The 59,761-nt window shown below is 32.2% G+C and overlaps 2 protein-coding genes and 1 long non-coding RNA gene across 5 annotated transcripts; 2 read left to right on the forward strand and 1 right to left on the reverse strand.

Annotated features, from left to right (window-relative positions):
- Positions 1-545: 545 nt before the first annotated feature.
- LOC126750202 (dymeclin) lies at positions 546-21,807 on the reverse strand. Its single transcript, XM_050459741.1, has 8 exons — positions 21,551-21,807; positions 21,346-21,492; positions 20,884-21,290; positions 16,923-17,114; positions 16,688-16,869; positions 8,234-8,359; positions 7,562-8,179; positions 546-803 (listed from the first exon to the last, which is right to left on the reverse strand). The coding sequence occupies exons 1-8, from the start codon at positions 21,688-21,690 to the stop codon at positions 669-671; spliced, it is 1,947 nt and encodes a 648-aa protein (XP_050315698.1). The 5' UTR covers positions 21,691-21,807; the 3' UTR covers positions 546-668.
- Positions 21,808-21,833: 26 nt separating this feature from the next.
- Positions 21,834-24,771, forward strand: LOC126750203 (uncharacterized). Of its 2 annotated transcripts, none has more exons than XR_007665637.1 (3): positions 21,834-22,888; positions 23,816-24,183; positions 24,244-24,771. It is a non-coding gene; the product is annotated as an uncharacterized LOC126750203 (long non-coding RNA). The 2 variants fall into 2 exon arrangements; XR_007665638.1 differs by having other exon boundaries at positions 21,834-22,070.
- A 19,084-nt stretch (positions 24,772-43,855) lies between these two features.
- On the forward strand, positions 43,856-53,372 carry LOC126750369 (DNA replication factor Cdt1). Of its 2 annotated transcripts, XM_050459971.1 has the most exons (5): positions 43,856-44,042; positions 44,136-44,647; positions 47,046-47,658; positions 52,355-52,577; positions 52,695-53,372. In XM_050459971.1, the coding sequence occupies exons 1-5, from the start codon at positions 43,968-43,970 to the stop codon at positions 53,084-53,086; spliced, it is 1,815 nt and encodes a 604-aa protein (XP_050315928.1). In that variant the 5' UTR covers positions 43,856-43,967; the 3' UTR covers positions 53,087-53,372. The 2 variants fall into 2 exon arrangements, with proteins under 2 accessions (XP_050315928.1, XP_050315927.1); XM_050459970.1 differs by having other exon boundaries at positions 43,856-44,647.
- Positions 53,373-59,761: the final 6,389 nt, after the last annotated feature.

Genomic DNA, 59,761 nt, shown 5'->3' on the forward strand with positions numbered 1-59,761 from the left:
TGCCTCTTAGCGTCACTGTCACTATTTTCTTTTTTTTTTTTAATTTAAATAAGCCTTTTTTTGCAATTTAATGACGTTACTTGTAAGGTTTCTCATTTGCTTATAACAATTCCAGCGCTCAGCTTGTTTAGTACATCTTTAATGATTTAGTGTCTGATTTCTTAATCTCATTAGCGGCCTGACATTGTCAGCTAACAAAGGACCTCATTTTTTATATGTTCCTTGTCTTCAATGGTGTATAACTCCAAAAATATTCAGAATATATGAGGTAGGAAAGTTCACTTTTCATCTATATCGTCTGTTAGATAAATTAAATCCCAGTTTATACTTTCAGGGGGTCTCTCTCAAGATTAATTCTACTTATTGAGTGATATTTAAAGATATTTAGATATGTCATATTTCGTTTAAAATCAAAATCTGCTTAAATTCAAGTATTAAGCATCCTTATAGTGGAACATTTCAAAATAGTCCAGAAAATAAGTAAAACTTCTGTTATACCAACAACATCGTTATTTATATAAAAACTACCATTTTAACAACATAAATATATCGTTATAATATATTAATTTTTAAACTTATTTACACATACCGGTGATCTTATAAGTAAGTACAAAATCAACAACAAAATAAGTTATTGTCAGTCTGTGAAAGAAACTGATCCGTTATCGCTAGCAAACTAAACTGCCATTGCCGCTATTCCAATTTAATACTGATTGATGACTGACCAACTCCCACACGTACGGAATGAAAAACTGTTCCGGCTGTTCCTCCTCGACGTATTTGAATTTTAAATCGGGAAATTTCTAGAAAAATAATATCGTTGTTAGTATTTATGTTGCCTTTAGAGCAAGTTCGGTAGTTTTGTAAAGTTGAACCGTTAATACCATTATTTTGCAAACAGTTCGTAAATAATAAATAAATAAATAGAAATAATCTTGTCGCTTCAGCATGATTTAATATTAACAAAGTGCAAATAACAACTACTGATATTATTGTATCTGGCATTATATACTAAAGATGTAATGAAGTATGGCTGATTAAAGTTAAACACTAACTAAGCTATACAATGGACTATAAGGGATTGGACCTGTATTTATCCTTACTAAGAATGGGTTTTTGATTTTTGAATATTGTTATGAACTTTGAACTGAACTTGGAACTTTGATTAAACTTTCGTATGCATCTATAGCTACGTTTACAACGGGGGTACCAAATATTAAATATTTGGATCAAATGACGTCACGAGGACTATCTATTTGGTGTAAACGGCAGCGCACTAAAATTTGATATGCGAATTTGATGCTTCCCAAACAAGGTAGATTAAATTTAGTTTTTTTCGGTGTAAACACCTAGCCCTAGGACCTATTTTAAAGTACCAAAATGACAAGTTTGACATTTTATTGGATGTTAGCTTACGAGGTTTTTATTTTTGTACACAAAAATTAAGAAGAAAATATAGAGGGCAAGCTTAAGCCTTGAAAAAGAAATTACTAGTTTATTTTTATTATCTTTAAACAATAACACTTTTAAAGATTTAGAGGTTATGTCCTATAATTCTTCGTCTAAACTCACTTCAACTGACATTTTGATCCTAGAGATAATCCTGGACTAATTTAACCCTCAAAATCAATCCTTGTAAACAGGGCTGTACTAAATAAAAATAGTCATTTGATTCATGGACCTAATAGATCCGCGCGTTGTAAACGTAGCTTATATTTCGATTGTGTTGTTAAATGGTTTTTTATATGGTAATTTTAAATTATCTATACCTACAAAATGGCGAATATTTAAAAAATGTTCAGCCAAACTTAACTTTTCAACCCTTCCATAGTTCACATAAGCTACATTTTCTTTAAATCTGTCATTAATTCATCTTATTTGCCCTATGTATTTCTTATTATAATCGTTACAATTAATCAAATAGATCCCGGACTTCTTATTTGGATTTCTTAAGTTGGCCGAACTTTGATACCTTGACTTTGATGACCTTTCTTAGAAGTCTTTAAAACCCCTATTAAAGCCTTTTGTCGAATTAGGGTCATATAGTATTGTAACAAAAGTTTGCTTATTTTCATCTTTTTGAAATGTAGTAGAGTTTTTAAAATTAAACTTCTGCCTTCTACTCAACTTTTCAATAATCTTATGACGATAAGTAATAATCATTGACCCATTGCAATTGTTTTAATTGCTTCTTTTTCTTCATTAAATATGTTACTACTTAGAGGAAATAAGACTAAACGATGTACTAAGAAATACATGCTAGCCATTTTATGTTGAAAAAAAAATACAAGACAAAATAAATTCTTCACACCCCATCCCAGATTCCCATTCCGAAACATGGTGCCATTTAATTGACCAACAATATCAGAAACATTTCGACGGTCAGTTTATCGAGCACCGTGAGTACCTTCACAGGCGACATTTGAATCACTCGCAAGGCGCTTTTTTTCAAAGTCCACGTAATTCACTCTCGCAAATTTCCCGATAAAGTTTTTAGTTTACCCCCAATGCGTAGGAAAAAATTAATCAGGCTCGAGAAGATGACATTTAAAATTACACCTTATTGAAGGACTAAAAATAATTAAAGAGAAAAGACAGTTTTCTAAATTGTCGTTGCTGCTCAACTATCCGCCTGCCCGAGTCGGTCTCCAACATAACCTCCCATAGACCAATAGATTTTAGAATCTCCAAACTCCCTACATTAATCTCTCTAAAAAGATTGCAAGAGAACTTAAGGACGATAATTTTAACAATGTTTTTAAAAATTAAAAAAACCACCAAACGGTACTTTTCAACCTTAAAAACAAAGACACCAAAGCACCTAGAAAGTAATGCAATCTATAAAATTCCAAGTTGTGATTGCAACGATGTTTAAATCGGTCGAACATCAAAATATTTAAAAGCTAGAACTTCTGAACACAAAAGAAGTACAAAACCACATGTACTTATTAATAGTAATTCAAAAACCACTCTTGCTGAGCACTTTGAAAAGTTTTACATTTATTTGATTTTGAAAAAAACAGAAATTCTATCTAGACAGCAAAATTATAACAGAAGACTTTTCAATGAAATGATAACATAAATAAAAAATCTACAATATGGGAGTCCCCAGGTATATTTATCGTAGCCTTTTATAACAACATACAGCTTATCAATGTCTTGACTTTTTTCCTCTATAAAGAATTGATAAGATTATACATGTTTTAAATACTGGCTGTAGCAATAGATAATATAAAATTAGTAAAACCAGTTAACAATACAATCGAAATATAGATAAATACGAAAGTCTAGCAATATTCAAAAATCAAAAAACCATTAATAGTAGTTAGTATTTATAGTCTTATTTAAACTACCTTATTTAAATCAGCCATGCTTCATTGGATTTTCCAATGTTTATCTGATTACATCTTTAGTGTATAAGGCATTTTTTGAAGTAGTTTTAGTTTAGTTTTAATCTTTTCCCGAAGATGCAAGCATCATTAGCAAAACACGTTTCGAGAATAAAATAAAGAGTTTTGGTTAGTGGTAAAATTTGTTTGTGATTTGTGTATCACTTGATTGTTTTCTAATGCCGCATGACCAACTGATTTAGAATTTAGAAACCACCTAGTATTCTTACGATAGAAAAATATTAAAATGCAAATATTTCAAAAACTACAAATATTTAGAATAGATTTAAAAAAAGTTACTTACTTACTACTACAGATTGTTTATTAAATTTCATTTATGGGTCATTCTCCTGAAACTGCCGGAAATTACGTAACCTTAGAAAAATTCTTTATACAAAAGAAATTTTCTTCTTTTTATGTAATAAATATTTATATTACTTTATAATAAAAAGAATTATAAAACAAAATTAAAATAAAAAATATATATTTCCTTATTTTTTGTAACCACAGAACGTGATATGTCCCGTCCGTGGACTGTCACCAACAAACTTATTTTAGTTTCATATGTCATTAAACTAAAAGAACAAAAATTTTACTTAATTTTTGTACATTTTGTACAAAACCACGTTTGGGTTAAAAATAAGTATAAGTATACTCAAAAAGATTTAGTTTTAACTTTTAAGAGTGTTACTATTTTTTTATTGCTGTCACCAAATAATCGTCACGTCCGTGGACAAAGTTAAAAAATCAAAATATCTGCGTGCGATATGCGGACGTGAGTTCGTGGACAATTAAATATTATTTATACACATTAAAAGTATTTTTAACAACTTTTTCTTTATGAGCTTATAATCTATAAAAAGATATTTGTTGCGTAGCTTTAGATAACCCACTAATGCATCAACTAAAAAACACTTTTTTTTTAAGGTATTAAATGGCTAGAACAAAGAAAATATGCGATCGAGATCTAGAAAAAAGAAAAGAAGCGAAGAAATTAAGTATGCGCAAAGCAAGAGAAAAAATTAAAGCTGATCCTGTGCGATATGAAAAAGAGAAAAAAAAGATAGGGAATGAAAAAAACGAAGTCGACGCCCTATTCAAGAGTTTAGTGACCGAGTTCAAATAAAAATTCGAAAAACTTGGAGAAATCGTTCAAGACGTTATAGGGAGAGAAAAAAAGATGCCGAAAAACACGCTGAAAATGAAAATAATTTTCTTAACTACAACATCCCACAATCCAGCCCTTTACCGATATTAGAAGATATTCCTGGGCCAAGCGGATCGAGAAACATTACTCCTCAACAAATAACAGGACAAAAACTAGCGAGGAAAAACCAAAACACAATGAAAAAAAAGATTAGGGATTTGGAGCTCTTAGTAAATACCCTAAAAAAGCGCGTGAATAAATATAAAACCCAAGCAAGCAGAGAAAATCATCGTCACCTTTCTAAAATACAAAGTCCTAAATTAAACGTCAGCAACTTGTTAAAAAAATATACGGTACCCTCAGCTGTAAAAAAAAACTTTTATTTGCTGAAGTGATTGAAGAGCAGGTAAAAGAAAACTATTCCCGGGAAACCAAAAATAAAAATAAGGTCTATTTTCTATCGATGCTTAATGGTGAAGTGGTAAGAAAATACAAATTTCTTACACATTTGGCGAAGCTCACATCAGATGGAAGAAAGAAGCACATACACAAGCAAGATATAGAAGCAAGAATATTAATGACAAAAATGAAAGTCAGACATTTTTTAGAAAAAGATGAAAATAGCAGAATAACAGCCGGAAAAAAAGAAACAATTACAAAACATAAAGTTAAGAAACAGAAGCGGCTGTTAACTGATACGCTTCTGAATCTTCACAAAAAGTTTACTTATACCCTAATTTTAAAAAGTTGAGCTATTCGACATTTTGAAAGTTTCGTCCATTTTCGATTTTGTCTCCCAATTATAAGAATTGAGAGACGTGTTTGTGCAAACAGCATGCAAATATGGGCCTTATATTGGAAAGTCTTAAGAAACATTCCATTATTAACGAATCAAGTATGAATGAGGTAATAAAACGTATTTGCTGTGATCAACTTCCCAAAGAATTATGTTTGGAACGGGCATGTGAGCGGTGCAAAGATACAAACGTTAATTTTAATCATTATGAAAAAAACGAACAAATATCCTATCAAACGTGGGCTATTCAGAGACATGAAGTTAATATTAAGGGTCAGCAAAAAATATGTTCGAAGACCGTCAAGTGAACGAAAATTTGCACCAAAGAAGAACTAGTGAATATTTTTAAATCCACGTTAAACGGATTTATGCAACATATTTGTAACATAAATCACCAGTACGCTGCAATTGATTTAGTTAAAAAGTCACTGTCGGATACAACAGTACTAATCCACATGGACTTTTCAGAAAATTATGTCCTAAAATATGCTTCCGAAGTTCAGGCTTCTCACTTTGGGGCGTCAAAGCAGCAAATTAGTTTGCACACCTGTGTTATCTATTATGGTGGCGATATGAAACCTGAGTCTTATTGCACCCTTTCTAACTGTTTAAGACATGACCCTGCTGCGATTTGTGCACATTTAGACCCGCTATTACAGGAAGTAAAAAAAATGTTCCAAATTTAAAAACCATTCATTTTTGCAGCGATGGGCCGTCGACCCAGTATCGCAATAAATCAATGTTTTACCTAGCGTCTTCACATCTAACAAAAGTACTTAACGTTGAAAATATGGTGTGGCATTTTAGTGAAGCTGGGCATGGAAAAGGTGCGCCAGATGGTGTCGGCGGGTGCTTGAAGCGCACTGCGGATAGCTTAGTAGGAAGAGGAAAATATATATCCACTTTGGAAATACTGATTCAAGAACTTAAGCAAGCTTGCAAAGGGATCCACATTATACCGATTGATGACCAAAACTTTATCGAAATGGACAAACTGGTTCCAAATGACATTCCAAGTTTTAAAGGAACATTGCGAGCCCACCAGTAAGTATGGCATCGTACTGAACCGAACACCATCTATGTTAGAAGACTGAGCTGCCAAAATTGTCATACAACTTACAGTCACTACAACTTGGGCAAATTGGTGTATAAATCTCACAATATTTTGGAAGATGGAAAGGATGATGACGACGATAATTTCTGGTCACCAGTTCACGAACGCCTACAATACAATGACATTATGGATGATACAAGTGATGATATACCACTTTCAAAAATTCAAAAAACCAGATTCACCAGTTTAAAAAAAATATGTTTGTTGTGAAATTGTTGTAAAAAAAAATTATCGACATTATGTGGCGTGTATATTATCCGTAGATTCAAACAAAGAATATACTGTTAAATTTTTCAAAAAAACTGGAACTAAAACGTTTGAATATCCAGAAGTACCAGAAATAGCTGTCATTGACGAACAGGAAATTCAAATGGTATTAGATCCTCCTGAGTATCTTGAGAAGAAGACCTTTTTAAAAATTTAAGTTCCATCCCAAACTTGTTTTAGCAAATAAGTGTTGTTTATAACATTTTTATAAATTATATAAGATTACTTACTTTCTTACTGTCAGTTATAAAAATCATTAAAAGAATAAATAAATCTATTAAAATGCATTAATTTTATAATTTAAAACTAAAAGTTTTGTACTAGCAAGAAAATAGATCATGTCCGTGGTCATGGCATGTCACGTCCGTGTTCCACCCAAATAATTTTTTTTTAAATTTGGCCAAAATATATTTTATTCAGCTCGACCACTATGGTGATTCTATAAACTAATTTACTTTTATTGGATTTATTCATCAAAATCACATTTTAAAACGAATTTATTTAATTTCAATTGTACTAGTATTATCCGGTCATTTTTTAAGAATAACCCTTATATTATTCGTGTTTGACATGACTGTATTCATAATTTTCGAAATTTTATATATAGTCAATTAAAATTGGGTTTCCTTTACAAGAAACTCTAATAAAATATAAAGATAATGGTTTCTTATAGGAAAAATTGATAATAATTGTGGGGTGAGAAAACGTAATTTTTATCATAAAAAAATTAATATATCAAAAAATGGCTAGACTTAGATACAGGAAATTATTCACAAAAAGTATTTAGATTGTAATATAGAAACCCAAATTCTGAAGACTCATCCTGTATAATCTAAAAAAATACTTACAGTAATTTTATCCTTGGGCCAATATTTCCCTCCCTGTTGTATCACTTGTAACACCTGGTAAGCATCCACCTCTTGCGTTTTCGAATTCAACAGCTCCGAAAAATATTTTATCACAATATCGATGTTATAAATGATATCTTGAAAGACGACATTATCTTTAAACGCTTCAAAAATATGTCTGTTATATAACAATGTATAAATCAAGTTGGGATTGTTTGTCAGCTGAGCGGTCAAGCAAGAATTTAAAATCTCCAAAATGATCCGAAGCACTTCCTCCAGTACATTCACGTCCTCCTCCAAATTGCTCTTTTGCTCCTGGTTTATTTCGATCACAGCCTGGCTTTTATCATCGTTCTGGTGCAGCAGTTTATATAACTTTTGGTATTTTTTAGCGATAGTCTCGAAAAGAGACACCAACCGTTGACTAACATAAGGATGCAAATCTCTGAACTGGGAAGACATGTTTGCTAACGCAGCAAGGCAGTTTGTATGTAAATATTTATCGCGCATTTTTAACATGTTGTACTGGATGGTTCTAATGATGACTAGAATCAGGAGTCCCCCTAAAGTAATTTCAGTTAGCTGGCGTTCGGTGTACCAAGTGATGTTTCTCAGTTTCTGCAAATGTTTGATGTTAAAGTTCACGATAATAAAGAAAAATGTGCCACTTACTGTTTCATGAATGGACCGATTGAAACCATAATCCTCGCTCAAGATAAGCAAGATTATAATGGACATGTAAATATGATGACTGTGGCTATTTGGGGCGTTGTAAAGAGTTTTTAAAATTGGTATGATCTGAAAAAGAAAGCAATAAATGAAGAACGATTTTTTAAATTTATGTATAGTTTTACTAGTACAGTAGGAATTATTTAATTTTAATTTATTTTTTTATTTATTCGTAACAGTATCAACAACCAGGCGCCAATTACAGAAACTATAACCTCTTTAATATATATTAACTAAAAACAAGAACAAAATAGGTTGAACTATTAATAAAAACATCTATAGGGTCTGATCTGAAAAGCAAAAAATCTATCCTCAATTGTTTTTATAAAGGTATTCAAACTAATTATATTAAGGTCTAAATCAATAGCAAAAGTATAGAAAAAGTTGGTTATAGGAAATTCCAGGTAGAGTATTTGTTGTATTGTATCTACATTATTTACAAGGCAATTTACAAAATATCATATTTTATTATGAATACAACGATGTATGACAACATGATTTTGCAATATTTAAATTGGAAAAATGTTTTTATTAACTTGCGAATGTTTTGGTGTAATAGGCGCTGAAATCAAACTAATTTTATTAACATATCATTGACACTTAGTGTTCATAAACAATGGCCTTTCTTTAAGCATAATTAATAATTTTTTTTTAAATTTTATGAAAAACACAAACTATCTTATATCTATTATAATAATAAGAATTTTTTTTATTAATTTACTTAATATAGTAACTTTTCCTTACAATTAGCAAGTATTTCCAAGCACTCACCTCTTTCAATTTCCTTCAAAACTTCGAATACTTCATATACACACCTCATTAATAGTAAATATAAAAAAGAGCCTTTTTTTAAATTCGGGATTAAACCTATGAAAAAATCAGTACGTAGAAGTACTAACTGTGCTCCCAGTTTATCTAAGTTTTTTTGTGGGTTTTCGTTAAACAGTAAAGTTGTGTTTTATCTCTGAATGTGTGTAATAATCTATGTTATATGTGTATCATAATTACAGACACGATTTTATCTTATATTTTGCCTAAGTTCAAACTCAAGAAATACGATAGCAAAACCTAGTGTATCAGAAAAAAAAGGTAACAAAATACCTCTAGCATTATTACAAGAGCCATGAAATATATTCTGCTGATATGATAGACAATATTTGCAAACAAATTCTTCTGGGTCATTCTCTGAAACAAGATTTTATCTTAATTTACTCAATAAATTTGATTTTATTGGATTATTCGCGAGAAATTAGTTTAGGATTTGACAACATTCATTAAACAGACCATTCTTGTTTCTAAATTTTAAATTTCTGTAATGGCAGAGATTTTGAGGTGTTGTAAAAAATCTAATAGTAACTGGATTTGTATAGTTTGTAAAAATATATTTCATTCAAGTTGCTTAAAAAGAAGAAAACACTAAAGTTTTGAATGAGAACTTTAAACATTGTTCAATTGCATGTAGAGATTTGGCAGTAGAGACTAGCGAAGAAGATTATGGACTTCGATCATTTACGAGGATTATACAGGAACTAAAGGCTGAAATCGAACAAAAAGATAAATATATCACGCGCCTAAAACGGTACTCGGTAGTTTGTGAGGAGGAGTCTACAGAAATGGAGTCCAATCTTAGCAAAGATATTGAATCTTATAAAAAAGCTTGACGAGCAAACTACCATAATTCAAAAATATCAGGATAAGACCTTTGTGGATTGCGAAACTTAAACTAATGTAGTAAGTAATAGTACATCAACTCAAAACTAAGACTATGAAGAAAATCTCAAGAAGAATATAGCCCCCTAACACTTCTGTATGTTCGTCAGTAACGCAAACGGTGATGAAGTCATTTTTAGAACTTGCTAACACTTGCAGAAGAAATCAACTTAATAAATGCAAAAAGTTCAAGTCAATCAATCTCTAGTACCAGTAGAAACAACGACAACACCGCTATTGCTTCGCAGGTAAATAAAGTAACTACGAAAAATAGACAGTTGACAATTGATTATCTAAAATTATCCATTCTGGCAGGAAAATTAAAACTGACAAATCAATCTAACGCGGATTCCAGAGTGCCAGTTGAGGCATCATCTATCCAAAGACATTCTTCGTCCTTATCATCATTATCCGAATGTCCTGAAAATTTGGAAAAAACTAGAGAGCGGGCAGTTAAAATGACCGAAAAAACATCGTCGTGGTGGTTCTCCAATAAACTTCCTCTCAAGGTTGTTGTAACTGGGGACTCAAGTGCTAGGGATGTTTCAGCTGGGTTATATCAGACTTCATTAACTAACTATGACATTTGTGGTTATGTAACAAATACTGGAAATATTAGTGAGCTCATATTTCCCATTATTTTAAATCATACCAAAAGTGATCATGTAATTCTGTGCTTGAACCTTAATTAGAAAATACCCTCTATTGTTGAAAAACTCCAAAAACTGTTATGCATAGGAAAATATACACACTTAATTATTTGTCTAAAATGTAATTTTAAAATGTTAAGTCACTATGTAATTTGCTTAAGTATTATATTGAAGCTTCTTCTTCTTTTGGTATGTGTAACAAGATTAGAACGATGAAAGAAGAAGTTGAACAAGATAATCATATAACTTCCTTACCTACAATCACTAATGATTCATATGAGCAAAATAAATCTTTTTTAGGAGAGACCATTCTGTAAGCTGTTTGAGTGTTTTTTGTTGAATATACAATCCTTAAGATTTAAGACAGACGTGTTTATACGTGCTTTTGGAAAGTCTAAATTTTCCAGATTTGGTTGCATTAACTGAACATTGGTTACATCCTGAAGAGACCACCTACTTGCAAAACTATAATATGATCTCCATTTTCTCTAGGTCCGATTCGATTCATAGTGGTACAATGTTATTGGTAAGTAAGGAAACAGAACAAATATATGAATTTAAATCTGTAAATAGGTTTGATTGTTTACTCATTGAAAAGGTCTTCGAATTTGCTGTAGTTTGTTCTACTAAGTTCCAAATTTGTGTAATTACTATTTATAGATCGCCTTTAGCTAGCCAGGTATTGGTTCTGGAGAACTTAAAGATTTTGCTGAGTCAGTTTTCTCCTAATTCCTCAATCATCTTGATAGGTGATTTTAACATGAATTACAATGGACAAGCGAGTTCTTCTGTTCAAAATATCCTAACAAGTTTTAATCTTAGTATGTACGTAAATGAGCCGACGAGAATTACTCATCATGGAGCAACAATACTGGATTATGTGTTCAAATTTTAAAAATGTCTCTTGTAGTGTTCTAACTGCTTCTATCTTAGATCACGAAGCGGTACTACCTAAATTTCCTTTACTCAAGGGCTCTCATTCATCATCAAGAAATGGGCGTATATTTAGCAAGAGGAACTTCGCAAAATTTAGAGCTTTTTGTGAAGACGTCACATGGCCTTCAACTGAATGTGATAAACCACTTGAGGATTTCCATGAGTTTCTGAAGACGGTCTTCAACATTAGTTTTCCTCTTGTTAAACTCAAAAGAAAAAAATCTAGGAAATGTTGGGTAAGAGGGGGAATCCAAAAATATGAAATGGCTTCACCGTCTGAGAAAATTTAATAATGATAATCAACAATTCCAGGATTACTATCATAAATATAGGAATATTTATAGGAACATCATAAAGTCGGCAAAAAGGAATTATTATGCATCAAGATTGTCAGCTTCAAAAAATGTGTGTAAAGAAACCTGGTCAATTATAAATGACAATAGACAAGGTTATGGAAAATCCCATGTACCTTATTCCAGTACTATTATGTCGGAGAAGCTCAATAATTTCTTTTGCACAGTCGAAAAAAATCTAGCTTCTAAAATTGTGCCAACCAAAGACTCCTTGAAATATTTGTTACACAGGAGAGTCCGGGATACATTCTTCTTATATCCAACAGATGCAAATGAAATGAGAGTTTTAATTTTCAAAATAAAAAACAAAAAGTCTGCGGGGTGGGACTGCAGGTCTCTTCGTATATTTCAAGGAGTGAGTGCTTCTGCTATTAATTCTTTGGTAAATGTTATAAATAACTCGTTTTCAAGAGGGCATTTTCCAGACTTCCTAAAAAAGGCTATAATCATACCGTTACACAAAGGTGGGGATGCTTCATGTTCTTCAAACTCTAGGCCAATTTCTCTTCTTCCGACATTGGCTAAAATTACAGAAAAACTCGTCAAGGTTAGAGTCGTTGGTTTTTTAAATAGGAACAACGTACTGAATTCAATCATTTTGGCTTTCGAGAATACATGAGAACGGATGACGCTCTGTTTTCCCTTTTGGATCAGCTGTACATGAGTCTGATAGAGGTGAGGTTTCTGGAGCGGTCTTCTGCGGTCTTTCAAAAGCTTTTGACTCTGTCAGTCATGAAACACTGCTTCAAAAGCTTGAGATATATCGGTTTAGAGCTGTATCCCTGAATTGGTTTGGGTCATATCTACTCAGTTTCAAGTTTCCAATCTGTAAGTTGTGAAGTGCCGAAGGGGTCAGTGTGGGATCTGTGTTATTTCTTTTGTGCATTAATGACATTTGCCTAGTGAAAATGATGGGCTATTTGACACTTTTTGCCGATGATACAAGCATCTTGTGGAATCACTCTGACTCTGAGGCATTACAGAATATAATTAATAATGATCTGCTAAAGATCAAGGCTTGGTTTGACAACAATTTGTTAACTTTTAACATATCTAAGACTATGTGCTTACCTTTAGGTGTAACCTTACTGACATTAATCTTGACAGAAATAAATTAAACATACAGAAAGTTTAAAATTTCTTGGTATCAAAATGGAGAGAACACTAAATTTTGATTATCACATAAGCGCTCTATCTAAGAAACTGTCTTCAAATTGTTACGTTTAAAGAGTTATTTCTAGCGAGTTGGATCAAAGTTCAGTTAGAATGGCGTATTCTGCCCTAATTGAGAGTAATTTGAGATATTTGGTCTTCCCTTTTGGGGTAGCTGCAGTGACTATCTCTTTAAGTCTTTGTTTGTATTACAAAAGAAGGCAGTTCGAATTATATACAATGTTGGATTAAGGAAATCATGTAGGCCTGTCTTTTTAAATAACAACTTATGACCTTACCGTGTATGTTTATTCTTGACAGTGTATGTTTAGTTCATGGAAAATATAGGCATTTTATTACACAAGGGCAATATAATACTCGTCAAGAACATCATGTACCTTTAGCCAACTTTTAACTTTTTTTTGTAAAGAGATCATTTATCTATGATGCAAAAAAAATGTATAACCATTTGCCCTCACAACTTAGAAACCTAAATAACTTTAAAAAGTTCCAATGTCAGTGTAAATAACTCTTGATTATTAAGGCACACACGTCCTTAGATGAATTTTTTAATGATCACATGAATAATGTTAAGATTTATGTACCCACATTATTTTATTTGATTTTTTGTTCGTGTCAAGTGCTATATTTATATGGTATGTGAGTTTTATTTCTATTCCAAATTTGGCCTATTTTATAATTTAATTTTAACTTTGTCAATGAGATGTTAATCTATCGACAATAAAGCATGTTTTGACTAATAAATCTAAAAACTCTGATAGTGGATATAAAGTGTGCTTTTGCAAACCATTAATGTGGTTAACATCGGGTATTATTGTTAATTTTATAAAAATAATAGTCCCATCATTTCTACCGTTATCACCTCCATTATAATAAGTAGTATAGCCCGGAAGTTGACAAAGGTCCCCTTGTACTTGGAAACATTCTCCCAAAATTATAGCTTCACAACAACTGAGATTATACTGCTCATAAAAAATCAAACATTGATCAAAATTCTTTCTGATACTTTGTATATTTAAATGCAAAAATATTTAACAAATGGTCGTGACACAAAGAAAAAGTGCGGTTGAGTGAGGCATCACACAAAAGAGGTTCATTCCGCTCTGCACCATTTGTACCCAAACCTTCAAGTATAGTATTTTCTCCTGGGGTAAAATGACTATATTAAAAATTAGTATATACATATATTCGTGATAACTGAAAACTTGAGTTGCCTTGTACACAATAAGACAGACGGACACATGCCTGCCAAACACATAAGTAGCACCTAAAATATATTATTATAGCAATGAGTTTATTTAAATTAATAACGACCATAATCAATCTCATTTCTCAAAACTTGAAGGTCATACTGATAGGTTGGGCAAGCTTCTCTATTATCGGCTTCATGATTACGATCATATTTGGTTCTATAATTATTATTTACATGTTCACAATTATTTATTTAAAAAATCTTTCTTTGTCTCTGATAATTCTAATTATTTTATACAGAAAACATTTTACCAAGTTGAGTTCTTATTGGAACACATTATATAAAGATTTGATGTACTATTTAGCTATTTGGTAGAAGTCATACAGCTTCATCAACATAAATACTTCTATACAGACAGTATTCAAATAGTTTAGGTATAAGTGATAGTTATAGGTGTTAATTGGTCCGTAGTTTGTTACATCATTGTTTGTGCCAGATTTAAAGATTGGACACGCGAATGACAATTTCCAGATCTCGGGAAAATTGCCAGAGTTCAGTGACTTTTTTAAAATATGGTATAATATATGGTATAATAATATAGTATAATAGAAAATATAATGCATATGAACAGCATTTAAGCAGCTTGTTAGGAAAGCCATTTAGATTTTAAACATCACTTTTTGTGATGTCAAAATCATAGCACAATATCAATAGCGCTTAACGAGATTTTAGAAATGGGAGAGGATTTGCAACTAATATTAGCGCTTTAGTCTTGTAAACATAAATCACTTGGATTATATACCGATAGGAAAATTTCAGTAAATAAGTTGACTTTATCAATGCTATTTGATACACTTTTTGTGTCAAGACAAATAACTGAAATTTTCAAAAGGTTTTGGGGCTCTTGCATGATAATCTTTTCGAGATGCTCAATTTGAACATTTAATTTAGATAGGTATTTCTTTAATTTTACATTTTATAATCATTTTTCGTTCAAAATTGCTTATGTAACACTATTCATTTGTACCATATCCTTTCTAAAAAAATGCGTTCCTTCTGATTCTGCATTAAAAAATGGTCGTTTCCATTTAAAAAACATATTGATGACGTCATATCTTTTTTTTGAGTGACCCTGTATATTTAATTTCCACATAGAAAAACCCTAAACCAAATATTAAAATCGTCGGATTCGGCCATTTTTTTTCTGAAACGATCCATTTAATTTTTATTGAATTTATCCGCTACTTTATGTATGCACTGAATCTAATAACTTTTGTCATTATGCGTGACATCACTGCTTGTTACAGGCTTACAGTTAATTTATTTTTTAAAACACATTAATATCCTTCAGAGCGATGAATATGAATTGATGAATTTCATTAATATTTGATTGTTTTTTTGTCCTCCAAAAACGGACAATGAGATTTATGAGTTAATTAAATTGATTTCCGTCTTGCAGGCCTTTTTTTATATCACACGAGATTTATTTTTGAGAACTAGTGTTTGATCCACTCAAAATGCAAAACATAATAAAGCATTTTGTGGGTTTCACTATTCTCAGATGAGTCAAGATTTACTCCCTCGACAATTCATGATTGACTCCCAAGAGTGGATACAACTAATTTTTTTATGTCCTATCGACACTTTTCTACCAATCGTCTTGCATGAGAACCGCCATCGTTAAATATCGTTTCCTTGGCTTTTCTACAGTTTTTTTCTAGCCGACGAAGTAGATTGCAGAGACTCGTATTGCCAATTCAGCACTCTTAGTTACACCGCATGAGGTACGTTCCAAAGCCGCCGTCTACTATAACGCTAAATCACTCATCGCTCGAGAATATCATCTCGAATTTGAGATACCCAAAACATTGAAAAACACAAACTTCGGAAGACAATTACGAGAAAACTATAGCCTCAATCATTCAGAGAATATGAAGAAACATTCTGCATTCAACGAGACCAGATCGACCAAACTATACAAGATAGTACGCCTCATAATTTTGGAGATCTCGAAAATATTACTCGAAAAATATCGTCAAAAATGGTTACTTTATAGATTTTTCAAAAGTCTTGTTACAGATTTACGCATATCTCCCAATGTATAAAACCAAGCCCCCGATGTATAAAAGATATTTAAAGTTTTTTTCTCGAGAATTTCAAGCCTGGTATTATACAAAATTTATACGAAATTAAAATTCGGACTAGTTTTTACTAGTTTTATTAGTTCAAATAGCCCAATTCTAAGATTGAGTAAAAATACGACCAATGGCCGATTTGGAGCTTTGCGCCCAACAAATATCCTTTTACCAGTAAATGTTTACTTTATATACTTTTGAAAATCAACTTTTTTACAGCCTTGCTTATTTATTTTAAATTAACTTACCAGTTCTTCTAGGTCCAGTCTATTTAACAGATATGTTTTAAAATGTTGATTCCTGTGCAACAATAAGTAAAGTAGCAAAGTGGGAGCATCACCGGAAGCCTTTTTACATAACGTCATATACAAGGAATTAAAGTCAGTTTTGAAGGCGGCGTTTTCGCTCGTTATTGGCATAGGATTATTATCTAAAAACAACAGCAATAAATACCAACTACAGTAGAAAATCATCACGGTTTACCTTGGTTTGAACAAGAAAATAGGCTAAGACGGTAAGGGTTATTTAGAGTGGTCCAATTATGAACTAGTACTAATAGAAGGAGGATGCTCTGAGTGGCTAATGGTGTAGTCTGATAATCAGTTTTATCAGAAACTTCAGAGTGCTCCGGTTTCTTTGAGAAAGTCAACATCGACCATAAACCAGTAGCTAAGCCTAAAAAATAATTTTAAAAGTTTATAATCATTGTTTGTTGTGATTTCCAATTTAGTAATTATTTATAATTAATTTCCAATTTAGTGTAGTAATTATAGTACTAATTGTTTTTATAAAGATTTTTTTTCTATTTACAACCCCATTCAATAGTTTGAGTTTCCATATTCATTTAGTTCATTTATAAAACCATTATGGTAAACACCATTAAAAGCTACAATGATATAATAATAATGCTCACTCTGTTATATGAGATAAGCAAGAAATGTATCAAATCAAATTAAATCGTTTATTTCCATCAACATCATAACAATGTATAGGAATTGTCAATAAAAAACTACAATGCTAATAAAAATATTTTATTATTTTTATTTATTTATTAACGGAATCCATTTACAAAAGTGTTACATAGCATACCCATACAAACATATATATTCAGATACAAAACTATCTATAAATCAGTGAAAGGTGTAGATGAGTTAATTAATTAAAGCCCCTATGAAATAATATTCTTTAACTGCCCCTTAAAAGATGTTATCCTAGAGTCAAAAAAGTTTATCTGTTCTGACAAACCATTAGCACTTCGAGCCATTCGTGTAATTGGCTCATTGATGCCATAATTGGTATGGTGGAATGGGACTGAAAATATTTCTGATTGTCTATTCAATCTGAAAGGCACCCTAAGTTTAAAAAGAGACAATAACTCGGGACAATCTATAGTAGCATTTAAAACCTTATGCATAAAACATAAGTCGAGTAATGTTCTTCGTGACTCTAATGTGGGTAAGTTCAGGTTATCCCTGACCCACTGATAGTAATACTCCTGTCTCCTGTAACCACATCTAAAATCCGCCATCCTTAAAAATTTATTTTGAGTTTTTTCAATCTGCTCAATGTAGCAGTTATATGACGGGGACCACACAATTGAGCCATACTCCAAGATGGGCCTAACAAGACAGTAATAAAGTAATCTAAAAGTAAACAAAGACAAATCTGTTGTAGACCGTTGGATAAAACCCAGCATTTTCATTGCCCTACCAGTCACCTGATTGATGTGACTTTTAAAAGACAACCTGGAGTCAATAAATATTCCTAAGTCAGAAACCTCTGTTTTGACACCAATTGCTACATTATTTATTTTATAAAGAAAAGCAATAGGGTTTCTTTGCTTAGAAAAAGTAATCTTATGGCACTTATTAATATTAAGGGACATTCTATTCAAGTGGCACCAATCAAAGAACAAATTGAGGTCTTTTTGCAGGAGCACAGCATCAGAAAGGAATGTGATAAGCCTAAATAGCTTCACATCATCAGCAAACATTAGCACACGACAATTTTCAAGTTTCCAAACTAAATCAATCAAAAAGAGGCAACACAAAATAGGGCCCGAGTGAGAGCCCTGTGGCACCCCAGACGGCACCAAAATTTCAGAGGAACATGTACCTCTAGGATTTAGAATCTGGGTTCCACCTCTGATGAATTCCGACATCCACTGAAGAAGAGGCCCCACAATACCTAAAGCCCTAAGCTTCTGCAAGAGTACCCCCATGGTTAACCCGATCAAAAGCTTTGGAAAAATCTGTATATATTGAGTCAACCTGAAGTCCCTTCTCCAAGCAGCGGTAGAGATAGTTGACATACAGCACCAAATTAGCATCAGTAGATCTGCCGTTTATAAATCCAAATTGCTCAGGATTAAATAAAGATTTAAAACTCCAGGCAATCCTATGACTGACCAGGCAGTCAAGCAGCTTTGGCAAGATTGGTTACACACAGCCCGATAATTGGAAATTTAATTTCTACTACCAGATTTAAAAATGGTTTTTAGAAAACTTCTCTTCCAGAGAGTGGGATAAGCACCAGTACCTAGAGATTTGTTAAAAATTAACAGTATTGGTTTCGTAAGAACACAAACACATTTCTTTAGGAAGAATGCCGGAATCCCATCTGGTCCAGCGCAGAGCTTATTCTTGGAGGAAGTAATAACCTCATAAACATCCCCCGTTGACAGAGTTAAAGTGCTCAGACAAATTGATTTATCAAAATCAAAAGATGGTATGTCATTGACTTGCTCATCCGAATAGACGGATGAAAAGTATTCTGCAAACATATCCGCAGTATCCCAGATATTCATACTAATCCTGTTATTGTATGTCATTCTGGAGGGAAGACTAAAACCAGTTCTTTTATTTTGAATATATGACCAGAAGTACCTTGGATTGCCAGAGAGATTCATTTCCACCTTATTAATGTATTGTTGATAGCACAACTCTCTTAAGTACTCACATTGTTGTCTCAACAATACAAATTCATCATAATCCTGCTGTTGACCACTAATTTTAAACTTTTTGTGAATTTGTTTCTTTCTTATGATCAAACTGCGAAGCTCTGAAGAAAACCAAGATGGAAAAGAAGAACTTTTGTACCTCTTTAAAGGAATAAACCTTTCCATTGAGGAGTAGATCACATTATAGAAAATTGAAACTATGACATCAATAGATGTCTCTCCCAAAAACAATTGATTCCAGTCTATCCCAGCAAGACAATCGTTAATTGCTATGTAATCTCCCTTACCAAAATCATAAAAATATTCCTCATATATCATATCATCAGAATTTTCTGCACAACAAAGGTCAAAACTAATTGCTGTATGGTGTAAGCTATTCTCAAAAATTTTGTCTTAGTATAAAATTACAGGATATGAAAGGAAACAAATTTAACTAAATTTAGTTGATAAATCTACAGAGAAAGAACTCTGTCAATGAGTAAAAAGGACAGTCAGCTAACATGGTCCTAAGAGCTTTCTTAAAAGTTGGATAAGTCTTCTCATATGGTTGGAAAGATTTTTATATACTTGACATGCGTACTGCAAAATATAGATGTTAATTTATAGTTTAGGATTAGATAACCTGAACTAAAAATTTGCTAATTTTGCAATTACATTTAATTGAATAATTCAAGATTCTCTTATTAAAATTTTTTAAAACTTTGCATGAGGGTTTGCCAGATTGGTCTCTTCAAAAAGTTATCTTACATTTTTTCTGTAAAATATACAGGGAAGCCAATAATTGACTCCCTTAAAATTTACATGGGATTTCCTATGTTCCTCTTGGCGACGCACCACCTGGTATGTTATTTGTTTTTATTGATGTTACCTGTTATCTGTTTTTTATGCTAGATATTTAATGATAGTACTAATACTTCAAGTGCTTTATTGCTATATAAAATCTTATTTTATTGAATATTTTTTATAATATATTTATTCTGTAAATTAGTTAAGTACCGTAATATACTGAATTGAATTGAAAATTGAATTTAAAAAATGCTTGATATTTTATTACATGGGAAGTAGTATTGTTTTGTGCCTGTCACAATAAGTGACAAAATTTGATGATATTATAAAGTGTTTTTTTGTCATTTCTACATAAGCATTTGGCATCATTTCATCAAAGATGTTGCAAGCAAACAAACTGGCTATGGTTTCACTGTAATGATAATTCTAGCGTTTCAATTTTCTAAGCCCAACTAATTTAAGAATATATTAGTAATATTGTTAAAGTGTGAGTTAAAAGTCAAAGAGGTATCTAAAGATACACTGAGATTACCCACTTAATAATGTAGGTAAAAAAGGTTTACAAACAGTTAAAAAACATTTATTTAAACTTTCTGTTATACAGATGTTAACTCATCTAGGTGCATGGTATTATTTGAAAAAGTTAATTTTATTTATGTGAATTTATCATAATCTTATTTATCAAATACTTTGACATACCCAGAACCAAACTGTGTCCTTGTCCATCTCCAAATCCCTTAGGCACCAACTGTTGACTCACAAAATTCCCCAAAAGACACTTAACAAACAATGGAGCACTTATAGTGTGCCGTCCTTTCATAATGATACTATAAATCCTACTTTGATCAGCCCTTTGATCCCCACAATGAAATTGCACTGATAATAATACCAGCAAACAAGTCACTGCTTCCAAATGGATTGCATAAGTTGAGTCTTTTACTGGTACATCTACAATTATTGTGAAAAGAGCTCCAATAAATGACTCTATACTGCTATTCTGTTCCAAATGTTCCAGCAGTTGGATTTCTGTAGTAGTTTCTGTTAAGTATTTCAAGGCACATCTTATAGTGAAAAGTGAGTTGAATAAATGCCAGTTAAAGATATTCCTACAAAAAATTTAATTTAAAAAGATGTAGAATGGCCAAATCTTTATTTATCTACCCTTCAGGGTCATTTGTCCCCAGTAATTCACTAGATTTATTGATGAATATTTGCATTAAAGTGCCTAAGTTGCCTGAAAAGAAGTTATTCGTCATCAAGGCTTGACATAGTGGTTCAATCTTTGTTTCCAGTAAGAGTTGATCATTTCTATGGGAGAAAAAAATTGTAGGGGATCATATGATATTAATAAAGGATTCCTACTTACTTTGTAATAGGCGGAGTGATACTAAAAGCCAAAAATTTATCCCAAAATGGATCGGTAGCCGCAATTGCGTCTTTACCAACAAACTTTAGGCAAAATTCATTGGTAGTCAAATCGAGGTTTCTGCTAACCGCCGTGCCCATCACTTATAGACACACATAAATCAATTAGACAAAATTTAGAAAATTTAAAGAGAATACTTCATTTTTGTTGGCAATTTTTGAAATAAATAAATATTAACCTCAAAAATTCAGGACACGTCAATTATAATCCGTAAAATGTCAGATCACAATTTTGTGTACGGCTGGTACAAAGGCCGATATAAGCTTTTATATCGATAATACATTTAACATTCACCATTAATGATCTAATAAAGAGGACTTGTTTGTTGGGTGAGACTTATATATAAGATTTGTATCTTCAAATTGATTCCGACCTCTTCAAATTGATCAGCAAAAATTGGATGTTGCGTTATAAGCCGCAGAAGTGCTTATGTCTATAAAAAGATTTCGCAGCGATTCAGGTTAGCGTCTTTGATTTTTAGAAATACTTTTCATTATAATTAGTAATCCGGTAAATTCAAAAATGCAAATAACATTTCTAAAAAATACTTATCAACATTGACTACGGCGCTATTTAAATAAAGTCAGAATCTCAATTTACTCTATATGTTAAGTTTTCATTTAATTTTCATTTAGTTTATTTAGTTCATATTAATTCATGTTCTTTTATCACTCGGTATTTTTCTTTAGTTAAATTTAATGCCTTTGGTTGACTCACCTTGTTAAGGATGTATTTCATTTGTTTAAATAATTTATTTTTTTGTTGAATTTCAACACCTCGTTTTGAGGCCTTAAACAGTGCGCGATTCATTCGAGCTCTAAAGCCCTGGTTTCCTCAAAAGCGGTACCGATAAGTTGCGGCCGCAATAATGCGTTGAATGACGACAGATTGCGGTGGAAAAATCAGGGTTATTAATTGCGGCAAATAAATGTGTAAACTCAGAAAGCGTCGCCAGTACCGTTTTGCGTTAAAAACAATCGACATGGACGATCTCGATGTTGCTCTTTTGGTAGTGTTAAATGGAGAGGAATTAGATGAAGAGATACATAGAAGGAGTGAATCTGACCTTTTTAAGAAAAGAACTACAGAGGGTACTTACAAAATTTTGATTTGTCGCCATCTATATACTAACGAAAATAAGTTCAGGGAATATTTTCGTTTGACACCAGTCTTATTTGATTATGTCTTGGGATATATAAAAGATGATCTTTCTTCAAAACCAACAAATCGTGTTCAAAATCCATTGACTCCTGAGCAAAAATTATGCCTGCTTCTAAGGTATGTATTTCATTAATACTAACTACATCAAACACAAATACAGTAAAGTAAAGTAGCATGTATGTTTTGGTAAATACACATGTTTTGATAAATTTACAAATTTATAAAATACTCTTGGCTGGGCTCCGCCAATACTAAAGTAGCGGATGCTCCTATTGGTGTTACAGAATCATCGGAAACAAATGTACTGTATGATGTTGAGCTACCTGCTGATAATGGTCCACGCCCATAGTCAGCACTTGGCAATGGTGATAGATGTTCTATCTCTGCATTTCCAACTAAATTTCCAATTTGCATTCGAAGCCTAGCCTGAACGATTTTTGGCAGCTTGCTAGTTATTTTTGCTATGGATGCAAATAATAAATCATTTTCATCCTGCTTTTCCATTTTGTTTTGATCTTGCCTTTCAGCTATTTGTCTTAATATCTTCAAACGTTGATCAGCAGGTGTGTATGTAGTTGAACATTTACGTTTAGTAACTTTTGGAGTTTTCTTAGTTTCAGCTCCATTTTCTGGAATATCTAAAATATTGCTACTAGTGTCGTCTACAGTAAGTAATTCAGACTGTTGTTGCTCTATGTTGTTGCTCTCTTTACTGCAATGAGCCGTGCTATTTTTTACACTCTCCTGGAATTCAGAATTTTCTATGTTGCTGAGAGTGCTGAAAATATAATAAAGTTTGTATTATCAGCAAAATAAGGTAACATAAATTTACCTTCTCTTGCCTGAAGAGATACTATCTAAAAATGACAGCTGCTCAGATCTTTTCTTTGCTGCTTCCTCAGACGAACCCGTGCTAGGTTTGCCTCGTCTCTTTATGTAATAATCTCTTACATATCCCCATCTCTTGCTGCAGTCATTATCTATAAATATAAAAATAAAAACAAAGAGGCAAGTGCTCTAAATTACTACATGTTATTTTTTTAGGTTTTTGGCTACAGGAGAATCATTTCGATCATTGGCGTTTCAGTTTAGAATATGCCATTCGTGGATTAGTGTAATAATAAGGCAGGTTGCTGAATCCATTGTTGCAAGAATGCTTACTTTGGTAATGCCAAAACCAACAGAGGAAATGTTCAAAACCATCTCTACGAAATTCAGATCTCTTTAGGATTTTCCGAACTGTGTTGGAGCAATTGATGGTAAGCACATTCGGATAAAGGCTCCAAAAAATAGTGGATCCACTTTCTTCAACTACAAGAACTTTCATTCTGTAGTGATGTTGGCACTTGTAGATGCAGATAATAAATTTGTTGCAGTAGACATAGGATCGTACGGCAGAGAAGGAGATGCAGGTAAAATGCAAACAAGGAATATAATTTATAATTTTTCTAATAAAATAAATTTCATTTTAGGCATATATTTAAAAAGTAGATTTGGAAAAACAATTCTGAAAAAAGAATTTAATATTCCACCGCCACAACCATTGCCTGGCATGAATATGCTGGTGCCCCATGTTATTCTCGGCGATGAGGCATTTGCTTTTCATGAGCATCTCATGAAACCATATCCACGAAATCAATCAGTATCTGATAAAACTAAAGCAATCTATAATTACCGACTTTCCCGAGCTCGCAGAACAACTGAAAATACCTTTGGCATTCTTTGTGCATTTTTTCGGATATTTTTTCAGCCAATTGCTACGCGTCCGGAAACCACGGATAAACTTATAATGTGTGCCTGTATTTTATATAATCTTCTGCGAGAAGCAAATATTCTTCCGACAGTGACTAATAGGACAGAGAAATACTCACTTCCTACAGAAAATTTACTTCCACTAATTCACAACAACGTACGCGGGGCAAATATACCAGTTCAAATTCGTGAGACATTTAAACGTATTTTAATGGACCCGGTGCTGTAGCATGGCAGGAACAGCATTACCGAGAAAACTAAATCAATCACAACAATGTAATATATTAAAAATATACATATATTTTTTATGGTAATGAGAAGTTGTATTATTGTATTACCCGTTATTTGTAGTATATGGGCTATTTCCGTCCATAAACTCTGTTTTAATTGGGTTTTTCTGTAATCTTTACATTGAACATTATATAAACATTCATGATTTCTAACAAAATCTATCAATATTTTATCCTGCTCACTTGTCCATTCATGGTGTTTTATACCAGAACACATTACCCTAAAAAAAACACCATTATATAACGTTAACTTTGTAATATAAAACATAAATATCTATTTTATCAGTTTTATAATAAAAAAATAAACGAAATCACAACAAGTCACAACACATGCCGGTACAGTCATATTGCGTTGTGGCGACCACCAACGCATCCTTAAAAACCATTGCTAATGATGTGCATAGTACAGTTTTCTATGACGTCATTCAACGCATTATTGCGGCCGCAATTTATCGGTACCGCTTTTGAGGAAACCAGGGCTTAAGCGTCAAACAGTTTAGAGTCGCGACTCAACACCGAAAAATCGCTAGCGTGAAAGTGTAGATAATTCGCAAATCTCGGCCACCGATAATAGAAGGTAAGGTCTCGCAACAGCGTTTTCCAAGTTTTTTAGTTAATCTCATTAAGTGTTTACAGTCCACTAAATTACCTTTTTTTTCATCGTGAGTTAACTAACTTTTTTATTTTATTTTTTATTTGAACCCAGCGTAATTAATCAATACTATATTTAACTATTTGACAATGAAAAAAATTGTCATTTGACTGCCTTTTGTGGCGCCATCTCTATTTCACTTAAATTAAGCAATGTCTGTTCTCTTTGACAACTGACTTCGCTCGTTTCAAATGCCAACAATACTTGCGAGTAAAGTTGTATCTACTATCCGTATCTGCATATGAGGTCATTATTTGCAAAACTTGCTTTTTGCTCGTAAGCCTTTTTTGGGAAATCGAAAAAAACGATTAAAGGCCCTGTAGTATTTTTCTCGCAATTGAAAGGTTTTTATAATTGTTGCTTATGACCTTTAGAAATGTAATTTAGGAGATTTCAGCCTAACATAATTGCAAAGTTTTTAAAAAACAGGGTTTTTTATTGCAAATAACCAGTTTTGAAAATACATAGGTACCTTAAATTGAAAAAAAAATAGTAATTAGTTCAATAAAGTAAGTTATTTTGTCATACAAATAAAACATTGAAATTCGCATTTCTAATGATACTTATTTAAAAAAATATATAAAGAAAAAAACAGAAGAAAAAATCCTAACCATCAACGGTTTCTTCTGGTGAGGCAGAATCTTTTTTTAAGTGTTTTTTTAAGTTCCGGAAGGCTTCTCCAATTTTCTCCGTAGTTTGGAAAGGAGACCATTAATAGTTCCTTTTATCCCCCTTAAGTTCTTTTCCCAGTGGTAATTTCAGAGGAGCCATTGAAGAAAGGCTAACATTTTTTTTACAAATACTTTTAGCTTTTCCAATAGCATTGTTGTAATTGGGCTCACCTCGGATCAGAACATTTTTATCTTTTTTTACAAAAATAAACCGCTTTGCCTTATTAAATTCAAAGTGCCATGAACTAGGCAGCTTAATAACACGTTTTGCTTGTGTTCTCCAATCAGAGACATCCCAATCGATACCGATTTTCCGTATAGTGGAATGAAAGAAAAAAAGAAAGAAGGAAAATGTGCTATATTACGTAAGACAACAAAATCTTGTGTACAAGCATCCTAAAAACTAAAAAATTCCAAATTCACTTTAAATTTCAAATTTCAAACAAACATAACATCTAAAACACTTTACCATAAAATTTACACACATTACCAAAATTAATCATAACAAAACAGATTGAGAAAAAAAAAAGCATCTTTTTGATAAATTTCATTAAAAAATAAGTAAAGCTGTCAATAAAACAGAATTTAGAAGAAGCAAATTAAATTATTTAACAGGAAACAAAACTAAAACACTAAAATGATGTCAGAGCACAGGTTAAAAGGTATCATTCAAAAAATCGTCAAGGCTATAATATGCCCTGGATAATAAAAGTGATTTTAATTCCTTTTTGAATCTCTTAACTTCTAAATTTGTCTGATACATAGAGGAACATGGTTGTAAATTTTTTTGCTAAGGTATATAAGTGAGTTCTTGGTGAGGGAGGATGTAGGGATTGGTAAGGGAAAATCGTTAACCTGGCGAGTCATATGACCAGTGTTAGAGGAAGGTTTAGGACATTTATGAATAAGAGTAGCTGTTTCTAAGATAAAAAGAGAAAAAAGAGTTAGGATTTTTTGAGATATAAAGAGAGGTTTACAAGAATCTCTTAACCCAGCGGAACATAGGTATCTAACTGCCTTTTTTTGAATCACAAAAATTATGTTTAATAATCCCTTGTTGCTTAAACCCCAAAAAGGCAAGCCATAACGAAGGTGGGACTCAATAAGAGAAAAGTACACTGAACGTGCAACTACCCCTCCCAGCTCATGCCCCGCCATTCTTACTGCAAAGCATCCAGAGGATAATTTTGATGCAAGATTTAGGATATGATCTTCGAAGCGAAGGCGATCATCAATGGTAATACCAAGGAACTTACAGCTTTCTTTGTTTTGCAAGGGGGAGTTTTTACTAAACATAAGGCCCTGAACGTCACACTTAAATCCCATAATAAAGGTTTTGCCCACATTAAATACAAGCCTGTTTGCAGCACACCACTCCTATAAAATCTTAAGATCCTTAAAAACCTGGGCTCTAACATTATCAGAATCTCTATGATTCCATAAAATGGTGGTCATCAGCAAACTGAACCACTTTGCCCTGCAGTTTTAATGAACCCAAATAATTTACATAGAGCAAAAATAATAGTGGTCCTAACACTGAACCCTGGGGTACTTCAGTTTTAAGGGATCTGGAATCGGTTAAACATCCAGATACTGTAACTCTTTGGGTACGATTAGACAGATAGGATTCCAGCCATTGCAATGCCACACCTCTAAAGCCATAATTATTGAGCTTAGACAGCAGTATTCCATGATCTACACAATCAAATGCCTTGGATAAATCGCAAAACACTGCCGCCGCGGACTCTCCAGAATTTAAGGACACATAGACACTCTCCAAAAAGCCGAAAACAACGTCATGAGTCCCTTTTCCCGTTTGAAATCCAAACTGATTTGCAGATAAAATGCAATTATGTTGCAAAAAAGATAAAATTCTGATTTTTGCAAGTTTTTCAACTATCTTGGAGAGGGTAGATAATATAGAAATTGGACGGAAATTACAAGGCTCACTCACATCTCCACCCTTATAAAGAGGGATAACCACTGCCTCCTTCAAACATGCTGGAAAGATGCCATTATGAAAGGAATTGTTTATGGCAGAGGCTAAGGCATTCAATGCTGAGTCAGGCAAAAGGAGTAGTAATTTTGATGATATTCCATCAGCTCCAGCTGATTTATGGTTTTTTAAGCTTTTAATTGCATCTCTAACATCAGTAAGGCTAACAGGATAAAAGAAAAAAGAATTTTGAACTGACACTTGTTGAATATAATGCAAAGGATCAATATTAGTATTCACATCCTTGAGCAATAAATGAGGAATATTACAGTAATAATCATTTAAACTATTTGGTCTTACTTCTGGTTCTGAAACTTTCTTGTGAGAATGCCTGAAGTCATTTATAATTGACCAACATTCTCTCTGCCTATTTGAGGACATATTCAAGCGGTCACTATAATATTTAACCTTAGCTGCTTTTATCGTCTTTCTATATAGACTACGATATTTCTGATGATAAAGAATAATGTTTGCATTAGTTGTAAACTTGCACAGCTTAGCCAAAAAACGGAGGTTTTTAGCTGAAGTTCTGAGGCCTGCTGTCACCCGTGGTTTTCTATTTTTCATTTTAAGCCTCTTTTAAGGAAAACACTGATTGATCTTGTCACATAGTACATGAAATAACAAAGTAAACGGGTCAGGAGCCATTTCAACTGCATTCCAATTAATCAAAGCTGCAGTAGAAGAAAAAGCATTAAAATTTGCTCTGCTGAAAATTCTTCCTATATAATGAGATGAAGGAAATACAGTGTTGCATGGAATCCTAGCGAGAATGGTCAGAAATACCAGATGAGAGTACTCTACATGACAAATCATTTAAATTTGTACACAAATAATCAATAGTAGTTGCAGATGAGGATGTTATACGTGTGGGTGAAAGAACATGCATCTTCAAGTCATAAGATTCCAATATACTTAAAAGGAATGTATGATATGATGGCAAGCTTACATCAGTGAAGTTAATATTAAAGTCACCAGCCAATATAACTATGGAATGCTTTCTAATTAAATCATCGTAGTCACTAATTTTGACGATAACAGGCATTTTTTTAATATCTTTTTCTATAAGGCCGAAGATACGATCAGGCGGAATAAAGGAATGACCGACGATCGGAAAAATCAGTTCAATTTGTTTAATATGTTTCGGCGCTTCTTCTAGAAGCCAATAAGCCAACATTGCCATCATATTCGTGTTTTTGTTTTGTCCGCCGCAACCATCAGCGAACAAACGAACTGATTCTATACTGGGATCAAAATCAAAATTATTTAGAGCATGTTGCAAAGCTGATGCAACTGTATTAGAATCTTTGCGGGAATCAATTTCTGTCCACTAGTAAGAAAACATATTGATTGGCCTTAATTTATCTTTAGAAGTTCCAGCGACAATGGTAAAATTATTGTAGTTGATTTGCTGGCTAAAATATGCTGCTTGATCAGGTAGTCTTGGCAGTGCCAAGTTTTTCTGGCAGTCAAATGAAAAGTAAGTTGTGTTGGGTTCAGGATTTTTAAGCAGTTTGAAAAAATCCTTTACTCAGACGAACGTGGTATTTTATTGACACTGCAGCATGACTAGATTTCCCCCTTTTTGGTTTTTCTCCCTGACAACACGCTAATATCAAAAGATCTTGGCTAATTTTGTTACTTATATACTATTAATACTTAAATGCCGTTCCGAAAAAAATGTTTGTAAACAACCCTACAACAGCTACTACCGCGTGTTAATCACGTGATTTAACAAGTTAATTTCATTGGTGTCAAAACAAGGAGCGAGTTTTGCAAGTAAAACGTCAAAGCAAAGAGCTAGTTCTGCATATAACTGTAATTTTCTTCTCAGTATTTACATGCTAAAAAGAGACTTTTAAAAAATTCTGATTTTATCATTTGATTCCCCTTCAAAATTTAAATAAACTTAGCAAAAAAAAAAATTCCATGATTTTGTCGATTAGCAAGTTTTGCAAATAATGGCCTCATATATAACCCACTATTAATAACCGGATATCAACTTCCTTCCTATTATCACTTCTACAAGGTCTGAAGGTCAGAACCACAGAACACAAATATATAGTCTTCTTTTTCTTCCTCAAATACAATGGACTCGCGTCGTATTTCGACGGCCGTATATAGTCTGAACACGAAGAAAGCTGACTGGAAAAAATACAAGTCTATTCAGTACTTGTATTTGTACAAAGTTGGGTGATTCATATCTTTATTAATATTTGAATCGTACTAACTTAGCAATTCGTATCAAAACATTCGTATTATTCGTACTAAAATTGAATCGTAGATATATACAATACGCCGTGACATACGTATGATGAGGGCATGTGGCATGTGAAGGGATGCCCTCACATGCAGCATATAGAACATTTGTATAAATGTTTTTATATAACATGATGCCAATAGTACGAATATGTTTAATACGATACATACGAGTTGCGATTGCCAATACAGCCTAAACGAATTCGGTAGAACTGTTCGGTGCGATACGAATTTATACGAATACGAAAAGGTTTTTATTCGTATGAGTCGACAATAAAATGAGATTCGTATCATTGGTACGAATCATACGAATACAATCATCTCTACTTGCCAGAAGTTAACGTACTAGAAAATAAACATTTTCTTACAACAAAGACAAAATATAGTCAAATAGTAAACGACTATACCATCGCGACAGCGGAAACTAGCCATCAGAGAAGCAATAAGACTCTTTTCGCTACAGAAAACCTAGTTAGTCATAATAACAGACTCACTGAGTGCGCTAGAAAGAATATCAAATATAGAAATCAGAAAAGATGCATATTACATAACACTAAGCACCAATCAAGTAACTAAGTATTGAAAACAACAGCATCAAGTTAATATGAATAACGAGCCTCACTGGAATAAAAGGAAATGAGACAGCGGACAAACTTGCAGCAGAAGGAAGACAAAATAATACCATAGAACAACTAAATAAAATCCATCATTTAAGATTCCTTAAACTAATTTTAAAAAAATGGTGAAAATAGATGGTCATATACGACAATTGAATAGGGAAAAGGTGGCAGCTACGCACAAATACAGCCCAAAACTTCAAAAAGAAACATGGCTTAACAACGCCAAATACACAAACAGGCGCAAAGCCGTTCACTCATTCGTATGAAAACAGGCTGCACCACTCCAGAACACTTAAAAAAATACATGTCAAAGAAGACCCAAACTGTATTTGTGGACAAAAAGGAGCACTAAATCATCTCATCTTCAACTGTACCTTCAGGGAAAATCAATGCAAGGAAAACTACTTGCAAGCCACACAGGAACTATTAGGACCAGTAGGCATCAAGAACATTCTAACAAAACCAGCGTCAATGACCATGCACAAAATCATAGAATACCTAAGAAAAGAAAACATCAACTTATAAGCAAAGAAAAAAAAACAGAAAAAACTGGAAGAGACTACCAACGAGAAAAGGCACGGGAAGATCTAGACGTACCTCTGAAGTACGCCATTCATCAGTAAGTAAAATATTTATTTAAAAAATCGTAACATAACACGATAATTTCCAAGGGATCCCACAAAATAACCATCAGTACAAATCTACAACACAGAAGGTACGCAGCATAATACACTGAAACATCTGTAGTTATAATACTAATCGTGATAAACTGGCAGCTCTTGCCAATAAATAAAGGGTGTTTTTTTTAGAGGCGGAGAACTTTAAATTGAAATTAAACACAAAATATTTTATTGATATGAACGAATTTGTTTTTATATTAAAGAATTTTTTTTGGCATTAATATTTAAAAATGATTTCGGGCATGTGACCCCCACGGCTGGCGCGTACGTGGCGTAATCAAGAGGTCTAATTTTCACACACTCTTTCCAGTACTGCAGGCTGTATTTCGGCAATCATGCGTCGTATGTTGCCTTCCAAGTGCTCAAGTATTTCGGGTTTATCAGCGTAGACATGCGACTTAACATAGCCCCAAAGAAAATAATCTAATGGCGTCAAGTCGCACGAACGAGCTGGCCAGTTTACAGGTCCATTCCTTGAAATTATTCGTTGCTCGAATGTCTCTTGCAGTAAATTAATTGTTTGGCGCTCTGTATGGCACGTGGCACCGTCCTGCTGAAACCACATTTCGGCAACGCCTGCAACGGCTTGAGGCACAAAAAAGTTGGTTATCATGTTTCTGTATCGCTCATCAGCATTTCTGAAGACATAAGGACCAATGATTCCACCGGCCCATAAAGCGCACCAAACGGTTAGATTTTCTGGATGTAACGGTTTTTCGCCAATAGCTCGTGCATTCTCATCCCCCCAAATTCGGCAATTCTGCTTATTTACATAGACATTTAACCAAAAGTGTGCTTCATCACTGAACAAAATTTTCATATGAAATCGTGGATCAACAGCAATCTTTCCTTCCGCCCATTCAGCTAATGTACGGCGCAAAAGATGATCCTGGGGTTTCAACTCCTGGACAAGTTGAATTTTATATGCTCCCAATCCGAGATCTTTGAGCAAAATTTTCCATAAAGTGGATGGACATAAGTTCACTTGTTGAGAATGACGACCAATTGACACATTTGGATCATTATCAACACTATGCTGCACAGCAGCTATCGCTTGTTGCGTGCGCACTGTACAGCATCTTACGGGATGCGTATTGTCGACTAGAGTATTGCGAAAACGATCAACAGTTTCTCGAATTAATCTCTCTGAAGGACGATTATAAGCACCATAAAATTCACGTAATGCCCGATGTGGTTCTCGAATAGAACCATGTCTTTCAAAATAAATTTAAACAATTTGGAAACGTTGCTCCGGCGTGAGTCTGTTCATGATGAATTGCCAAACCAAACTAATCTAAAAATAACCCAGAACTGTCAGGTCGGCTGTCATAAAAAACAGTGTTGCCCAATGAAAGTTCTCTGCCTCTAAAAAAAACACCCTTTATAACCCTGCAGCAATATGTTTAACTGAGACCTAAATGAAAAACGTAATACATCCACATGTATACGTTCAGATAGAGATGATGACTACGGCGGAGTGGCAATTCTCATCAACCATACCATCTCTTTCAGAGAGACTTTTCTGCTGGACAGAAAAAAATCAGAGGAAATGCAGCGGAAACTTCCTATTATCACTTCAACAAGATCTGAAGGTCTGAACACCAAGAAAGCTGACTAGAAAAAATACAAGTCTATTCTAGAAAGGGTCAATTACAAAGAAGCAAAAAACCTCGACAATTTTGAAAGCCGCAGATCAGGCCATCCCCCCAAGCAGAATAAAGCTCCAAAACGCAGCAGGCTCAAGCCATACCATAGGGATTGAAGCCTACTGTGATCCTTGGGAGGTTATGAAGTATACAGGAAAAACTCCCTAAGCAACGCAACATCTTCTGAGCTGAAGTATGAGCTATTAACAGAGCCATGAAGTTAATGGAAAACTCGAGTTCCATAATATTTTTATTAGATTCGTGTTATGAGGGAACACTGGCAACCAGGTCCTGGTTGCACCGGCATTAACCGAGCCGTTTCAGAATTAACCCGGTACAAAAAACATCACGTTTCAAAATTAGCCGGTGAAATCAGCTGGTTGCGACCGACGAGGTATCGAATCCATATCATCCCGGTTAAGATTTTAAGGTGGAATCTCGGTCAAATAGATTCTTCCTAGGATTCCTAACCTAGTTTTGTATTTTTGGCACCTTAGCTTTTGTAAATTTGTTGCTCAATTTTCAGTTTAATTTTTGTGGATATTTTAACTTTATTTTGAGGGTCGAATGAGAATGGTAGAAGAATAACATAAAACTTTAATACAATTTTTTTTAATATAATGATTTCATTAATAAAGGTGCCGACTATAAAAGTGACAAACTGAGATACTTAAAATGGAGCTGGGTTGTTTTTGTTTGGTTTTTACTTAAACATCAAAACAGTGGCAACCTTTCAATCTTTTCAAAAATTTAAAAAATATGAACATAAACAGGAAGCGATATTATTAAAGCTGCCAACTGTCAAACACATTCTAAGAAAATCAACCGAAGCGTTTCCGAATGTTTAAGTTACCCAACGGCAATCTGGGATCTACCGAAAAATGTTCGATTAACCGGTTAATTTAACCGGTGAATTAATAGACAGTTTTCGAAACCATTAAAAGGTATGACCGGTAACCACTAATTGACATGCATGACATTTAAAGTGTCATTTATCGTATATCCCTACCGGCTAGGGATGGTACAGACTAGTATTTTTTTGGAACTGTTCCGTTACGTTCCTGTTTCTATTCCGGAACAGTTCCAAATTCCTGTTACTTAATAACAGTTCCAACCGAGATTGTTAAAACAACTTTGACACGATATAAAATTTAATTTAATACGGAACGGTTATGAAAAATTAATAACTGTTCCAAAAGAACTGTTCCTAATATTTTGTATCATCTCTATTACCGGCACCTTCCGCCTATATTGCGACTGTTTACTACCAATACCTCCTATATGCAAAAACCAGAATTTTACAGGAGGAAAAAAAAAACGTTTAAAAAATTAATTTAATAATTTTTAAGTGCAAAGTTATTAGAACATTATTGATGGAATTTATTTAGTTTAAGTGAAACAACTTTTATGTAATTTGTAGGAAAAAATTCTTTTTTAAGGTGTTTTTGTAACATAGGAGTTATTGGCATAGCTTTTATAAGATAGGAGGATTTCATTAAATATAGATACAAACCTGAAGTTTTTATTTTAAATTAGGCGTAATTAAACAAATATTAATTAAAAATAATTAGTGCTTTACATATGAATAATTTATCTTCTTTACATGGCAGAGTATCATAAAAACTATGACAGTCATCCGGTATCGCATTTTTAAGTTCTTGTAAATGTTTATATTTTTATCGGAATGTTGGATTTGTTAAGCTGTGGATAATTAAGTATTACTTCGGATATTTTCTTAGGCCATAAGGGTAGTGTTTTGCATTCATCATCAAATAGCAATTTGTATTGAATTGTTCCATCTAATTTGTAAAGCACGAATATCCGTGACTGTAGGATCATTGGCTTTCCTACCTGGTCGAATATTTGTATACTTCAAAAAAGAACTTTTTGAATAGTCTTTAAAAAAGTCATACCCTAATTTCACAACTTCGTATGGGAATGGTTTAATTCTTGCTTTTCTGTTGGCTGAAATATAGTCACTTGGCAGGTGAATGTCTCTGTTTTTGAGCTTCCGCTCAATGCAGCTGTGTACGGAGTCACCCTCCATTTGAATGTGACCCCGTTCAAGAAATTTTTGAGTTACAGAAATCTTATTTTTAATGGAATAATTAAGCAATGCATTGGCCAAGACTTTGTTCCGGTTTTGATAGGTGCAACCGTCTGAATATATAATAACAGGTAACTTTTTGTTGGTGCAGTGTCTGTCTAAATAATCAATAATGCATGAGGTAAACGCAGAAGCTACTCTACTAATAACATGTACTATGATGGCTAGTAATATCGTACACCGTAAAATTGTGCCCACATAATTTAGTCTTGAAAAACACACTGCTTGCTTGAACATTCGGACAAATTTTAGCCGCCTGGAGGTCCATAGTAAGAACAATTCAGTTTTGTTCCTGAGCTGAAGCTTTATCATTTTGCCTTTCTGTTCGTGCTCTATCTTTTTTTTGAATGTGAATTAAGTGCTGATCATCACTAATATTCCCAACAGTATGACCGACGCAAATATCGCACTGGTCTTTTTTCGGTTGACATATTGCCAAATTACTATCATTGAATTGACAGTAAAATGTTTTGTTTGAAAGGTGTTTTCTATCTGCATTTTTACACGTTTCAAAATATAATTGATAAAGCTGGCTTAATGATTTAAAAACAGGCTCCAAATAAAGTTTTGAAGAGTTGACCCTATTGTAATGTGAAGGCAATTTTGGTAACTGGTTAAAAAAATTCTTTAGGAAATCAATATCTATTTGATGAGGGTTGTTTTTCACGTGACTTAAATTTTGTGCTTCCTTGCACTGATGCATAGAATGGATACTAGTTTTTGTCCAGCTCTGCACAGTAAAGGGTCCTAACCCAAGGGTATTCAGAAACATCTTTCTACAGACTGGATATTTAATATTACTGAACGTGAGCGTATAATTTAAGGTTTCACTTCTGCGAGAGCTACCGACCGTTGTTTTGCGTTTTGGAACAACCCTGGTAACGTGACTAACTAGTTAACTACAAAGATTTTTCTTTGGTCCCAGTTAAGCTCAGTCCAAAATTTATCAAATAAGCACTGCCTTTCTTCTTCAATAAATCTTTTACACATTTCTTTCTTTGATTTTGCACAAACCGAAGAAGTACTAATTTGATTTTGTTCCATTTTTTTCCTTTTGGTTTTGTATACCCCAAGTATTCCTTCCCTTCCATTCTTAGTTTCTTATTCTGATTTTTCTTCCATTTATTTTTGTCTGCCTTGTGTCTTCTTTTTCTCCCCTCGCTCATGTTTCCGTATTCTGCAATATCTTCCTCGACAATATTTAGTTTATCATTTAGCTGGTTTTCAGTTTGCTTTACAATACTCATTATTAGCATCAGCTGACTGTTCATCAGGAATCAATCTGGGATCAGCATTTAGAAGAACAAGAATTTCATTATTAAGTTCAATTTCATGTGGCTCACAACCAACATACGAGATCTCGACATTGTTGTCAACACCATAATTACTTACCGTATCTTGGCAATCGAAATTATTACAGTCCTGAAGGAATTTCAGCGAATTTTCTTGTGTAACTAACACAAAATTAGCTTGAGAAGGCGTCAATGGAATAGATTAGTCTTCAAGAGATGCATCTTCTGTCTCTTTTCTTACCATGCAAATAATTTTGTCTTTTCTCATAGATATTTTGATCTAAAATACAATACAACTAACTCTAAGTATGCCAATGGATTCTACTAAAAAAGTTGCCTATAGAATTTTGAACTTTCTTGAATAATATTTGTTATCAACATTTTCCAATATACCCACAGAAAGGACAAGTAACTTGATGCCCCTTGTACACCTTTATATTATTAATAATTTATTATTGTTTTTTTTGTTACAAAAATATTATGGTATCAATAATAATAATTATTCACCCATATTAGGCCTGCCATGTATCCACAAAACCTCCTAACTGCAGCGAGTATGCAAAATATGGGAATGGAAATAACGCTTATCTACATACTGCTTTATTTTAGAGGCTTTTAAACAATTACAACAGAAAATTTAAGTTCTTGGTTAACTAGAATACTTTATAGTAACAAAAATTCCTCGAAAACATTTATTAAAACATTATAAATTTAAATAAAACTTACTAGCTAATTTACGCGTGGTGCTGTCCATAACACAATGCGAGATAAGAGGCACAAAATATACCCCCTTAGAAATTTCAGTTAAATGGCGCACGTGTGAATTATGAAAAAGCTTTTGCGGTCAATCACAAGGGGCATGTCATGACAAGTAACACGTGACATATTCTAGCTAAACCAGGCTAAACACGAACTTAAAAATATACCTGGACTGCTAATGCATATGGCCACGATACCCAAAAAATGACCACTGCATGGTGGCCGCCATTTTTATAGTGGTTGTGTCCTTTTGATGTTGGTCACTCTGAAAATTTTTAGAGTTGCCAACAAAAAATATATTAAATAACGCTAATGAAGTTGACATTTGACGTGTGAGTATAGCGGATTGCCTAGTTTTTGACGATTTGTAAACGACGCTTGGGTATATCGCCTGGAACAGGCGATGCATCTTTCTCCTTATTTAATACGTGAATAATGTATCACCATCTTTATTTAAAGGTATTTGGTTCAGTTTCTCAAAACCGAATTATTGTGAATTGTCCGTCTGTGTTGTTTATAATAGAATAATATATTGAGTTGTTGACAGAATAATGAATAATATATTTTTTCTATATAAACCCTTTATAATTACAAACCCTCATAAAATCATCTATATTTTGATTCTTATATATGGTTGTACCTATTAATGTGGAAACACTGTACATGGAAGGAAAGTAAAACTTGTAATAGTAAAAATAGAAAGAAAATAAGTGTTTTTAACTAAATTCGTTAAGTAAATACAAGCAAAAACTTAAATGAATATCATGGTATTAGGATTTATAAGATTCAAGATTATCAGAATGATAAAACAAATATGTATTTTAAAGTGCTCGCATCTATTCCAAGTTGATTGAAACGTTGTCTCATTTTAGGTGAGGATTACTTTCTTTCATCAATTTTAACGGAATTCTCAAAGAAGTACCAGAAAAATCACAGATCTAACGCAACTATCTTAAATTCTTACCTATATGTAACTTTCTATTTTGTAAACATAACCTCTCAAAAACTTTAATTGTTTTGTTTCCCTACAGTTGGCACAATTAAAATTTGTCATAGTGACCAACATCGAAAGGACACAATCACGCAAAATGGCGGCCCCCTAGTAGTCGTCATTTACTTTTCATTGAATTGGCAGTCCAGGTATATTTTTAAGTTCGTGAGGCTAAAGAAGTAAACAAAGCCGCCATTATGTGCACATTCACATAATGATGGCATTATATGCACATCACATTATGTGCACAGTCTCATGAGCAAGAAGAGCTGCAAGAGCAACAACAGAGGCAACAACTTTTGCCTGAATTGCCTGAACAAGTTTCTGTTCCTATTGAAATGGATTGCTTACCAGGTCCATCAAAAATAGATGGTAGTTTTGGTGAACGTTCTCATGGTAAGCTAAACAAAGCTTAAACATTCTGATTGTGACATCACTCACAGAGAAAAATTTTGGTAAAAATTATTTTTTTTTATTAATAGATATCTCACATGTAGAAGTTTCTGACCATATTGTCAGTTCAAGTGGACGAAATAATGATCAGATCGAGGATCAGATTCTAACCACATCTCCAAAAATTCAAAAACGTATGCCATATATTTTGTTAAAATAACAAAAAAAAATTTAAAAAACCTGCAGCTATATAATAATATGTATACATAGGAACATATCCAAAAAGGTAAAAGAACATTTATTCATTAGCTCATATAAAAACCTTGTATGTGGGGTTTGTTCAAGTTTGGTATTTGCTGTCTTGCTTTTAAATTAACAATACTATAATATTTAGCTGCTTAACCTTTTGGATAAAATTTATGTATCACTAGCTTTGTGCCTGTGACTTCATTTCATTAATTTCAATTTTTTTATCCCAACCTTAACAACCCTTTTTAACCCCTTTAATGGATGAAATTTAAAAAAAAACCTTAAATTCATGTTTTATTATTTCATATTGAGAGGCTAAATACATAATTTCATTCATTTCAAATTAAAAATGACCGAATTTTATAAATAACTTCCATCCCCTGTTTCACCCCTTTAGGGGTTGTATTTCGAAAAATTCCTTCTTAAATGACACCTACAGTATAAAATTAATATCCTCTCAAAATTTCAAAGTTCTATCTTTAGTAGTTTAGGCTTGGCGTTGATGAGTCAATTGGGATATTGCCTTTTATATATACATATACATAGATAACTTAATAAAATAAATTTCTTATTTTCAGGTGTTAGTAAATATGGTATATTAAAAGAAGTCAATATTACAAGACAGAAGTTTTTAACTCCCAAAGCCAAACATTTTTATAAAAAAATTGTTGAAAAAAGCAATAAGCTTGCCAAATTAAGCCACAAAATCAAATCTTATGAAGCTCGCGTTCTCGCTGCTGAAAATTTAGCCAATTCCCATAAATTTGAAAAGTTAATAGAGCATGTCAACCCATTGACATATAATTTTATTATGTCTTAAATTCGTGTTCAGAAACAGAAGCCCAAATCCAGAAGGTATACTCTCTCAGAAAAAGTTTTAGCTTTAACAATTCTTAAGGCAAGTGGTAGAGGCTACAGATTGTTATCCAAAATGTTTATTCTACCTTCCAAAAAAACTTTGACAGAGTTGTTAAGACAAATACCTTTCCCATGTGGCATAAACTACTTGAAACTATTCGAAAGTCTGCGGAAGTCTGTAAATAAAATGCCACCCCAGGATCGTATGGCAATCTTAGTTTTTTACGAGATGGCCATTGACAGTTTAGTTCAATATAATATAGGTGAAAATTAAATTGAGGGGATACATGATTTGGGGAATGAACACTGGAAACCTGAAATTGCAGACTATGCAAATGTCTTCATGCTAAAAGGCGTTTTTAAACAATGGAAGCAACCTATATGTTACACTTTCAGTGCAGGCCCAACAAGGAGCATTGCAATAAAGCAACTTATTGTTGAAATGATAAAGGAATGTCAACAAATTAATTTGGAAATTGTAGCCACAGTTTGTGACCAGGGCAGCGGTAATTCAGCAGCAATTAATATGTTGCTTGAAGAAATAAAGAAAATGTTTCTTAAAAAACAGGAAGAAAATCAGAATTTTGGATTTATAGTAAATAATCAAGAAGTAATTCCATTGTTTGATACTCCCCACCTTATGAAGGGATTGAGAAATAATTTATTGACTAAGGACCTTTATTTTGAAATGAACAATAAAAAGTGTGTTGCAAAGTGGAGGCATTATGAACAATTATACTTAATAGATTCGGAAAATCCCAATGAAAAAGTTTTTCCAAAATTAACGGATCAGTACATTATGCCGAATAAAATTAATAAAATGAAGGTGAAGTGTTGCACGCAGCTTTTTAGCCACCAAGTAGGGTCTTTAATGAAAAGAATATTGATGTGGAGTGAGTATACTGTTTGTTTTTTAACCATATGCATATATTCATTTGTATATTTTTTCAGAGGCACAAGTTGACTTGGATCCTGATGCAATTGATACTGCAAAGCTGACTTTGTTTCTTGACAAACTTTTTGACAGTGTCATCTCCAGCCACAGATCAATACCTCCAGGGAAACCTTTGAAAGGAAGAGTGACCAAACAATCCAACCATGTAGAATTTTGGTACTATTGTATCAAGATATTAAAATCTATGAAATATTACTGCCCAAAAAAAAATAAATTTGAAAGGGTGCCTTCAGTGACAAATTTTATTAAAACTTTAGAAGGTTTTATTTATTTATCCAAAAAAGTTTTAGAGCGGTTTCCTAAGAAATATATTTTACTTAGGGTATTAGAAATATATTTAACAGGATGCACTTGAAAACTTTTTTGGATGTATAGGAAATTATAGTGGGAGGGAAATTAATCCCAGTGCTTCTCACTTTTTAACATCTTTTAAAGCACTAATAATAAATAATTTTATGTCTGTCCATTCACCTGGTTCAAATTGCGAGCAGGACGAAAGTTTTGGTTTGTTGGGCAATGTAAAAAATTTTTTTGAAAACTTACAAAATAGTGAATATATGCCTGGAATATTGCCACTTGACAATAGCGACAATATTGAAATACCTCCGTCTATTATATCTTATAGAAAATCAAAGATTACGAGATGTATCCAGGTATATATTGCTGGTTTTATTACAAAAAAGTTAAAAAAAAAAATAAAATGTAATACTTGCCAGGAAAAATTACTATTTCGAAAGCATGATGCTGACACAGATTTTGTTAGTGCAAAGCAGTATGATCATTCTAAGTTAACAAAACCTGGAACATTTTTATCTTTTTTAATATGCCAATCAACTGCCCGATTGTTTTATTTAATTCCCAGGGTATGTCATTTAAAAAAAATTTCAATTGTTCTCGAAAAAATTTTACTTAAAGAGCAGCACCTTCATTATAAAATGATTAATAATGAATGTCATTTGAACAGCGACATTACCCTGATGAGATACATAATTAGGTGTTGCCTTTTCTTTTGGACAAAACAGGTGAATCGCATAATAAAGGGAAAAGATTCAATGTTTGCCAAATATCTGAAAAGGAAACCTAATGCGATATTGGTTGACCCTTTAAAAATGCAGGCCTATAAAAAACTTAAAAAAAAATTGAAAAGAAACAAAAAATAAAATATATTGTGTGGTTTTTGTGTAACTATGTAGTTTATAATTTTTAATATTATTTTCATATAACCTTTATTAAAACAACGATATTTGACAGCTATTTTGGCAGTCAAAACAAGGCAATTTTAGACGAATGTAGTGTTGCTGGGACAAAAAAGGCCCATATTTTCCCTAGGGATAATATGAACTCATTCTTTCCCACTAAATTGGTTTTACTGGTTTTTACTTTGTTTTTATACTGACAGACATGTCATTTGTAACCTTATTTTGGTATTGTCATTAAATTAAATTAAAAATCGATCAGTTTCAAGAAGAATGATAACATGAAAAATAGTATGTGTCCCCAATTCAATATAGTTTGTATGATTGTATGTATGTATATGTACAGGGTTTTATAGGTATATTATGTCAAGTTTAATAACAATTATATTCTTCTTCTTCTTATGTATGCTTTATAATAATATACAAATATTTACAATTACATTTTTGTTATTTATTGGTATTAGTTTTAAAATATGTTTTTCTTATTACTTTTTATAATGCGGGTTCTGTGTGGTAGTTTTTACTTTAACGTTAGTAATATATGTATATATATATATATATATATATATATATATATATATATATATATATATGTATATATATATATATATATATATATATATTTTACTAACTGAAGGTAAAAATATATCATCAGAAACTTAAAGTAGGTGTCAATTTGAGAGTGAAAACTCTTCAGGTTTTCACTCTCAAATTGACACCTACCTTTAAAACAAACTTAATTTTAAATTTACGCGCCCGCCATACGTAAAATATAGTTATGCGGTCAGTCGATAGATGGGGCGCTTCTATCAGTCCCATTGTCTAACGTTTGACAGTAACTTCTAACTCTAAGGGGGTATATTTTGTGATAAGAGGTATTTCTTCCACAATATTTGGCTTGTGCAGATTGGTGATATTGACAGTTGAAAATACGCGGGAACTTTAAAATATTTATACTTAGGAGGTGTTTCTATTCGATAAATTTAAAAATAAATAATTTAGTCAAGTAAAAATCTTATATTAGGAAAATGTGGTAGGTAGGAGGTATTGGTAGTAAACAGTCGATTGGTGTTCTGTGCCTTCCGCTATCTTACGGACGATAGACATAGTCATAAACATAGCGAAACATATACGCATTAATGCTGTACGTTATTGTCAAACAATAATAATTACTAATTCAAGTTTATTTAATCTCCTTTTGTCTGAAAAAAGAAATTTGACAGTAAAAAGAAATTTGTTTTTTTTTATTTTCCATAACAATGACTACGACCAACCCAAATCTAAATTGCAGTGTTTTGACAAAATTCGAGAGAGGTAGGGTCAGATTTAATGATGAACATGGCCAAATACTTCTAATGAACATCCTAGCAAATATTCCCTATGTTGATCCAGCAAAATATACAATAATTTCTGTCTGGTTCTAGAGCTGCAAACTTTAAATTAAATAAAAATGAGGTTAGGAAATTTAAGGAGTAATAATCAAAAAGAAAACAATAAAAAGCAATTTCTTGGAAAAGAAGCTTTTTGCTATCGTTAAGTTAGCGGTAAACATGTCACCTATTTCGAAAACACTTTTTGGGGACCTGTCAAACAGCGGCTAAGATAACGTTTACGTCTATGTTAAGCGTCGAAACACATGCATCTTCGGAAACTGTCTAATGGTGACTTCTGACAAGTGCCCAAAAGCAGCCATGCGCGTTACGTCATAGAACTGTCAACGTCAAATTTTTGGAGGGAAATTAACGGTCATCGTGTTCATTGTTGTCTGTGTCGACCGTCCATTTAAATCCCTTTAAATTTGTTTATATTTCATAGTTTATTATTTAAATCATGTCCCAACCTTCGGTGGCGTGTTTTTTCAACAATCGTAAACGGGCCGCGATAGAAGACAGCAAAATACACCAAGTAAGAAAAGTTTTAGTGCTAGATGGTATTAGTAGTGATTTTGTGGCTCCCCTAAAAGGGGGCTTATCGGACAAGGGAATTATTTTATCGCAGGTGACGAGACAAGATACGTCGGACGATGTGGCGTCTGAAAAATTACCAAAACTACAAAGCAAGGAGGAAAAAATTGAGGCGAACAAGATTGTGTCATCAGGTGTGACTAGCAGCAACAAAAAAGTGATTAAAGCCACGAGGGGCCGAAAAGTTACTAAAGCAGTGCCTAATTCGGCTAATATTGAAGAGCTTTTTAAGAAAATGCACAAATCTGAACCAGAAATTACTGAAATAGGCACTGAACTTCCTACAAAGTTAACTGAGGAAGAACTGCACAAAACACCCCCAAAAAGTAAAAATGCTATGGATAAAATCAAACCCACTGGTCCCTCTTTGAAAGAGATCAAGAATAAAATGACTAGGAGTGTTCGCTTAGCAGAACTGAAGGCTTCAATCAGTCGGTTTCAAGAAGGTGCCAAAAAACTTTCAGAGATTGAAAAGAAAACTTCACAGATTCCAGACTCTCCCAAACTGAATAGGTTTAAGACTATTGAGCTTGAGGTGCAAACAAGGTAAGTTAAAATCATGTTACTTTCCATATGGAAACCTGAAGTAACAATTCTGTTGACTAAATAATAATCTAGTTGCCCCTTAATAATACAGTTTAGCAGCTGGATATATTTTTAAGACACCCTTTGTACAATTTATTGTACTGAGTTGTGTACATAATATTTTTAAAGCTATGATATTTTAGTATGTACTGAAGATTTTATTATTAATGTTTTAAGCAACAGCTTTACAAATTTTAAGTTTTTAAATCATAACCTTAATAGTTTTAGTTTTATTCAGATAATTAAAGAACTAACCAGAATAATGCTCAACAAAAAAAACTACTTGATCTTATAATTGTAAATCATATCTAAATCTAGCTGTTAGTCAAGGTGCTTTATCCTGTGATCTAGTAATAACTGATAAAAGGTTGAGATTTAAGACTGGTGTGCTCTGAAGAGTTGATCAAGATGATAATATCTTTATTAATAATACAAATGTTAAAGTCTATGCAATGTGTACTGCAACTGAAACACACTGACACTAGGAAAATCAAAACCACTATGGTTAAAACACAATTTGAAAAAAAAATTGAGTTTTTAAAAAATATTTTTCATTATAAACAACTAGCAAGAGGACATATTACATTGATCTTAAAAATTACATAAATATAGGGGTAAAATCCAAAAAAAGACCCAGGGTTGGAGTGGGTCAAATAGAGATAAATACAAATGGATTGGTCAGTCCAAGAAGAAACTTTTATGTTTAACTTAGTTTCAGAAAAAGATGTATGAAAGTAACGTTAGAAGCACTGCACTTCAGGTACATACAATATGCATGAAAATATTAAAGATGTTCAAGTCTTTCGCCTAAAAGTCACTACTGGTCTCCCTGTGTAGGTGTCCCTGAGTTATAAGCTTTTATATTGTATCTTGTATTATCTTTTATCTGCAGCAATTGGTACCAACTACAACCAACTGGTATTTTGCTACATATCCTTTTTATGCATATTTATTTACCATAATAATTGGGCAGTGGCCTGCTTGAATCTGTTTAATGCCAATTTGCAGCATATCTCTAATCGGGAATGTAAGTCACTCTTGATTCATTACAAAAATATGCAGTCTTGGTAAAATTCATGCAATCTTGTTTTCAAAAACTTAACTCAATATGACACTAAACAGAGGCTAAATAAACCATCTTGAAATTGAATGGATAAAGCTAGGAAAATACTTATGTAGGTCTGGCTCCTATAAATTCTACATGTCAATGATCATACATCAAGCCAGATCACTATATTAATTAAATTAAATTTTACAATGTAATACAAAAAAAAATTATCAGCAAAAGCCTCATATATTTGTTTAATCTAATTGTTTCCAATAGTTTACATACATATGAGAAAAAATCATACAAAATTAATTAAAAACAAATTCAAGAGTTTGTGAAAACAATTACAGACAGTATTTTACACCTAAAACACCCATTAAAACTTGTTTAACCAGATTAAACAATAATGCTACTTACAACATGTTAAATAAAATCTAAATTAAAGTATTTGTTAAAAGAATAAAAAGTATTGTTTATTAGATATTGTTTCCCCTTTGCTTAAAATTCTTATTTGGTAAAAAATGAGCTATAATATCTGGTACCACATTAAAAAATTTATTAAAATAAGTATTAATTGAAATATACTCAATAAAGTGAAAACAAATAAAACATTTTATTGATCCACAAAAAATTGGTGGAGGCTGCAGTAGGCATTTAAAATCACAAAGTTCCTTTAATGATTTCCTAATATATTTAATGGTGGTCCAGTCTTGAAGCAGATGGATATTTTTTACCATTACTTCCAATTTTTGAACTAAATAAAAACACATCTAGGCATAATTAACTGGTTGAACAGTATTTATAGGTTGTCTACTTTTAAAAATTAATAAAAAAAGAGATGGAAGGGTTAATAGGCAAAAATGGGGTTCAAGCAAAGAAAAATAAACTGTTCTAGAGATCTTTTCACTAAGCTCCTGCCTTGCAACCCTTTCTGCAAAGCAACCAGAAGGACATTTGCATAGATTCACAATATGTTTCAAAGTTACATTTATGCATGGTCCAAACATCCAGTAATTTCAATGCCTCAAAACTCTGAACAGAATCACTCCCAATATAGACATTCTTCAGCTTGCAATTGAAAGTAGTATATTTGTCATAACATAAATATTCCCTAAAAATATATAGACTATGCAGCCCCAGCCTATAGAACTGAATTTCTGAAAAGGTCTTTCATAAACATGTAAACTTGTATGTACGATAATGTATCTCTAAAAATTTAAATAAGATTGGTGATTGATGATTGAATAACATATGTGTGATTTTGGTATGATATTTTAGTTTACTTGTACAATTATTTTATTTTTATTTTAGCCCCCAAAAACTGTTCTCACCAGAAAAAGCTTACTTAAGCCCCCGCAAAGAAGGCTTAACCGTACGGAAAAACCTCTTGAACCTCCTTAGCCCCACTAAAAATGCTGTCCCCATTCAGCCTCAAAGTCCTTCAAAACAGCTTTTGTCAGAAACGACTAAGCCTGCTCTTACTTTACCATTTAAATACCGATTTTTGGCTGAGATATTTAGAGCTGTAGATACCGTCATACAAATCCTCTACAATCGTAAAGAAACAATTACATTTAGAAAATTAAAACCTGCTGTAGAGGAAATGCTTAAAAGGAACTTGTTTGAGAAACATCTGGCTCAGATAAGGGCAATTTTTCCTGAAGCATTCAGTTTTGTTCAAGAAAAATTAAAGATTTATGGTAATGGGATGAGGGGAGAGCAGTGGGAGTTGGTTATCAAACCCAACTTGGATGTGGAGAGTATGACTTCAGAAATTTTGCTGGAGAGGAGGAGGAAGCTTTTTAATATTTTACTAGACAAGGTTAAGGAGTACCATCATGAGTTTTTGCTGTCATTAGATACATGTATTATGGTGGATAAGGATAAGGTTACCAGATGGCATCCTGAATTTGATTTAGAAAAGGTAAGATATATTAATTTAAGCTACCTTGAACTAGATCAATTCTATATTATTTTAAAATATTTATGGGTTTTCAGGTCAAACATTGTTTTATATTTCATTATGCTTTGATAGCAGAAAAATGTTTTGGTTTTGCCATGCATTGTTTAATTCTGATAAAGATTTATTTAGAAGTCTTGCAATAATTGCTTTTTGTTTAATGTTCACTAAAGTTTTACAGGATGGATAAAATCTCAGTGGATCATTAGAATTATTTTTGTAAATATATGACAAAGTCAAAATTAGATTTATTATCATCAAAAGATGTCACATTACATCTTATTAAGAGCCATTATATTGGTAAAATAGGTACATATAAGTTTTAAAAAACATTATATTCAATGTTATAAACAAGAAATAAAACATATACAGTGCAACTTATATAACTCGAAAATTCTAAAGACTACTTATTTACTTTGACATAAAATTTGTCAATAAAACTTTAAAAATAGTGATTTGAAAAAAGTTTTATTTCAAAAATAAATACAAAAACTTATTTAAAGACAAAATTAATTGCCAAAAAAAACTTTAACTGTAAACTGTTTTAAATATGTTATTAAGTTATAAAAAGGTTTTGATAAACATTTTTATTTTTAATACAGTTTGATTCATAACTTTTTTATTCATAACAAATTGGGTAAAAGAACTTAAAATATGGTCATATGTATTATCATATCTCCAAAATGGCTTTTCTAAAAATAAGCTGGATTGTTTTTCAATTGGCTTACATCAAATTATTGTATGCAACTGAATAAAATAAATTGAACTATAATGTGCCCTATATATCAGTAGCCTCCTAAACAATTCTAATGAAGCAAATCTTTTTCAGGAAAAAATATAAATTGAAAATTGTTATTATACATAATTATATAAAGATAGTTGTAAACCATCAGGTTTCTTTATTACATTTGATTTTCTGAATAGCAATCTTCTTTGGTTTGTATTATTTATTTCCAGCTTCCTTAGCTGTGGCCTTAAATTATGACAAAAGTTCATAAGAACTTGAAAGTTAGATTTATTGATAAACAGCAAAATATCTTGACTATATAAATGTTATTAGATTACTTTTCAATTATCAGTTTTGCCATATACTTAGATACAGCCATTAGGGGATTCATTTTACTAAATCATAAGGGTATTTGAAAATAACTTAGTTTATCTACAATTCACATCACATTAGATACATATAATGTCTCAGAAAGTCATTAAGCAACATAGTTAAACTAGTTTATTTATCAATTTTCACAAAAACAAATTAGTTTAATGTGGTTACCAATTTTTGTTTTAATTCCAATAGATAGAAATATCTACAATAAAACGATCTTATCAGCAAATTATACATTTTTGTTAGTCAAAATTATAAAAGTATTTCCCATGGATGTACAATAAATAAGAAATTATGGCGGTAAACCATTGGGAAAGATGACTTCTTGAATTATTCTTTTAATTTTAGGTCTGTAAGGGGAGCAAATTAAAGTTTGGTTAGAGCTTTGTTAAAATATTTAGAAATCTGGAGAAAAAAATGAGTGTTCAAATATGATAGTCAAAAGGACATACAAGAGGGGAAATATTATTTTTGTGCCTTAAGACTAAGTTATGTCATTATGTGTATCATATATATAGCATATATACCTTTAACATTGCAAATTCCTTAAAATATTGTAAATATCATCTCTATGCAGACGATAGTCAAATGTATTCGTCATTTATACCTAGTTTAGTTGCAATATTAACAGAATAAATAAATAATGACTTAGGGGAATTACTGAAATCTTCGGAAGATCATTTACTGAAAATAAATCCTGGCAAATCGACAGCCATTCTATTCTGCAATTAAACTTCTAAAAACTGGTTACAAAATAGTATAAAACTTAAACTAGGCAACTGTATAATAGAGTTTAAGGACTCAGTTAAAAATCTAGGATTAATATTGGATTATAAATTAAAATTTAAAGAACATATTACTTTTTGTTTAAAAAAAGCATATTCAATGTTGAAACTAATTATTTATAACTAGATATTATTTATCGCAAAAAACTAAGACTATACTCTGCGAAACTTAAACCTTTTAACTATCACCACCTTATTAAATTGAAACATTTAAGAAGTCTCAAATTGCCTCTATAATAAATACAAAATAATGGACTTTTCTTTATCGATACCAGTCTTCAGAAGAAAGTTTAAAGCCAAATTGGTTCAAGAGGATTAATTTGCACATCATCTCACTATGCTATCTCATTTCTATTTGATCTTACTTATCTTCTGTATTTTTTTTTAATTAATCTCTTTCCTTCTCTCTTTCTCTTCTCTTCAATTTCTCTTGTAATTTGTAAACTGAAAACTATATTGTTTTTTTTTCGTTGGTCACTGCTTTGCGGCCATGTATTTTTTTTATATAATTTTTCCTTTGCTCTAGCAATTGCCTCTTTTTGGAGGTAAGCTGATGTAGCTTTTTATTCCGAATAGTTCATAGTTTTATTATGTATTATTTTATTTATAAGCATCTATATTTGGGAATAAATAAACCATAATTATTATTATTATTATATCTAGACTGGAATTTTTGGTGAAGATACATTTATAATACGGAGATTTTTGATAACCTTCCTTTCATCGAGAATATTTCTCTTTTTTTATTCACTTCTCTGTCATATTTTTTATTCCACCAATTAAACACAACGATTTTGTATTAATTCTAGTCGCCTTTTTTTTCAACCGAATAACAAAAATCAAAATGCAAGAATCAAATATCGGTATCAATTATTAAGCCTAAATTTGTATAGGTATTATTACAAGATAAAATTTCGCTATTTACCTGCAAGGACATTTCATTAGAGTTTTTGGTTTGAACAGTAAACCTTGACTTTTTTGGATTTAATTCCAGGCAATGGTTTAGAGAATTGTTAAATAGTAATTATTGAAGATCACTATTTATGTTGTTATTTCCTTCAACAATCTCTTGGAACACAAAGGAACACGTGTCCCTTTATTTTCAGTTTCTTTATAAAATTTACACTCTTTTGAGGGTAGAAACCACTCCCAACTTTTTTTTTTTAATGTGAAGATATCTTTTGTGATAGCTGTTTGGAAAGGGAATGAAAAGAAGAATATGATTCACTATTTATTTTTGCATTTTGGTAAGCTAGAACGCTAGAAAAATAATAAAATGTTGCATGTCAAATGTCAAAGTGAAATAAAAAATCAAAATTCAATGTCAAAGTGAAATAAAAAGGAAAAAATGTAATTGATAAGGTTTTTTGTTTACTTGTCTGTCGCATTCCAATGGTCACTTTATTTTTAGCTTGACAGAAGCGAATAATTTATCTGTTGTAGTATTTTGTGCAATTTGAACCATTACTTTAAATAAGAAATATTTTCATACAAAAGTGGGTTATTTAACTGAATCACTAAAAATGAAATTTTAATGATGATTGGCTTTCGAGACATATCGCGTACACCAGCAGAAGTAGCAGCTTTATTTCACGAAAGACACCCGAATCTTTCAGCAATTTCCTGAAGCACCATCAGCAAAATTGAAAATCGTTATCGTGAAGTGGGCCCCGTGAGAGACATCCCAATAGTAAGGTAGTCTCGAGTAATGGGTGAAAACACGCAATTAAATGTTTTGCTGACTCTCCAAGAAAATCCTAATACTCCAGTTCGACAGGTTGCAAGAGAATGCAACATAAGTCATACGTCTGCATTAAAGTTATTAAAATCATGTTAAATGCGTCCTTATAAAATGCAATACGTACAAGATTTACTAAAAGTGAAAGAAAACGAATATAAAAAAGAAATTTAAAATAAAAATATAAAATGAAGCAGCAAATAAATGAGCAACAGATGAACGCATTTCAATTTCTTTGGATTAAGAATTGTTCTCACATATATTTTCTTTTTCAATACACTTTCTTAACGATATGCAGCAATACAGTAATTTTTGTGCGAACACTACCAGCATTTTGCAAATAAATATTTTGTTTTTTTGTTTCTTTTTGACACAGAGTTTGCAGGCTTCGAGTTCCTCATATGCCTTTTTTATTTCATAGCACTGCAAAACAGTTAAATTTGCTTTTATACGGATTTCGGACTTGTTTAAAAGACCTTTATTTTTTAAACATAATGAGGCAATATAGCTGGATTAAAAAGAAAAACTTTGAGAGGTCTGATGTTCTTATTAGCCGGTGTACCCGTAGTCTTTAATATTTTTCCTTTCATGTTTAATTCTCGCCTTGGGATACACTGAATTGCCTTTCGGAACGTTAAAAAATCGTACACTATTTGACCTAGAGTTAATAACGTCTGGGATTTCAGAATAGACATTACCTGCGCCATTCAACTGTGAATTTGTTATGGTACGAGAACGATCATGGATAGATTATTTTAATATGCCAATCTATTCCTGGAACTGTAAAATATCCTCGTATACGACTGAAGATTTTAATCATTGCGCGTCTGCGCGATTAAACCAGTTAGTATTTATGATTCTGCTTAAAAAATTTATAAAATTATTAATACTATCAGCTATTTAAATAGTTTTGCTTGTTGTTCTAAAGTTCTTCCAGGATTCGAGTTTTATATCTTAAGACGTTTATAGCCCAAACACTATCATAAACTCATTAATGAATAGTTGTTTTGATTTACAAATCTCATTGTTTAGGTCCCCGATATAGAACCTTCACCCCTTCCAAAAGCACCTGCGGAAGACAAACTAACATCTGGCAAAGATGTCTTGGAAAGGGCCAGAGTCCTCTTCAATTGTAATACCAAAATGGAACTTGCTATGCAACGCCTTAAAGAAGCAAAAAAAACCCAAACTCCCTTGCAACCAATGAAAGAAGACAAGGGAACCAGCAGTGAAACGCCACAATCAGTTTTAAAAGGTAAGCCTTCAAAATATACGTTTTATTAATAATAATATTTATTTATTTCAAACACATTTTTACCAAAATATTTGATAATAAAAGAGTTTTTATAAAATAAAAAAAATTTGTCTCTAGGAATACCACAGTCTCTCCTAGAAAAGGTAAGACAAAGACAAGCGGCCAAGGCCTTACTCTCTATAACCCGTTCGGCAGACAAAGAAAAAGAAGTTCAATTATACTCGCGTTTGCCCGAACTGGCTCGACTTACCAGAAATTTATTCGTGTCGGAAAAGAAGGGCGTGTTAACGTTGGAGGTAGTGCTCGAGAAGTTGGGAAACTGTTACAGGGGTAACCTGTCAAAAACCGAAATGGAAGAGCATTTGAAAGTGCTCGCGAAAGAGTTTCCCACTTGGTTAGTGTTCCACGACATCAGGAACTGTGTTTATTTGAAATTGAACAAAAATGCCGACTTGAGTTTGGTGCTGAATAAGTTGGAAACTTTGTGCAAGGAAAAGAACGAGACGTAAGAGTCGTCAAAAGGGTCAATTCTCAAATTTAGATAGTGTTATTTATCGTAAAGTCTTATATTAAAGTAATTTGTGTGTTTTAAACGACTGTTAGATTGTAAGGAGACTATATTACCCTAATTTTTTTTAGTCGGGTAAAGTTATATTCAATAGCTTTAAGGAGGTAAATATTTTGGTTTAAAAACGTCTTATTTATGCCAAAAAATATTTTTATTTCGAGAATCTAGTACAATATAGTGTTTTATGTTAGCTTTTATAGGATTTTAAAAATAAATTCTAATGATTATTAGTTTGGTTTAATTACCTTATCAAAAGTCTTGTCGCAGTAATAAGATAAGTATGCTATGTTTTACACAGGTTGTTTGGAAATAACGTTCAAATAATTTAAGGGCTGATTCTACGTGAAAAGAAGTTATATGAACATGAGTTCGGCAATACATATGGGTGTTTTTAACATACAGGTGGTCAAACTTTAAAAAAGGTAGGTTTTTAATAAAAATCTCTTGACCGCTTTTATTGAATTTGGATAGTGTTTGTTGGGATACGACACTACGGAATTATAATTGTGAAGTGCAGTGGCACTATTGTTCCTATCAAATATTTTTGAATTTTTGAAAAAAAAACGTGGGGCACTCAATTTTATCAATTTAATGTTTTTTATTAAGCAACTAAATTTATTGTCTAATGCAGTTTTTTTTCGTACCCTGCTTCATTTTCAACAAAAGAAAATAAAATGGTTTCAGTCATTTTAGGGCCAACATAATTAAAACACTGAGTGTTTATATCGACCTTCCCATTCAACCCCAAAAATCCTAAGTGGGAAAAGCAGTCAAGTCATACCTGATTTTAAAGGTAATTTCTCTTTTTAACGCATGTTTTTTTTAAATTGTATGCAGCCATATTTAAAAATTAAATTACGAGACAGTTTTACCACTAACCAACACCATATTTTACTCTTTACACGTGTTTCGCTAACGAGATTAGCATCTTCGAGAGAAGATTAAAACTCAAATATTTTAGTCTCAGTTTTAATCTTTTCCCGAAGATGCGAAACACGTACCAACCGAGTAAAATAAAGAGTTTTGGTAAGTAGTAAATTGAGTCTCGTAATTTAAGTGTCATACCAAATGTTTCAACCAGAGGACTATATTTGAGAAAATAGGGAAAAAGAAGAATTAAAAAAACTTCTCTTCATTAAACGATTTATTACTTCTTGAAAAAGTATTAAAACCCATTAATTTTTTTATTGGAGAGGTTTCTTGTGATTTTTTTAAATAAATTCGTTACTAACCTCACGCAGGGATGAGGGTTATCTCTTAAATGAAAATGGGGTTATACAGCTCAATTTATTGGTCATCGAATTCTCTTTTTAATAAGTCCAGCAATAAAATAAAGAAATATTTTTTACATTTCTGATTTACCGAAGACCGATCACCGAAGTTACGGAAAAAATAAATAAAATGTAAATTTTGTTTATAATTCCTGACATTCATCAATGCCCTGGTGTAATTAATTTATTGACTATGGGTGAGTTTTGTAAATTTTGCTTTTTAAGTGATAATACTCAGGCTGGGGCGAGCGGCACATCTCAGGATAAGAACAATCTAACCTCTAATCACGAGAGGAGAAGTAAAAGACGTCATCGAAGTTAGCAACAGAATCAGAAACGAAAATCAAATTTTTACAGTCGCCCAGATAAGTTCTGCACGCAATCTATTTTTTTGCATATTTAAGGATTAAATCTGATTTTAAACATTTAAAATAAAGTTAAGAGAAAAACTATAATTACATATAGAGAAAAAAAGTGTAGATTTGATTTTTTTTTCGGTATAAAAGATAAATATTTGTAAAATAATGAATAACTTGAAAAAATCACAGTAATTGTTAAAAATTTTGTTACGCCTTCAAACTTGCTGTATAAATAAAAGATAATAAAATACACCATATATCTCAGAGACACACGTTTTTTCAAGGGATGAAGGGGTGTAAGCCACCCCTAAAATTACTTAAAAAATGTAGTAATTAGTAATAATTTTGTTACACCTTCAAACTTGGTGTGTAAGTAAAAGATAATAAAATACACCATATATCTCAGAGACACACGTTTTTTCAGGGGATGAAGGGGTGTAAGCCACCCCCAAATAGTTTAAAAAATCGTAGTAATTATACTCTATTTCAGAAGTGTATAGAGCAATAAACTGGGGAATTCCGTTCTGTTTGGCTACATTTCGTGGTAGTTCATAGGCGCAGGTACTTATAATATTTATGAATTTAATTTTCACGGATTAAATGCCTTTATTTTGAAAGAGATTAAATACTAAATAAATACTTTTAATCCTTTTGTATCTTTTAACGCTTTGTAACATGCAAAAATGGGGTCAGGTAATATATACAGACTATAAATACTTTTAAATCATATTTTAAACGTTAGTAGTCACTGCTACGCTGTAGTGTAATCACAATATTTTTATCCCAATATTTAAAAAATTGAGGTATTCAGTCCAACGAAAAGATGTACTAAAAATTCTCCACTATCGCTGAGTGAAAAAGTTATTATTTTAAATGTACATGATTGCATAAAACACGATTACCCTAGTTTTACTGTGCAAGAAATTGTTGAAAAATGTTCTCGAATGAGTGGAATTGGAAAGTCCACCATTTTCAAATTGTTGCGGGAAAGAAAAGTAGCAGGTCAAGTGGAATCTCCCAAGCAAAAGCCAGGACGACCTACAAAAGTCCTTGATGAAAACGCTAAATGTATAATTCGAAGAAAAGTTCACTCTTTTTATTTTAAAAAGGAAATACCCACCCTAGACAAAATTTTAATGGAGCTTGGCCGAGATGACAGTATTCCGTTGATAAGTAGAAAACTTTTATGGAAAACTTTAAAAAATATGGATTTTGCCTGGGAAAAGCATAACCGCAAAGCACTTTTACTGGAGAGCGACGAAATTGTTTGTTGGAGACGACAATACTTGAGAAGTATCAAGCAGTACCGCAGGGAGCAAAAGAAAGTTTTTTATCTTGATGAGACGTGGATTAACGAAGGTTATATAGTCCAAAAAATGTGGCAAGACAAAAATATAACCAGTGCTCGCCAAGCTTTCATAGAAGGCCTGTCTACGGGTATTAAAGTACCTTCGGGAAAAGGAAAAAGACTTATAAACACACATATTGGAAGCGAAGAGGGATTTTTAAAAGAAGGTCTGCTAACCTTTGAGTCGACTCGCACAGGAGATTATATATATATTAATTTGATAAAAAAAGAACTGCTGGCAATAGCAAACTTACACAAAACTCGTTTCATGAAATACGCCGTGGAAGATATAGCCGAAAAATATAATATAACTGTACTGCGCTTACCGCCATATCATTGCGAACTAAATCCTATAGAACTGATATGGGCGCAGGTAAAAGGATTTGTAGCAAGACAAAACACGACTTTTAAAATGAAAGATGTTAAGCTACTGTTTGATCAAGCCATTACGGAAGCGACACCAGAGAATTGGCGAAAAGCAGTCCAGCATGTAATTAAGCAAGAGGACAAAATGTGGGATCTTGACAACCTCATCGATCAGACAGTCGATCCTTTAATTATAATGTCAAGAGGTGATGACAGTTCGTCAGATGACGAAGAAGACTACAATCTATTATAATTTAAAATTGTTATACACTGTTCAAAAAGTGCCAGATCCAAAAGTGACATTTTCAACTGTTTTACTCTACATATTATGTTCAATAAATTGGTGAAAAAAATATATTATTATAGAAATATAGAAAGTTACTTTAAACAAAAGTAACTTTCTAAAATAAAATAGCATTTAAGTACATTAATTATAAGGTAAAAAACAATTCCTAGTTGCACGCCTTTGGCGAACCGTTTTCAATGTTTATCAGTGGGTAACAATGGGCAAAACTCATAAATTGACCCAAAACCGGGTGGCACTACCTGCAATCAACGAAAAGAAAGAATTTTACATTGAAACTAATACCCAACTAAGGTAGTGGCATAAAATATTGGTGGATCACCAGGTACCACTTTTGCATACCTAATGAGGTTTTATTACTCTACACACTTCTGAAATAGAGTATAGTAATAATTTTGTTACACCTTCAAACTTGCTGTATAAATGAAAGATAATAAAATACATGATATATCTCAGAGACACACGTTTTTTCAGGGGATGAAGGAGTGTAAGCCACCCCCAAATAGTTTAAAAAATCGTAGTAATTAGTAATAATTTTGTTACACCTTCAAACTTGGCATATAAAAGAAAGATAATAAAATACATGATATATCTCAGAGACACACGTTTTTTCAGGGGATGAAGGTGTGTAAGCAACCTCCAAATTACTTAAAAAATTGTAGTAATTAGTAATAATTTTGTTACACCTTCAAACTTGGCATATAAATAAAAGATAATAAAATACACCATATATTTCTGAGACACACGTTTTTTCAGGGGTTGAAGGGGTGTAAGCCACCCCCAAATTACTTTAAAAAAACTTTTGTTCTTTATGACAAATTAAAAAAAATCCATTTAAAACTACGGATAATGACAAAGAACTTAAATTAGGCGATATTGAATTACAGTTTTTAGTTAAACATTATAGAAATGTATTGACAAACATCTATCAATACCGCGACTCGAATAAGGAAAGTCTTAGATATAATGAAACAAAAGACCGAATGACTCATTTAAAATGGGATTATTTTGTAACCTTCCTAGATATTGAAACAGTGACAAAAGTTGATAAATGCATTATAAAGTATACAGGGGTAACAGATAAAATGTTTGTATGTTTTGTACTTTTGGGAAGATTTTTACAAAAAGTCATCAACAAATATTACGGATTACACGAAAATGGCCTAGTAAGTTTATTGATAAATATAAAGAACTTAACGAAATAACTGATCATGAATTTGAGTATCCAGTTCCCTATACATTAGATAAAATATTTATTAATCTATAAAAATCTATATTTAAAAAATATGAAATAAACACATTCAACCAAATTAAATTTTTTTGATATTACTATTGCTATTTACTATTTGATACTACTGTTGCTATTTGGGGGTGGCTTACACCCCTTCATCCCCTGAAAAAACGTGTGTCTCTGAGATATATCATGTATTTTATTATCTTTTATTTATATGCCAAGTTTGAAGGTGTAACAAAATTATTACTAATTACTACAATTTTTTAAACTATTTGGGGGTGGCTTACACCCCTTCATCCCCTGAAAAAACGTGTGTCTCTGAGATATATAATGTATTTTATTATCTTTTAATTATATGCCAAGTTTGAAGGTGTAACAAAATTATTGCTAATTACTACAATTTTTTAAGCTATTTGGGGGTGGCTTACATCCCTTCATCCCCTAAAAGAACGTGTGTCTCTGAGATATATCGTGTATTTTATTATCTTTTATTTATACAGCAAGTTTGAAGGTGTAACAAAATTTTTAACAATTACTGTGATTTTTTTAAGTTATTCATTATTTTACAAACATTTATCTTTTATACCGAAAAAAAATCAAATCTACACTTTTTTTGTCTATAATTATAGTTTTTCTCTTAACTTTATTTTAAATGTTTAAAATCAGATTTAATCCTTAAATATGCAAAAAAATAGATTGCGTGCAGAACTTATCTGGGCGACTGTAAAAATTTGATTTTCGTTTCTGATTCTGTTGCTAACTTCCATGACGTTCCAAGCGCAGAAATTCCAGAAAGCAATATCGGGCTACACGGAGGAAACTTCGGGTAGACCCAAGAGGCAGCTTCCCTAGAAACAGCCAAAAAAACCTAAAAGGACGCCGACTATAGTCACATTAGAGTTGCAATAATTTATAAGAAAAAAACAGCCCCCACGGCAAAATTGCAATCGACAAGGAAGATCTTAAATCAGCGCTAACGGAGGAGATAATAATAATAATAAATTTTTTATTTGCAAACTCATCGTAACTACATAAAAAAGAAAAAAAAATACACATTTATTATTTTATGCAAATAAAAGGCCAACAAATTCAGAATTCTGCCAAGGCAGATTCTGGTCTTTAACATTGTGGCCAAAACTTAAAAAAACTAACTAAAAAAAATGTAGAAACGCTTGTAACAGACGTTTAATTATAAACACCTACTCAAAAAATTTAGAACATTAACATAGTACCTCTCACAAAAAAAAACACGCACATTAGTTACCCACACTAAACCCAGATTTTTAGTTTTCACCCATACCCAAACTAACAATATTGACCCTTCAATATTTTACGCATATAGCTGCTGACTCATCAGACGCACCATCATTCCTCTGCAAAGTCTGAACAGATACCAAACGACCAAACCCAACTCAAAATTTATGCCCAAAGAATTCATCTGATTCTGATATGCAAAATTATAGGAAAAGGACCTTTTAAATAATTGAGTCTTATGTCTTGGAATATGAACTGTGTTTCTTCTTAAGCCCAAATGGTGAACATCATTTCTAAAAGTAATCTTAAGGTATAGGTAAGGTGGACTACGGTATTTAAGAATTTTATAAAAAAAGGAGGTGAATGAGCAACCCTACGATTTTGCATATTTAACCACCCCAGCTCGGAAAGTCGATGGGAAACGCGATTACGTCTGTGTATACCAAAAATTAGGCGAATATATGAGTTCTGAAGCTTTTG

Source organism: Anthonomus grandis, chromosome 2 (genome assembly GCF_022605725.1).
Source record: "Anthonomus grandis grandis chromosome 2, icAntGran1.3, whole genome shotgun sequence".
In the NCBI taxonomy this organism is placed as follows: domain Eukaryota; kingdom Metazoa; phylum Arthropoda; class Insecta; order Coleoptera; family Curculionidae; genus Anthonomus; species Anthonomus grandis.

Excerpts from the sequence above, each read along its gene's own strand:
- LOC126750202 (XM_050459741.1), bottom strand. The coding sequence starts at position 21,690 with ATGGGCACGGCGGTTAGCAGAAACCTCGATTTGACTACCAATGAATTT. Across the intron at positions 17,115-20,883 it reads AGGACACAGTTTGGTTCTGG|GCTTAGCTACTGGTTTATGG; the intron begins GTATGTCAAAGT and ends ATTATTTTTTAG. Across the intron at positions 804-7,561 it reads GGCCCAAGGATAAAATTACT|AAATTTCCCGATTTAAAATT; the intron begins GTAAGTATTTTT and ends TTATTTTTCTAG.
- LOC126750369 (XM_050459970.1), top strand. The coding sequence starts at position 43,968 with ATGTCCCAACCTTCGGTGGCGTGTTTTTTCAACAATCGTAAACGGGCC. Across the intron at positions 44,648-47,045 it reads GAGCTTGAGGTGCAAACAAG|CCCCCAAAAACTGTTCTCAC; the intron begins GTAAGTTAAAAT and ends TTTTTATTTTAG. Across the intron at positions 52,578-52,694 it reads GCCACAATCAGTTTTAAAAG|GAATACCACAGTCTCTCCTA; the intron begins GTAAGCCTTCAA and ends ATTTGTCTCTAG.